This window comes from Anguilla rostrata, chromosome 1, assembly GCF_018555375.3.
Source record: "Anguilla rostrata isolate EN2019 chromosome 1, ASM1855537v3, whole genome shotgun sequence".
Classification (NCBI taxonomy): domain Eukaryota; kingdom Metazoa; phylum Chordata; class Actinopteri; order Anguilliformes; family Anguillidae; genus Anguilla; species Anguilla rostrata.
The window spans coordinates 14626038-14687538 of record NC_057933.1 but is presented as its reverse complement, the minus strand read 5'-3'; the positions used below and the strand labels follow the sequence as shown (position 1 = coordinate 14687538).

At 46.0% G+C, this 61501-nt stretch overlaps 3 protein-coding genes across 3 annotated transcripts in view; all 3 read right to left on the bottom strand.

Moving 5' to 3' along the window:
- Nucleotides 1-7995: 7995 nt before the first annotated feature.
- LOC135248865 (protein kinase C eta type-like) lies at nt 7996-28504 on the bottom strand. Its single transcript, XM_064323880.1, has 10 exons — nt 28392-28504; nt 27248-27377; nt 26738-26871; nt 26217-26363; nt 25732-25905; nt 22097-22251; nt 15601-15739; nt 14471-14659; nt 10373-10519; nt 7996-10194 (listed from the first exon to the last, which is right to left on the bottom strand). Exons 1-10 carry the CDS (start codon nt 28413-28415, stop codon nt 10045-10047), a joined length of 1389 nt encoding a protein of 462 aa, XP_064179950.1. The 5' UTR covers nt 28416-28504; the 3' UTR covers nt 7996-10044.
- A 1002-nt stretch (nt 28505-29506) lies between these two features.
- On the bottom strand, nt 29507-46419 carry LOC135248872 (protein kinase C eta type-like). Its single transcript, XM_064323892.1, has 3 exons — nt 43811-46419; nt 36927-36990; nt 29507-29688 (listed from the first exon to the last, which is right to left on the bottom strand). The coding sequence occupies exons 1-3, from the start codon at nt 44159-44161 to the stop codon at nt 29531-29533; spliced, it is 573 nt and encodes a 190-aa protein (XP_064179962.1). The 5' UTR covers nt 44162-46419; the 3' UTR covers nt 29507-29530.
- Nucleotides 46420-57598: 11179 nt separating this feature from the next.
- slc38a6 (solute carrier family 38 member 6) overlaps nt 57599-61501 on the bottom strand; it is an 18572-nt gene continuing 14669 nt past the window's right edge. The window contains exons 11-16 of the mRNA XM_064323854.1: nt 61215-61294; nt 60892-60992; nt 60670-60794; nt 59280-59424; nt 59013-59107; nt 57599-58648 (exon numbers count right to left, since the gene is read on the bottom strand). Coding sequence (XP_064179924.1) covers nt 58565-58648; nt 59013-59107; nt 59280-59424; nt 60670-60794; nt 60892-60992; nt 61215-61294 — 630 coding nt within the window. The 3' untranslated portion in view covers nt 57599-58564. The remainder of the gene's footprint in view (nt 58649-59012; nt 59108-59279; nt 59425-60669; nt 60795-60891; nt 60993-61214; nt 61295-61501) is intronic.

Sequence of the window (61501 nt, the reverse complement as noted above, 5' to 3'; positions counted from 1 at the left end):
GCAGACTTACAGGAGGAGGGACGAAAACCATCCATCCATCATCTGGTCCACTTATCCTGGACAGGGTCACAGGGGGTGCTGGATCTCAACCTGCATTGGGCAAGAGGCAGGAATACACCCCCCAATCTATCACAGGGAACACACACCATTCACTCACTCATACCTATGGGCAATTAGCCTACCTGCATGTGGGAGGAAACCAGAGGAAGTACCCACACAGATACGAGGAGAGCATGCAAACTCCACACACAAAAATGCCCCAGGCTGTATTCGAACCCAAGACCATCTTGTTGCGAGGGAACAGTGCTAACCACTCTCGGGAACAAAAACCAGCTCCCTTCATATCAATTTTTCACTGAACTGGCAAAGCATCGTGCTCTCACAGCAATCTGTTCATTTGAAGTAAATGTTTGCATTCAATTCATACCAGTAGCAGATCAGACTTAATGATGTGGTAATACAGTCAGGATGTGGTGAAGTGACTGTTGCTGCCCATCCCAATTGACTGGACTTGGCAGGCTGTCAACCAAGGATCTGTAGTTCAGTTTAGCAGCCACATGTTGTATGGCTAAATTAAATAAAATTATTTAGATTAATGTCAACAATAAATGTTTAATGTGACCAAATTAGAAAATGTGATTATTACTGCATAATTTTTCATATACATAATTTTTTGACAGATTTTTCTCAGATGTGCCCTCTAATAGCAGCAGCTGATTAAATTTAGAGGAACAATTTATTGGTTAAGACACCACACAAAAAACAGTACCAATTTTGTAAAAAAAAAAAAAAAAAAGTGATAATGAAATATGTAAAGCCTTAAATAAGTGTGGTTCACCGCACTAAAACCGTCACTTGAAGTCTGTTTACTGCCATGACATTAGGACTTCAGAATTAATGTAATGTCCTCAAGGGTTTTTTTCTATTAGAAAAGCAATTTTGAAAGGAATAATATATACACCACCGCCAGCCTCAGGGATGGAAGAAGTAAAGGATTGGTCTGCTAAATGCCTTCTCTCTCCACTTTCTCTCTCAATGGCTCTGTTGCTGTGTGTTTTTAACCCAACGGGCTGATTGCTCTCCACTGTGATCAATAAAAGCAGGTAAGGCTGCTCACATTAGCATTGGTGTGACTGGGCCCTGGGTTGTCTTCAGGGAGCCATAATCAAGACTTTTGTAAGATTATACATTCTTCTCAGGTAAGTTTCTGCTTGTTGTTCATTCTGTTGCTGATGGGGCCATTGCCATTAGAACATTACAGCTCTCAAGAGGATGACCATTCCATTCTGTTTGCATACATATATTTGTAGCGTAGCCTAGCTTTCTAGCAGTGTGGCAGGCCTAAAAACAAAAAATATCTGGTGACAACTATGCTCTATATTGAGATAATGTATGTGCCAAGGAATGTGGGGCTTCACCTGTAAATAAGTGTGCGTTAGGGTTTCAAATTACATAAGGAGTTAATGTGTGAAGAGAAATTAAAATATGGTATGTGATATAAAGCATCTGCAAATCCATGATAAAATAAACAATGTAGTTTATTGTAAAATAGTTTACTGTATGTATTAAGAAGTTGCCACAGATGTTTATGCATAAAAGTTTTGTCAAAGCTGAGTAAAGAGCTTGCGTAACCATAAACAGTTCTACTCAATCCATGCTCAGTCAGTCAGCCAAGAGGTGAAAACCCAGATTACGTCAGCGAGGAATGCTTGTACTGCTGGCCATTAGCATTGTAAATATAACGGATCAGGCTTCAGTTGATTGTTGAATCAACAGTCCTGGCAGATATTCTTTCTGTTTCTAGCTAAACTGAGAAAAAAAGATGTTTGTCAAGGAAAAGTAATAAAAACACTGAATGAAATGAAGAGGTGAAATCCAATGTCCTGTGCTCACAGCACAGTTTGCAATCTATTTACGAGAGGCGAGATTAGAGTGGGATACTATAATGCTTACCCAGAGCCATGCAATCCTGTGACACCCAGCAGAAGCCATTTGTAAACCACCAGAAAAGCAGGATGATGTATTTTGGTTTGTAAAATATTGGTTTTTCTAAGTATTTCCAGTTAAATATCACCCACGTCAAGATAGCCAAACCCAACCACAGTGCATGCTGTGACTTTCACATTATGTACTTTATTTGTGTTACTTTGTGGTTTCAAAGATTAATTTTTACTGTTCAGCAGTTCTGTACTGATGAAAAAGGGCAAATATTCTTTCATGTTCTACATTGTAGTGGTTGACCTGAGTGGATCCTGGAAAAAAATCATTGTCGTCATATTGTAGTGCATTACAATATCAGATATCAAAAGTTCAGTTCTAAGCGCAGAGGACCTGTTTCAATCATATGCCGTAATAACATAATGCAGGCTAACTGAGAGATCATCATTTTTATGGTGGCCTTGTAGAGTAATGTAAAACTCCTAATTTAATCTGCTGAACAGTGAACCTCTCCCAAAAATAGAATTTTGTTCCTGTCACCAGCCTAGGGGCTATTTTAAAATGGCTTTTTGTACAAAATGGATACATAAACTAAGCATTTCTTTTTGTGAAATCCAATATGTTCCATTTTATAGCGAATAAACACACAAACATCACTGAGCAATGGAATATAATATATAATTTAATGGAACCATCACTAAGCAATGCATATTTTTTTATTTATTTTACTTTTCCTACTCAGTCCAGATCTTGCATTTGTCCAATACATAAAACTGACTTTATTATTTTGCCTGAATGCATGGAGATTTAAGCATCATGGACTTTTCTTATTGACATCATCTTTTTGTGAATGGAACTTGGACCTGGAAGACTGATTAAACATGTAAAAACTCACTGAGCTGATTTGCTAGGTGATATTGTCTTTAGTGCAGTGGGCTAGCAGTTGCATATACAAATAATCAGAATTTGATGTGACTCTTTTGATATCTTTCCCTGGGTAAACTGTAGTTTATACACAGGAAGTATGCATGATAGTCACAAGTGGCTGTTTTGCCAAAAGGACAGTTTCCTGATATTGTTAATTGCTCGCATGTAGCTCATATCATTTGCATTGCTTTAGATTTCAGTTAAAAATACACACCCGGCTGCAGTTGGAGGATGCAAGGGACTTTGGGAGTCTTTCAGGACTTCCTGCCCATATGCAGACAGGAAGAGCTCCAATGTTGATTCACGTGGCCACACCTAAGAACACAGTCCACCATTGCCCCATTGGGGGTTGAAAGTACAAGAACTGTTGATTTGTTGTGCTTTGAGGTGATGGCTCTCAAGGCCAGGTAGTCAAGCACTTTTAGTCTCTGGGCTCTTCTCACACTGTCTAATCACAGCACCCTTCCTGTGACCTGCATTCGCTGCCACATTTATTGTTTTGTTTCCTACTTAGCAGGAACAATAGGCCATCCAGATGAACTCTGTTGGAGAACTGTTGGATATGAAGGGACAGAGCTTCTCCCTTCTCATCTCCCTTATCGGATTCTTTCCTTGAAATAATTCAACTGAGAGTAAATTGCAGGTGCCGAAAAGCAGATTCTGGGCAAAAATTAGTCAAGGTCAAACAAAGAAATGTTTTGTTACAAACAAATAAAACTGTGACAATATGTAGACCGCCTTCCCCCACCATATGTAAGGCATCTTCATGCATTATACAATGGGTGGGTTCACAGGCTAGTATGCTAAGCAGCAAGCTCTTTCTTATGCTGTGTCTGTACTGTGCGGCTGTTTGGACACTTCTAAGATGGGGCTAGAGAACAGAATTCCCAAGGAGGATAGAGGAGGCCGGCACACACACACACACATGGCCCCATTGTATTCTATAAAAAGCTCAGACAGACTGTCAACATGGCTGTCTTTGGCTCCCTTGAATGACATCCCAGCTGGACTTGTCTGGGTTCAATATGATTTGCAATGCAAATCAGCCTGCAAGGTGTAAGAGCAGCATTGAAAATCAGCCACTGTGAATGGAGTCATACTTTCATGAGAAAGACAGTGCTTAACAGTAGGGGAGAGGGTGTTAACAGTGACACTGTACTGCTTTGTTGGCATAGAGATGGCAATGGGGTGCGGAACTGTAACCTTTTCTAAATTTAGCATGTATATAGGCTAAACTATGTGCCTACACATAGTAGTTCAAAAAGAAGAAATTAAGCCCTACAATTAATTTCATACTAAATCTCAAAGGGCCTCATTTGTCTTCTTGATTTGCTTTCACAGCCAGCTCCTAAATAACTGTCCTGTAGATTTAACTCAGTTGAATTTCTGATGTGTTGCTAAAGAGAACTTAAATGCCCTCTTGGACAGAAACATGTACCCCGCATTAATTCTTTAAAAAAAGTCCTATTCTGAGGTGCTGTATGTAAACATTTTCAGGACAAAGAACTCAATGACCTAAACATGAAGTTAGACAGTTTGTATTGTATTTGTGTGCACTCCAGAGATACGTCTGTGGCATATAAATGACTGACTGATACGAGTGCAGTGAATGAAGAGCTGGAAGGGATAGTAGAACCATGGATAATTTTGCAAGTAATGTGATATTACATTTTTCAAAATGACATCTTTAATAGAGCCTACATTTCTCTTTGCTGCCCTAAATCTGCAAAGAAGTATTAGATAGTTCTTAAGTGATGCAAATTGAGGGCGAATATTGTGCAGTAGGCGATTTGCTAGTCAGAATGAGATGGCATACTTTTAGCTTCCTTATCAATCTTTCAGATCTAAAAAAACGGCCAGACTGTACAGCGTGGGAGAAGGCGAGAAGGCTTGTTACATTGTGCACTAATGACCTTCTTCACTTCCTGCTCATCTCAGCACCAAAATGAAGACCAGGTTCACTGAGCTGTAATGTGTTCTGGTTATTTGTTGTGCAGGGAAAGTATTACTGTAGTGATGTGATCTTACAGAGGTGGCACAAAGTGAGATCATGATACAGAAAGTAATTATAAAACTTTTATATTAGAAAAGCCTCTTGGGGCCCACTGAATAGGTTCTGGTTAACATGTAGGTCAGGTAATAAGATTGTAATTGTACACTAATCTGTCACTGAGGACTTACGGTAAAATTTTGATGTGCCATTGCTGGTCTAGTGAAGAACGTGAAACGTGAAGATATTTTCAAAATGTTATTGATAGATGGTTCCAATGCACACTGTCTATTCAATTATTGAAATGAGCTTTTACTAATATGTGTTAAACAGAATGCCTCATTGCATGAGCTTGTAGAGCTCTTATCAACTAGACCGAACCCCACCCCAACCCCTAACATGACATTGATAGCTGCTGATTAATCATATACATGCATGAGAGAGAATTTGCCCAATATCATGAGAGACCTACACATTGAGAATCATTCATCCATGGAATGTAAATGTTTAAGTCACAGAGTCAACAGAAAAAAGTGGAACATGGGCATGTTCAAACCCACAGCCTCTGCCCTTGAGGAGGACGTAAGGGCTCTTCAGTGCAGATGAATGTTATATGATCCACTGTCATATCCCCAACAGACATGAGAAGGGTGAATGTAGCGGTGGAATAACAAAGGAACAGGGCAGGTGTAAATGTGCTCACTCCAGTCCTTCTGGAAGAGAAGCTCAGCGCCACTGAAATAAGATAAATAAATAAAGAGCTCACTGTCCATTTCAACTCGTTCATCACCCTGAAGGCAGAGGGCTCGTATATCACATTAGATCCATTAAAAAGAGAGAGCTTTCTGAGTGGGGATGAGAGCTAGAAAGCCTGAGCTTTAATAAACAGCATCTCTTCATACACCATTGTAGATCTCAGTGGTGCAAGACAGCAATAAATATCTCAGCATACACAGAGTAACAAACCATTAAAATTGATGTATATTGCAATTGCGTAATGGTGGATTTCCCACCACCGTTGATGTGAAACACACTGATCCAGTTGCATTTGCAAAATTTCTGTTACAAATTCAGCTGGTGAAACTCAGTGCTGGTTTGCATAAGTACTGATTCCAGAAGACAGATGGCACAGAAGCATCTACTGTGTCTACAGTAATACGAGTGCATTTGTTCTTTTTAAACCACTCTTTACTTTGTATAAAGTACCAAATTAAAAATGGATGGGAATGAATCAATTTAATTCGGTTCCTGTGAAGCGAAGGCAACAAGGAAGTACATCCAGTCTTGGTGTAATTAAAGAAACATGATGTCAAGGGCACTCAAATCCATTCCATTGACTGTGGCCCCCAAATAGACTAACCCACTTTCCATAAGAATGCAATTTACTCAAATCAAATCAATGAAAACGGCAATGGAAGAGAACATAATGCAGTGAGGTTTCCATCCGTCTTGTACAAACTCAATAACTGTGGGAACTGCAGATGTTGGGTTACAGATGGAAAAAATAATCCTCTGTTCAATTTGTATTTTACATGATGTTTAACAAAAATGATGTAAATGCAGGAGGCAGACACTGGTCACAAAAAACTGCCCACATTCGACACTTTCTTGCACGCAAAGGCTGCAGTACAACAACACAGCACTATAAATAACTTCTGAGAAGGGGAGAGAGCTGCCTCACGTTTCATACCTGACAGAACCACTCCACTCACAAGCCACAAGGGTCGGTGTGATGTGCAAGAGAAGGTCACAGCTTATACCTCCCTTTCTTTCTCATGACACAGAGCCGCTTCATCTTATATGAAAAGCCGCTAATCCAACGGGGAGTAAACAGGCTAGGTCCTGACATAATAAACTTCGTAAACGGCCGTCTCAGTGTTTGCTTTGAGGTCACCAACGCGTAAACTTTACTTCCAAAGCCTCGTAAGAGAAATTGAGAGGAATGTTTACGGCTTCTCTGAAAGGCACGCAGGAGGCGTGTTGAGGCGCATCTAGTTATGCTCTGTTTGCACGGCTGCAGAGCTCAGAGACACATTGAAGAGGGAGTCCACGCTCGATATTATCCCATCTTCCCTCCACATCTTTTCCCTTTTGAAGACGAGACGCCGATAAGGAGCCCCAACAGCAGGTGAAGCTCTTGCTGCGACAAAGGAAAAACTTTACATTTGCATTGCAGGAATGCTAAAGACGACTTCCTGTATGACAGGCGTCAGAGAGAGCGCAACCTGGCGTGACCCCACAGGAAGAGCGGGCTTTTCAGAGGCGTCGAATCACCGGGCATCAGGCGAAGAGGAACCGCTGCGTTGCGCCAGCAGGCCCCGTCTGCGTCAGCGGCGCGTAGCGGAGCCGACCGCAACAGCAGAGCCGATGATCACTTTCCTTGGCACCGCTTCCAGAGAAACAGCGTTGCAGCAAAGCGGGCGTGAGCGCCAGCGACTCGTTTGTTCTCGTTTCCCCCGGCACTCTGCTCAACAGCCCTATAAAAGACCGCGGGGAGACCGCGAGCTAAAAGGAGTGAGAAAACCGAGCGAAGAAGACTTCAGTTCACTTCAAAGGTTTTCAGCCGAGCCAAGGGACCCGAGCTGGGCACTGCCCTGCTGAGACGGGAGCAGTGATATGATTGTTTTATCAGAATGAAATATTCATGGCTCAACAGTCTAGCCTTTAGCAGTGACTGATGGCGTTTCAGTGCTACAGGGAATGAATTATTGAAACGCTGATGGGAGTTCATATACTTGCTCTTTGACAGTTCAGTTGCCAAACTGAACACAGAGACCCTGGAAATCAACCATCTAAAGCAGAGGTAACCAACCCTCGCCCTAGAGATCTACCGTCCTGTAGGTTTTCACTCCAACCCTAAAAAAACACACCTCACTCAAAAGCTGGAGGTCTTGTTTAGCTGCCAATTAGTAGAGTCAGGTGTGCCAAATTAGAGTTAAAATGAAAACCCACAGGATGGCAGATCTCCAAGAACAGGGTTGGTTACCACTGATCTAAAGGGTAAACAAACATCAAGAGGACACTAAAGGGTAAACAATATTTTAATGCCCATGATATCAAATAACATTCAATTTAAGTCAGGAGTGAAAACAAAGAAGCACACACAAAAAAATAAATTAAAAAAACCAGTGACACCAGTATCATCAATTAGATTTTTATTTTACTTTGTATGTGTGTTTTTTTATACTTATTCTGCAGTACTGAGAATGTGCCTGGAACAAAAGAGGCCATCCAGCTGCGTGTTGAACCACAGCCAGTGTGTCACTGTGCAGGACACAGACAGCATGCCGCCGACAGGGTCATCTCACGAGAGATTTGATTCAGTGCTCAAGTGTACCAGTACTACAGTGAAAGCATAATTATTTACAGACGTGTAAGTCAACAGTCATCAGAGTGGGTAAAAAGGACTAGTTCTGTACATTCTTGGTAGGCCTCAATGCCCTCACCCCATTCCACAGGCTCTATGTGACGGAATGTAATGCGCAATAATCCAGCAAATGTACATTCAATAATACCTGAAAAACTATGCCCTTTAATACAATTCAAAACGATTTGTGAGATTCACATTTGTTAACATAGTTTTAATAACAGTACATTATTCCAGATAAGCAATGTGTACAAATAAATAAATTGCATTTGTTGATTTTTTAAAACTCTTTTCAACCACTTTTACTTCTTTTACAGTCATGGTTACAACAGACGGAGCACTGGAGACCGCTAATATTTTGAAATAAAGGTAAGTAAAACAACTGTGTTTGTCTCACTCGTATATACTAGATACATATCGGCTATTCTGACCTCTCATGTTTCAGTAAACCAAAAGCAGGCTGTTCAGATCACGGACTAAAGGCAACAGCTTTGAAGTCTCTACATGAGATCTTTCAGTCCTTCTCTATGCAGAAGGCTTTTTGTGGTAACTGAAAGCATTGCATTCAGGCAAGCGATGAATAAGATTGCACTGGATGAGTCTGGCTTAAGGAGTGGCTCGTGGAGGTACGTGTAAGTGAATGAGAAACGGCTGGCCACACGCATAGCACAACAGACCCACACGGCGTATTTCCTGACAGATGACTGGTAGAGATCACTGAGATGGCTCCAAGACCCCAAAAAAATGCAAACAGACACACAAACAGAAGAGTACGGCCATTGAAGTAATGCAGTTTACTGTTATGAACCGCACAGCCAGTGTCTAAAACAAATTCTCTGTTCTTCCCCCATCCTGCCTTCACAGAAACCAACAGGCTGAACTGTCAAGTAATCTGGCATCCATTTTCTCTTCAGGCTAATAGTCCAGCTCTGAGAACCACATCACCGGAAAAGTATTTCACAAGGCCCTTCCATGGGATGCTGATGAGTGGCCTGACGCTGGCAGGAAGCCTCGGCAGTAAGGGACTGCCCAACAGCCGCGTCTACTGGAAGCTGCCTGCTGTGACTCACCGTGGTGCGGTGGGCTGAGGCTGTGCGCGGCCGCGGTGTGCGTCAGATTCGGGTTCGCACTCTATATTCAGCGCTCTTAGCGAAGGGGGCGCAGCTGACGTGAGCAATCGCACGTAGCGCTCGGCCTCTTTGGGTGAGACGCGCGCGGCGGAAAACGTCCCCGCGCCACTCAGACAGCGAGCACCGCCCATCGCCTCAAAGTACCTGAATGCAAATTTCACTCGCGTTGTTTTGACGCGTACTGGGCAAGTTCAAACAAGAAAAAAATAGAAAGAATTGAAATTTAAACGGTGGAGATTAAAGGAAAAGAGGGGGATGTTGAATGAAAAGGTCGTTCTGAGAGAAATCGTCAGGACCAGAGTATCGCCACATCTCTGCGCTCTCAGCCCCTCCCCCTGGGAGCCAAACACCCGGGCTCCTTATGGTGGCGTGATCCTATCAGAATGCCCCCCCTCCCAGGGCATGGTGACAGGTGTGGGAGTGCCCAATGTTCCGGGCGCTCTGTGTAGCGCCCTGCAGCCCAGCTTGCCTGGGGACGCTGGCGAGGCCACACACCCAGCATGCACTGCATCAGGGTCTTTGGGTACACCATGCTCAGTCACAGCAGCTGCAAGAGGCAGGAGGAATAGGAAGGAAGTGAAGGTGAAGGCAGAGACACACAGACAGGCGGGTGCAGACAGCACTAAAGCAGAGAGGAAGCGGAAGAGGAAGACAGGGATGGGGAGGGAGAGAGGGACAGAGGAGCAGAAGCGCTAGCCAAGAAGCAGATCCGGGGAGGTGAAAGAGAAGCTCTGGAACTCCTCCTGGTTGACGGCGGGGATCAGCGAGTCTTCGATGGGCGTGAGCGTGGGCTCCTCTCGAGTGAAGTCCGGGTCGAAATTATTAACGTCCTCCGGAGTTTTCTGTGACAGCAATGAAAAACAACAGAGATCAGGGCCACTTAAGACTGAAACAGCCCCGTAAAACAAAACTTCCCAACCCACCCCTCTGCATTAACAGAGCTTCCCCTGTGGCTTGGGCTGGAGACAGCAGACACAGACACCAGTAGCCAGGGCTCAGGGGTCGCCGTGCTGAACTCACAATCCTGGGCTTGAAAGGCGGCTCGATCTCCTTGCGGTTCAGCTTCTCCCAGTCGACGCCCGAGAAGAAGGCGTGGCTGACGATGGCGTTCTCCCCGCCGTCCGCCGCCACGCAGCCCAGCCGACGCAGCGGGTTCTTGGTGAGAAACTGTCGGGGGAGAAGAGAGGGCTCGCTCACACAGGGTGTCTGGGAGAGACTGCTTCTCACGCCGCGCTGCTTACGGCCCTGTCACAATCCATATCTCTCAATGAACAGATAAGGACTGCAGCCCTGTGCTCTGTGGACAGAAGTGCCATTTTCATAAATCAATTTGCCTGTAATCAGATAACTGCCACAGTTACGGAATTGACAAAAGATCTCTTTCTGAGAGTTCATCAATATGAAGCTTAAGCAGCATTCAATGGAACAGCCTAACCGCTCCTCTTCAAAACTTTTACATTTGAATAGTGTCAAATATGAAAATCGTTTGATTGATGTACAACACCAATCCACCAGAGAAAAGTCCAGTTTCATTACAATATGAACATAGCAATGTACTCCTTAATAGAAAAGACAAATAATGGTTAAAAAAAAGGCATCACTACCAATCGGCCAATCAGTGTTGAGAGGGACAGGCAGCACTGGCGCATAAGAAAATAAGATTCATCAAGGGTCCAGTGGTGATTAACAAACCGCTGCACCACACGCTCGTGTTAGAGAGGAAGTGTGGTTCGGCTTGCAGGCCCAGCACGGACTGCCCTGCGGTCTTCACAGAGAGTCATTCCCCCAGAATGCACATTTAGAAACTGGGATTCCACTGCTGTGTTCCTCTCTTCCTGTTTCTCTGAGCGTTCTACAATAAGCCTTTCTCTCTGCACCTTTCTGAGACCAAGAATAACACCATAGCACATTCTACCTTCACACAACAACGCAGCGCACGTTGCCTGTAGCAAGTGAAAGCTAACAGAATGCACCATGTTCAGCGCGTATACACATTTACACTTATTGTAAAAGGTTTATGTTTTTATGTTTTTTTTTTTATTTTGATGTCACAGTACAGGGGTTCCACTTCCAGGGAGCAAATTGGGGTACCATCCACCCTGCTGAGAATGGAAGCACACACACATTCTTCCCACAAGCCTCATCTAGCACCTCCTCTCAGTCTCAGAGGAGGCGCGGCACACAGCTCCACAAACTCAGATGACCTCACAGCGGAGTGGATGGGGGGGGGGTGGTTAGTGGAGTGGGGGAAATGGGAGCCCTTCTCAGCGGGGGAGGCATTCAGACTTGCACACTGTAATTGTGGCTTTGTGTTTATTTTTCAGCCTGCGGGCTCCTCGGGGGGAGTGGGCGGGTGGGGGGGGTGAAGAGTGGTATCTATGCAGAGGAAAAATTGCAAGCCCTTCTTTGACCACAAACAATCTGTTTAAGCTCAATACACTAAATTTCCATTCCATTATTTTCTGATTAAAGAAGACAGACGAACATGAGGCTTAACTGACCACAGAATACTGAAGTCAGATGATTCACACTCAACGGCCAGACTGTTCTGATATATCCAGGCAGAGAGTCATCAAATGCAATGCGGCCCACAAAACAATCCTCTCCCAGCCAAAGCAGCATGCACTGTAATGCTCTTAACGTTTGCTTCAACATTCAATAAGCTTTAACTTTTTAAGCCAATGAATGGGATTACCCACCACCACGATGTCATCGACTGCTGCCTAATAATGTAGAGATAATCACATGGTGCAAACAGCCAATCACAGAAAAGTATATGTGCTCAATGCATTTCTGCAAATACCTCTGTAACAATCATTTTTATTACTGAATACTGTACTATGAGCTGAAGGATAAGACTAATAATGCACTTCTTCCAATCTGTGCACATCAAAACCAAAAGTATTAATATAAATAAAATATGAAATAAGTGCATAGACAGAAAAAGTGATTCAGAATTCCATAAAGATCTACCAGTTCTGCTTTTCTCAGCAGATAGTGGAGTGGCCCACTTCTCTATAATGTTTACACAACTCACAGCAGCTACAAAACCTGCGACATGGCAAACAAGACCAAGCTAAGCCAGTCCAACGCAAAAACTCGTCAAACCCGATCAAACCCATATATGGTGCGCAGTAATTTCACACACATCAGCCCGGATGCGCTTGTTAGCGTTTACCCAAAAAGGCCGCCAGAACTTCACTGCATTTGTGCAAACAGCCTAAGAATTTACGAGGTATTTAAAATAACTTGGAAAGACGAGAGCAAGGATGAAAACCTGAAAAGGAAAAGGGATGGAGAGCAGACCCACGGGGCCCCAATCATGAGAACCCCGTCACAGATGCACTGATGCAACCCGTCTCCGGGGGGGGGGGTGAGGGGCGGGGCTGGGGGGCAGAGGAACTGCCTGGGTGGGCACAAGTAAGTTGTCAGCATATTTTTGATAATGAGATACTGCATTTCTGCAGCACTCACGCAGAGGTTGCATATCAACCGACTGTGGGAAGGGGAGATTGTGATCGCGGTTTCATGTGCAGATAATCATTTTGTTTGTTTCGTTTTTTTTTTTTGGGGGGGGGGGGGGGCACAGCATTGTGAGTGGGCAGGCCCAGCCCCCTCAGGCCCCCCCCCTTAGCGAAAGGTCAACGCTGAGGTGACAAAACAGCATGCAAAACACATTTCTGTATGATTTACGCAGCGCGGTCACAGTGAACTTTCAAAGGCGGGCACAGAGCTCAGCTCCTCATCGCTGCCTGAGGAAGACGAGGTTTGTTTAATCGCATCTGTCATCACAAGCTGCAGAGAGCAAGTAGCTATAGCCGTTGACTTGATGTTCATAGTAAATCTGTATAGCAAAAGACTGCTGTATTCTATAGTGCTGTATAAGATGGTGTCCTATTTTGACCCAATACGGGACGCTGGCCTCACTTGTGCATTGTGCCTCTGTGCCATTAATCAAGCAGCCTGTTCCTGTTTAACGGTGGATACAGAGGGGAGCCGCAGGGCTCTTATGAACCCCTCCTCCAGCGTCCCAAGAGATGGACTGGGTGGAGCTGAGTAAGGTTTCCGTGAGCGCAGGTCGAATAAATTCTGTACCCCCCCCCCCACAGGTCAACATGTCATGATCCTTTCAGGATCCACCCCATGCTGTACCATACAGCATGGCCACCATGTCCTGGTCTACTTAGACCAAAAGAAGAAAAAACCTTTACATTTCAACTCAAGCACAAGCTGCTGTCCACATTCCTAAGCTAACCTGCTACATAGAACCAAAGCAGATGGACAAGCTGAGCCCACAGAGGAACCTGTGTTACAGTGACACAGTGAGAGCATGTGCGGGCTGTGGCTCTTTAAATGCATGGGGCAGAGCACAGCTGAGCCCTCCACGCCAGGCTTTACATAAGGAGTGACTGAAAGCAAATCAACACTGGAGAACCGGATCCTGCTGGCTCCGGCCCACCGGGGGGGCGGGGCCCTTATTTATAGCCCGGCCCGGGACGCAGCGGCGAAAGTTGCCTTAATATAGTTATGTAAGAGCCTGAGCCCGGGAAGAGGGCAGCTGGGTAATGGAATTACGGCTAGCGGCCAGCAGCGTGACCCGTCTCGTGATTGCGGCTCATGCCCAGCTCAGCTCGCCCCCCCCAACCCCCCCCAACCCCCCCCCCCCACCCCCCCACCCCCCCACCACCCCCGTCTGCACAGCCCTGAACTTGCTGTCTCATGTCACAGTGAGGACATGGGGACGCGCTGCCTCGGGGGACGCAATATCAGCTATATTAAATGAATAAATGCAACAGTCTGAAGCAATGAAAGGAAAGCAATTAAAGTTTCATTAGATAAAGGAAATAAATTATAACAGAAGGGGAGGGCTGCTTCTCTTATTGAAATAAGATGCAATAAGGCCTGGTATTGGTCCCTGGTTTAATACGTAAGGATATATTTGTGATACTAAGTAATGGTATAAGCAAAAAAAAATGAGAGTGGTGGGGCCAACAGAGCCCAAACTGGCTGACCAAGTTTCCAGCTCTCTGAGCTGCAGAGCAGTGGCCATTCTGGATCTGTTTACACACAGGCAGTTGCATTTTTTGGTAATGAGGACAGGGTGACCGGGTGACTCACAGCTTTAAGGATGGCCACAGCGTCGGTGCTCAGCCAGGACGCATAGACAATCTCCTCGTTAAGGATGGCCTCAAAGAGGTCGTCCTCGTTCTCTGCCTCGAAGGGGGCGTGGCCAGACAGCATCTCGTAGAGCAGCACGCCGAGCGCCCACCAGTCGACCGAGGGCCCGTACAGCATCTCCTGCAGGATCTGAGGGTGCGGCACAGGTCAGCAGAGTTTTATATTTAATGACCTCTCTTTCTCACACACACACACACACACACACACACACACAGCCCAGGTATCCCAGCTACCAACATGCCCCGTGTCTGACAACAGGACTCTCCCACCTCCCGTTCCATTAAAATATTTTCTCTCAGGAATCTGAAATGTACCCCATACGCCTCCTGAAAATAAATTTTTTTCACCACTGCTACCACGACCCAAGACAAAACATATCGCTGTGTCCCAGCACTACATTCCCTTTGAATGTCATTCAGGCTGGGCTCAGTTAACACCGGCTGGTTTGAGACAGTGGCAGAAGTGTGATTTATTGTGATGAGGCGTTGCTAATGGAACGGACAGAATCCCTTCTCTCTCCGCGCCGGGTTCTGGAACCCTCCTTCCCCGGAGTCCTCCGTTACAGGTCGTTAAAAGCGCTGGCAAACGCACCCCGCGGCGAAGCCGCGCTCTCGATAGCCTTCGCGCCGTGGCGCGCCGCCAGCAGAGTTACGAGCGAGCGAGCGGAAAAGGCGCAGCTCTGGCAGGTTTCAACACTGCGTGTGCAAACACAAACTTGGGCAAGGACCGCGCAGGCAAAGGAAGGCCAGCGAGCGGGAAGGGGTTACAGAACAATGCAACAGCTTGACCCGCAGGCCTGTATGTGTCTGGAAAGGGTGTCCTTCGGCCAGACCACTCAACACCAAAGTGAAAGGGCAGACAGTGCCGTGTTAGGACTCTGAGTGTTGTAACTAAAGGATGAGGAGGAAGATGTAGAAAAGGAAGTGGGAGTGAAAGAGGGAGAGAGAGATAAAAGGTAACAAAACTGAAATTACGAGTTTCCCAGTGTACTACAATTTTCTCAGAAAGGATCACAGTCAGCCACTGGAGGGTTAGAAAGGGACTGTAACTTGGGTTCTGGAAATCCCTACCTCCGGGGCGATGTAATCTGGGGTGCCGCAGAAGGTACCGGTGGCCAAGCCCTCAAACATCCCCTCTTTGCACATGCCGAAGTCGGCCAGCTTGCAGTGGCCGTCCTTGTCCAGGAGCACGTTGTCCAACTTCAGGTCTCTGGAACGAGGGGCACAGAGAAGGCTTTGCTCAGGTCTCGACAGCAGAACAAAGGCACAGCATATCCTGTTACCTCCCCATTATGTGGCCCCAGCCCAGGTCTGCTGAACAGAGCTGGTTTAATGGGCCTTTTAGGATCACACTGCATCTGGCATCCAAACACCACCTTTATGCTCAGTCCCACAGGGCTCAGCCTGAGTGGGAGTCCCGTTGCCTGTGGCAACCTACAATCTGAGTCAAACCTCTCCAGAATTTCAGCAGTAGGCTACTGAATTCACTGAACATCACTAAAATAACTTGCCTTGCACTGGGCAACCACATGAAAAAACGACCAATGTTCATAATTACGTAACCAGCTATGGTTCCTTGGGTTGCTGAAGAAATAAAATGCGTGACTTCAGGCTGCTCGTGATAAACCTGGACACTGATACATTTAGAGCTTTGCTTCAGGTAATCGTTCAATCGAGAAAACAAACACAAGCGCTAAGAAAAGTAATAAATGGGGCCGCCAAAGAGGGAATGCGTGGACATCTCTAAAAGGTAACTCTGCCTTCTGCGCAAGCTGTGTGCAATAAAGTCATTCTTATTTATGCTAAAATGACTCGTTTGCTCATTATTAATCGTGCGGAAAAGGGCATATGAGGACGCCGCTTTATTTTTCCACATTCGGGTCACACACAGAAGAGAAATTGAAGGGCACCGCTCTGTTGACAGGAGCAGAATGACGAATGGCAGGCGGTAGACACTCGCTCAGTGTCAGTAATTCAGCTGCGCTAGAGGAAGAGGCAATGTCAATATTTACCCATCCCCAATAGAAGAACCGGGTCTTCGCTCACAGGTAGGATTCAACGGGAAACTGTGAACACGCAACTGTCTTGGTCTACTACAATCCACAGTCTGTTCAACAAACGATGTGTGGCCAATACTAACAAACTCCATTCATCTCTGTAGAATGACTAAGAGTGTGTCCTCATAGGTGATACACAAACTTTAAAATGATGAGCACACAATAATATTACAACAAATGGCATGACACAACAGGACCATACACAACAAAACTGCAGCGCAGTGAGCTATACAAAGCCGACACAGGTCAGCACACATTAACACAAATTAAGCCACACACAGGGATGCACACACATAGAAATGTACACATACATATACACAAACACAAAGGCAATACAACAAAAGAAAGAACGATGAAAGACTTCTGGTATACATTCAACATTATCAAAAAGAGCTGGAAAGATGAAGAATGTCTGTTTCCTCAGATGGCACCAGTCGCATTAAAACAGGGCACAGCCTGCAGCAGGGGCTGTTTTGGAAGATAAACACACGTAGAAAACATCAGCAAAACATCTCTATCCCGCCTCTTCCCGATGGGGGCAAGACCAGGGACGGATGACGCGTCGGCTACTGGAAATCAAAGGTGTGCGGGGGGGGGTGGGGGGGTGGGTATGGGGGTGGTGGGTGGCTGTCTCTTTTGCGGCAGTTTGACAAGATCGAGGAAACATCTTAGATCTCAGCGACAGAAACAGGTCATGCGAGACTTCCCAAAAAACACGTGCTGCGGTCTAACTGGAACCAGCTCACTGGGACAACAGTGCAACCCGCCAGCGCAAACAAACGCACACCTGACCGTGTTTGAACAGGGGTGGCGCATCACGGAGGAGGCTGTGGCGTGCCCACGCTGACGGTAGGCTGGCAGCGCCGGGGGGACACGCATGGCACACAAACCGCCCTGGCAGCGCGGAGCGTCTGCTCAGCTGCAGCTAACGGGCGCTCACACAGATCACCCTCTGTCCGCAGGGAGGCTTGTATTTCCCTAAAACCTGTAATAGCTTTAAATAAATGTACTCGACTGCATAGCTAAATATGTCAATACAGTGTACTGGGCACAGTGTCAAGTCAATACACTGTCAATAAGAACATATGGATTTGCTATAGGGTGTTCCAAAAGTGTGGTCTCACAGGAGAATACATATTTAAATCTGGCCAGCTAACGTGAAAAAACCCCACAATATCTTATTACCCCCCTCACAAAGGAGATGTCACTATGGACAGCAGTTTTACTTAGTGGATCAACTAACTGTTGTAGCACTGTGTATTTATTGTGTTCATCAGTTAAAAACAGAAACATTGTTCAGCCTGACCGACTATAAAAAAAAACAATTTTGTTTAGTTTTAAAGCTAATCAGCCATTAGCTTCATGCTTGGGTTCTCCCACCATTTTACAGGCCAGCTAGATCTATGCAAGGCTCACTACTGGCTGAATAAACAGGGACTGAGTTTCACAATTAAGTTAAAAACACTGACATCTCCAGCAGTACTTAGCCCTGCTGCTTTCTCTGGGCTAATGAGCCTTAGAGCACAGGCAGAGAAAAACAGGCAAGAACAGACTGCGGTTAGAGCCACCTCCCACAATTCATAGCTGAGCGCTTTTATTTGTTTCTAATAATGGCACAGGAATGATGGATGGTTGCAACCTTTCTTGCTTGCTGCACAAATTAACCGCTGAAGAACATGGCAGGTCAGGTTCACGCCTACTTTCTCATTGGGCCAACACACAATACAGAGACGGTGACCCCTGAGCCATAGCAGAACTGCACAGACTGGTCTCTCTCCCCTCCACTGAACACAATGCTGGCTCTGATCCTCTACCTGTCCAAAAGCAAAGCAAACAATGCCCAATTCATGCTCGGGCAAAATTACCACTAAACACCTCACCAGAGGTCTTCATGGGACTGAACACAGGGAGATATACTTTCATCCAATCAATTTTCTATCTCTGGCCAAAAGACGACAGAAGAATGAAACAGTATCTTCCATGACATTACATAACATTCATTCAACAGACACTCCTTTCCAGAGCAGATTTTAATGCCGGTGCATTAGCCGGTTCATTAAGCTCATTAACCTCACCGCCAGAGTCACAGTGCCAGACCTGGCTAACAACATTCCCATATCCACAAGCATACGCATGACATCGTTAAAGTATTACTGCAATTTAACTATTCCGAGCCAAAACACAGTTGGTGAATACATGCACATTACATCCATAACAAGCCCTAAGACAACAAACTTAAAACCACAGAAAGTACCATAACCTGAACTATGGGTTCTGGGGAGCCAATATGCAGCCTTCAGTCTGCGCCTAAAGATGAATAACAATTTTGTTGTCCTGACGACTGTGGTTCCACCATTGGGGGTGGGGGGGGCAATATAAACACGTATCATCACAGCAACTGCAGAGGGAGGGGACCAGTTCCAGTGCCCCCGGGGTAGCAGCGTAACAGGAACATCAGGGTTTGAACATTGATTGGAGATATGCTGGAGCTGTTCCAATAACTGCCATCTAGACGAGTACCAAGATTTAAACTTGAAGTTGCGTGCAATGAGGAGACCGCAGACACGTCATGCAGCTGCATTCTAAGGCAACCAAGAGCAGTAGAATTGCAATAGTATAAGTGTGAGAGTACTAGGGATTGGCCTAAGAGCGATGTGGCATCCCCTACATTACTCAGATACTTCAGCTCTACAATAACAATGGATATAGATCAGTATGATTGCTTTCATATCCAGCAAATGTTGAAGAGGTCATAAATCCAATTACTTATTACCTTGGCTGTTCACACTTGAATCTGCAGCTATCAGTTACAGTAGTATGAGGACTATAGGAGTGCCGTACACCTCAGTTTGCTATTAATAAACTATGTAAATAAACAGTGTCCACAAGGGGGCCCACCCAAACTTGTGTGTGTTAACACCTGGGTGTTAAATGATCCTCCCCTCCCTCAGCACAGCTGCGACTCCGCATCGCTCACTGGGTGAAGGAGCGCGTGAGTGGAGCAGTCATGTGACTGCAGACCTGATGGGGCTACTATACTGGGAGCAGGATTGAACTTTGGTATGAATTTGGCACATTACCTTCACAGCAACAAAACACACTGCCTGTGGCTGACTAGTCCAGAAACTCCGGTCTACTCTAGCCATCCCTATCCTGTAAGCTGAGGCTAAAAACACCTAGCTGTTCTCCCCAAACCTAAAGAGATGAGTGAAATAGTTTATTTCCAACTGATGTAATTAATTGGCCTTCATACAATATTCAATCCGTTTATCCAAGCTAACATTGTACATATTTCTCATACATCCTGTATGTGTGCAGGATGTAAACTAACTTCAAAATGTCTCCTGGGGTGCAGTGATATTACTGAAGACAACTTCACTGCCTTTTTTGACTAATGGCAGCCTTATGTGGGAGTGCTGGGCCTAAATGCTAATGGCTCCCCGACAAAACTGTGATTCACATTCTGAACAGGCCCGCACTTGTGTTCTGGCCAAACGCAGGGCTGCCCAACCCTTTTCCCGGAGATCTACCGTCCTGAAGTTTTTCAGTCCAACTCTAACAAAAGCACGCCTCATTCAACAGCTAGAGACCTCATTGAGCTGCTAATTAGTAGAATTAGGTGCACCAACTTAGGGAAGAAAAGAAAAGCTGCAGGACGGTAGCCCTCCAGGAAGAGGGTTCAGCAGCCCTGGACAAATAAAATAGCAGTATACAAACTGTAAACACCAATGCTACAAAATGGCACAATGCAAGGTTGTTTCTTATGTTTTGCTAGGAAGAACTCCAAAACCACTGACAAGTATTCAGAGAATGCTGGACTCTCCCGAAACAACAATCCTCTTAGTGAGAGCTTTGTATTATTCATGTCTGGTGTTTATTTTATTTGTTTATTCATCATGCAGAACCACAGTTGACCAGATGAGTCACTTCCCGTTGACATCATCATCCATCAACACTACACAGAAATAAATCAGAACACACCTGATCTGCCACATGAAAGCCAAGTTCAGGTTCTTACTTTTAAACAGATCTGCAGGGAGTCAGATGGGTAGGAGTTTTGTACCGGTCAGTTACTGGTCAGACAGCCATTTCCTGATTAGCAGCTTTTTTAAACTTCTCAATATCCTCATTTCACCAACCTTTACACACCTCTATTTCAACACACAAGGTGATGCTGCCTTACAGAAATTAAAAAAGAATTACAGAAATCTTCAGAAGGGGAAACGGAAGTTTGAGAAAGAAATTTCAGCCAGTGATGTACACTCAGATTTCCACACACTCGCAGAGGGTAAACGTTCAAGGGTTAAGACTGTGGTGGGAGGACAGAAAGAAGGCCTTCAGACACCAAGGCGGTGTTCAGAGCAATGTATATACAGTATATTATACAGTCAACATTTTTCATGGGTGTCCTCATTTCACAGCAGTGCTTCCAATTAAATCAACCTGAAAATGCAAAACAATTCCTGGAATGAAGGCTTTGGCATATGTTGCAGCCATCGAGTATTTTTTCTTTTTCTTTGTACATACATTTTTATATTTCAGGCAGAATTGTGCAAATCATTTTGTACCCATTGCAATGGCTGCGCCCTCTATAGGTGAGAAAAGGCATAAAGGTGTGCGTCTGTGGCAGAATGGCTGGAGTGCACTCTGCTGGAGGGGTTTTGGGGCACCTGTAAATGCGGTCGTGTGAATATGCCTTTAAGAGTAAACGGTTTAGACATTCCTTTAGGGATTTAATCGGTTTTATTCCATTAAATATGTTTTGTTTTCCTCAGTGAACATGCGATTATTTTTCCTTGGTGCCTCTTTTGTAATTTTGACAGCTTGTTTGGGCGTGTCAGAAAACTTAGGTCCCTACTGGTTACTCCCACTATGACCAAAATTAATAGGAATTCATTGGAAAGAAGAAGGAACTTTTGGTCATTACAGCACACATAACTCGAATAGCAGCAGTGCACAGCAGGACCATAGACAGGTTCTACAATTTCTACTTTGAACAAGATACCTCATACAACGTGAATGCAAAAGGAGAACTGGGACATGTAGTTTTTCCCTAAGCATTGAATACTGAGGAAGATGTTTCAGACACGTGTCCATCCTCTGTGTTTTAGTGTTTCCTGTGAATCTCTGGGGTTTTCACCTTTCTTTGCCTTTGCAGGCTATGCACTACTTTAATGGCCCAGGTAATTCATTTTTTCCACATACAGTGCATTGTCCTGGCTGTTGAGAGGCAGGCAATTCTGCCTTCCAACAACTAGCATACGATCAACAGCCTACGTAGGTCTCATATGTTTTGAATCGGTAATTCAAATAAAGGGCAAAGGTAAAATGCGTGGAAGGTGATGTAAGGTGACAAAACAAAACAAGGCTTTTACGGAACATGATGTCGGTTACAGAGTCGGTTACTCCTGGTGTGCGGTGATGCCTGTGATCCTTTCACAGAAATGCGCTTGCCTAGGTTATGGTGATTTATAAAGCGCAGTCTGAGAAGTTCAGGCTCCGTTACTCACCGGTAGATGATGCCCTTGGAGTGTAGGAACATGAGGGCGGAGGTGATCTGGGCCGTGTAGAATCGCGCTCGCCCCTCTTCGAATTTCCGAGACTTCTGTATGTGGAACATGAGGTCGCCCCCGTTGACGAACTCCATGACAAAGAAGAGACGGTCCTGGAATGCGCAGAGGGAGGGGCTGATGTCAGACAGACGGGTCATGAGAGCATCCTCACACATACACACACGCACATGCGCACACCGCACACGCAGGAGTGGCACCAAAGTGTGTGTAATACTCATCATATCCTGAGGGGGCAGTGGTGAGCATTGATCCACTGCTCTTGTGTTCTTAATCTGTAAGCCTCTGGTGTAAATCCATTGCCACTGATCTGCATCTGAGAAGGAAGCTAATTTTGCTAGGCAGAAATCATCCTGAGTCTGGAGGGGGGTAACTGTCACTTTCATCACTGCACATGAAAGATTCATGTCCAATATCTGATGCAAACTGAGCGCTCTGAAATTCTGATGCCCTGGGTGGACCAACACAGACAGTCCTCTCATAAATCTCCGTTTATAGCTCACAGACGTCATCCAGCACCACAGGACATGTAGCACACACACACGCACACACACACACACACACACACGAACGTACACACATATACGCACAAGTTCACACACACACACACACACACACACAGACACAGGCATACGCACACACACACACGCACACACAGACACAAGTGTACACACAAGCAGGCCCGCACACACGCTGCTTCATCAGCAGGTTTCCACACGAGTTCTCAGGGAGTTTGGCTCCACAATGGACCACAATGGAAATAAGTCCTGTGACTTTTTTGTGTTATCCTCGATGCTCTTTTAATTGTGCATGTACACTGGTGTTTGCAGCCACGTAATTGTCCTTTTAAAGTGAATCGTTACGTAATAAAACAAAGCAAATCTCTGCGGCATCTCTTTGAAGGCCGCGGAGCAGGCAGCAGCTCAGCTCCGTATCACACAGAGCTGCACTCTCAGGTGTCACTCTGGGGAGGGCGGAGCAGCAGCCTGCGCTCTCATGCCAGCTCTACCACCGTATCCATTATTCATGGGCAAATGTGTCCCGCATCGGAGGGTACTGCCGAGCCTCACACACACACACACACACACACACACACACACACACACACACACTCACACACTCACACACACACACACACACACACACACACACTCGTATCTGCGGTTCCGCAGTCAGGACTGTGCTTCCGCAGGCTTTCCCAGGGAGTGCAGTTTATCGCTGAGTTTACAGCAGAGACAGCGTTAACAGCAGAGCCTCAGAAACAACCTCCTCACCAGACTCCTCACCAGACTCATCACCTCTCTTCCTGCTCGGGGAGAGAGGGCCGTAAACAGAACAGAGGGGGATACATTTCTGCCTACGGACACGCCCTCATTAAGTTTGAGTACTGCAGAGTCTGCAGTGCATTGTCAGTCAGTTCATTCAGGGGAAATCAACCGCTCAAAACTTGCCATGCTCCAGGATGGGCGGGGAGAGGGCACAACTGCAGTACAGTGAGGCAGCATTGGGGTATGTGAGTGGGTGGGGAGAGGGGGGTTTGCGGGGGGGGGGTGAAGTGGTTCAAGCATGAGTGCAGCTGCTCTCATGAGACCGAACTGAAACTTATACAACAACAAAAATAGCAGACAATCGCCCTTCCCAGCAGCGCTGTTCCCTCTGACATCACATTTCAGCGATAGGGGAATCAGACAGAGGCAGCGGATGCCTTTGAAGTCAGAGATTACTGTGCAGCACTGCTATGGGTGGGAATACCATTCAGATAAAGGCCAAGATAACAGACACAGACCAACAGAGAGAGAGGGAGAGTGATAGAGAGGGTGGCAGGGAGAGAGGGAGGGAGACAGACAGAGAGAGAGGAGGGAGAGTGATAGAGAGTGAAAGTGATGGAGAGGGTGGCAGGGAGAGACAGAGAGAGAGGGAGAGAGTGATAGAGAGGGTGGCAGGGAGAGAGAGAGAGTGAGAGTGATGGAGAAGGTGGCTGGGAGAGAGACAGAGAGAGAGATAAGAGAGAGAGAGATAAGAGAGATAAGGTATCATAGTGAAACTGAGAGAAGTCTTGCTCTTGTTTACTCCCCTATCAACTCTAGGAAACACAATGCACTAAAATGTCAACACCTGGACCAACAGTTCTACACATGAACAGCACTGATTTTTCCCATCCTTGGCGCACAGATTCCTGTTTTTAAAATCACCCTGTGCCAAAGCAGTGACGGTATCATTCGCGCTGGAGAAATCGAGCCCACACAGAGCACTGCACTTTCCCCTACAAGCTGTGTGCGTGTGTGTGTGCGTGTGCACGTGTGCATGTGTGTGTGTCTGCTTGTGTGTGTATGTGTGTGTCTGTGTATGTGTGTTTAAGATGTAAGCAGACAGCGTGAGTATGTGTAAGAATATGTGTGTGTGTGTGTGTGTGTGTGTGTGTGTGTGTGCGTGTGCATGTGTGTGTGTGTGTGTGTGTGTGTGTGTGCGCTCAGGGAGGGAGGGGTGAGGTTTCTGACTCTGGGTACACACACTCAATGGCCGCTCTATTTAAACCTTTCCCAGAGTGGAGTGACGGCGGCCCAACAGCAGTTAAGGCCGATTAGGATTGACCTTGAGAGATTAGCTTTGGCATGTGGCTCCGTAGCCCCTCCCCTCCCTCACTCTGACCCACACACAGAGAGCAGTAAATACCAGGTTAACTGCTGCCCCCTCTTTAAAGTAATAAATACTGCAACCTGAGCATGTGTAAACATCCAGAAGCCATTTTTAGTCGGTGGCAGTCCTGCCTTTCCTGGCCAGAATGGTTTTTTTAAAAACATTCTTCGGGATTTTAAATCAAGGAAAGTGGCAGCATGCTCTTTTGTTTGTTCATTAAAGTGTTATACAGCGACAGCAGAGCAAATAAATTTTTATTAAACCAACAGCATGTTCTCCTGCGTGCAAGTGTGTGTGCATTTTCAAGTGTTCATTTTCGCGAGTCTGTGTCTGTGTCTGTGAATAAGCGTATTTGAGTGGGTCCACATGTGTGCATTCACACACGTGCATGTATGTTTCTGTGTTCGTGAGATTTTTTTGCATGTGTGCGTGGGAGCATGTGGGTGTGTGTGTGTAGGCATGCGTGCGTGTTTGTGTATATGCATATGTGTGTGTGCGTGTGTGTGTGTATGTTTATGGATATGTGTGTGTATATGGATTTATATGTATGTGTATGTGTATGTGTATGTACATGTATGTGTATGTATATATATATAAGTATATGTGTGCGTATGTGAGTCTATGTATATGTGTGTGTGTGTGTGTATGTTTATGGATATGTGTGTGTATATAGAAGTATATGTGTGTGTATGTGTATGTGTATGTATGTGTATGCATATGTGTATGTGTGTGTACATGTATGTGTATGTGTGTGTATATGTATGTACATGTGTGTGTATATGTATGTGTATGTGTATGTATGTGTATGTGTGTGTATATGTATGTGTATGAATGTGTATGTGTATGTGTATGTATGTGTATGCATATGTGTATGTGTGTGTACATGTATGTGTATGTGTATGTATGTGTATGTATATGGCCTGAGCACGGATCCTTACGGAGGTCTGGAAGCAGCAGTAGAGCTGGGTGAGGTAGGGATGACAGCGGGCGAGAGACAGAACCCTCTTCTCCGTCATGGTGCACTCCACATCATCGTCCTGCAGGATGATGTCCTTCTTCAGCACCTTCACTGCGAACACCTGCTCCGTACTGTTCAAACGAGCCAGCATCACCTGGGAGAGGAGACACAAGGGCCGCCATCACAGAAAAGCAAAACAAAGAGCACACTGAGGGGGAGGGAGGCTCTGTGAAGGAGTACACTGAGGGGGAGGGAGGCTCTGTGAAGGAGAACACTGAGGGGGAGGGAGGCTCTGTGAAGGAGAACACTGAGGGGGAGGGAGGCTCTGTGAAGGAGAACACTGAGGGGGAGGGAGGCTCTGTGAAGGAGACACTGAGGGGGAGGGAGGCTCTGTGAAGGAGACACTGAGGGGGAGGGAGGCTCTCTGTGAAAGACACAGAGCGACACTGAGGCACCGCAGCTCACCTTTCCGAAGCTGCCTTTGCCCAACACCTGCAGGAAAGTGAAGTCTGAGATGCCCAGGCGCCGGGTCTGCACCTCCGAGTCCCCTTGCTGGCCCTCGCTCTGCACACCGCTACCCCGCCGGCCGTGGCCTTCACCGGCAGTGCTCACCTGCAAGAGTTTCACCAGCAGGCTTCAGCGCTGCGCAGGCTGAGCGGGCCCACTCGAACCAACAGCCAGCCACCAGTAAGGATGCGCCTTCACACATTAGCATGACGCTAACAAATCAACACGACACAGTAGTTTCTCATGCAACAAGTTACATTTCAGTGGCGCTAGAGTGAAAAAAGCCAAATGCTGCCATCTAATGGACATGAGTATGTACTACATCACGATATTAGAGAGTTCTGCACACCGCATCAAGGGAGCATGAATAGTCATTCTCAAGTTTGAATAAAGTTTGTGTGTATAACGTACAATAGTCATATCAACTGCATGTGCGTGTGTGTGTGTGTGTGTGTGTGTGTGTGCTCTAGGGGGCTTACCACAGAGTTTCTCTTCTGAAGCCCTCCTGCCTGTAGTCCCATCTCTGCCAGCTTTTTGGCTAGCTCCACACTGTTGACCCCGCAGCTAGGCGCTACGTTGCCCTGGCAGCGGATGTGCACGTTCATCTTACAGACTGAAGGTCCGAAGGCACACAGACACACACACACACACACACGCACCATTGTCAACACAAATTTTGCAAGCATTATCATTACCTTCATGGTTATCATTTCCTTGCTATCAGCCACTTCAGTTCAGATATCACACAATGCTGCATAGTGTGTAAAGGCTACATTTATGCAAATAAAAAGCATATCAGGGAAAAGTAACTAGCAAACGGGTGGGAGGCTATCATTCGAACAATGATATTCACGGATGAAATACATGGATGAAGAACTCAATATGACCATCAGCAGAACGGGGCAATCAGAGAAAAAAGGAGGGAAAAGTCAGAGAGAAAGAGGGAGAGAGAGCAAGAGAAAGAGACGGAGGGAGGGAGAGGCTCTCACTCTTGCAGTGCAGGCCCTGCTTGACGATTCCCCACAGGAGAGAGCCGCAGTGGTCGCAGAAGGTGGGGACCTTGTAGTTGTGGACGCTGAACTTGTGAGGGACGTTGATGCTGAAGCCCTGGGCTGTGGTCTGAGAACAGAGGACGCGTGTTACAGCTCATATTCCTGCCCCCTTTCAAAGCACCTCCGATTCTCCTCCAGTCCGGAGGTCAATCAACCATGCCCGTTTTTAATGCATACACGCTTTGGTGTGAGTGTTTATAAATTTGGGGAAGCATGTGGACTACACCAGCAGTAATTTATCCAGAAGAGGCCAGAAGTGAAATAACCCGGTCTCCTCAGCCCAGATAAAAAAAAAAAAAAAAAAACTTCCCCACTTTTAGAATATGAACAAGAAGATTTAGAAGAGTAATCCTCTTGCTCCATTTTGCACCCCTGTTTCTAGATCACATCAGTTCACCATAACTATGGGAATACACCTGCTAGGGAAAAACCCATACGGACAATATGCAGTACCAAACACAACCAGGGGGTGGTAGTGTTGAGCTGCTACTAGCTTGTAAACAGTTCCTTTTTCTTCAGGGTTAAATTTGGCCATGCGAGACATATTAGTCACCACACAGTTTTTTCAGCGTGTTTAGAAAATAGACTGCACTGCAGTCCAGCAGCGCGTGTCCCAACAGTCTTGTTCTCTGCATGCCCTTGAAGAGCATTATGCAAAAAGCCGCTAGCGCAACTAAATCACACACTGCCAACGGTGTTTTAAGCTGTGAAGCCAAATCTGAAGCAGACAGGTCCTACATAAGAGCAGAGATACACACATAACTAGAATACAGACAAAAAATAAAGGTTTGTTCTTTCTGAAAGCTGTCTGTCTGTCTGTTACCTGATTACTCTCTAATGCAATTCAGACCATTTAACTAAAAGTTTCAGTAAAATCAAATCTTTTGGACTAAAAAAATTACACTGGTTCAAATTCCAGCAAATGCATAATGCTGTTGCAACATTTCTATAACATTATCTCCCAACAAGGGACTTTCATATGACACTGGATGAAAAGAGCTGGACATTGTCTGGGTAAGGTTTCAAAGTTGGGGGGGCAGGAGAGACCACTAGGAGGAGCTCAATTCTTCAGACTCCTCACCTCCTCCTTGGCTGGCTTCTTCATTCGGGGGCAGGTAGTGACGACCTTCTGGTGACATCGCTTGTGGACCACGCAGGTGCACACTGCAATGGGGGGAGAGAGGAGACGCAATGAGACAGAGCGCTTCACAAACCAGGCGTCGCACTGAGGGCTGGACCTCAGCAAAACCAAATGACATTCGCGACACGATCGCTAAGAAGGCATGGCTGCGCGAGTTAGCGTTAGCGCCACAGCAGAACAAATATTGAGCGACTAATGCGGTTGTGTGAAAAGGGCACAGGGCAGCATGTGTGTGGGGGGGACAGCATACGCAGGGTTGGGTGTGGGGTGCAGCATGCACGGAGGGGTGGGTGGGGGGTGGCGGGCGCATCATGCGCGGGGGCGGGTGGGTGGTGGGGGGGTGGGGGGTGCAGCATGCACGGAGGTCGCGCCGCTTGCAACCGCAGAGCTGGGGAGCATGCAGGGTCGCGGCTGCATAGCAACGAGAGCTGCAGCGTGGGGGGAGAGCTCACTTCCTCTGCAGACAGAGCAGCTCGAGCTAGTGAGAGACCGGGGTGAAACGCGCAGCAAGGCCTCTCACCTGCACTGGTAGCCCTGTTGCAAACCCGCAATGAGGGAGACAGACGGTTCAGACAGACACTTCCTAGTCAAGTGTCTTTCTACACCTGGATGCTGTTGCATACTTTCTCTAAAAACCCTCAATATGCAAATTCACAACACACACGCCGCAACACACTACACACACACAGGAGCCTATCAACATACATTCAAGTCAACAACACCACATTGGACACACACACACACACATACACACAAGCACACACACACACACACACACATGCACAGTCCACACACACACATATATACGCACACACACACTCAAGAACACACGTACACATACATAGTCATACATAAGCGCACACACACACACACACACACCCACACACACTCAGACATGTGTGAAGACGCAAACCGCTCATTTCACTGATGTCTGGATCGTGACTTTCCCTCCTGAAGGAAGACAGTCATTTAGAATGAGCCAGAGAATGACGGAGGAGGCTTCTCAGTGTGTATTCAGATGCACTGTGGCCAGCCCTGCAGTAGCGTTCCCCCATGTGAAGGTCAAACCCCCCCAGCTCTCACCAGATGAACTCCTTGCAGTGGCAGCAGAAGGTGGGCTGCCGGAGGAAGGTGGACATGAACTTGTGCCCATTGACCTGATGGATCTTCCGCCGCACCGCCCCCTGCCGCTGCCGGTTGAACTGCTTGTACTGCCTCTCGCTTCCCACGGCATCGTCTGGGGAGGGGAGGGGGGGGGGGAGATGATGCAGCAATGTAAAAACAAAGAGATAAAGGCTGAGGACAGCAGGTTTGGGGGGGGGGGGGTGGCGAGAGCACAGTGTACACGGTGCAGCTACATCCAACACACTTCTCGAGCCAGTGGGTCACGGGTGAGGAGTGTGTGCAGTGTGAGGGCCGTGTGCAGAAAGACCACTTTAGAGCACATCACTCTGCTGACGGTAAAACTGCGTCACAGATGGTAAAAATGTTTTTTAAAAAGACCACGACCACCCTGTGCTCAGTGTTCTGCCTGAACACCAGGCTGTGGCGGTGGGGAGTGAGACGTCATTAATGACTGAGCACTCCGCCACTTCTCCTCTCGCTTCACAGAAGAGAGGCTGGAACAGGAAGCCCACACACAGGCCTCACACCGCCCAGGCGAGCGTGATATCACTTCACCACAAAGCCGTACAGAGCTGCTGACTGCTTGAGTTATACTTCATTTTCAACAACATGACCGTGCTGCAGTCTGTTTGTACCCGACTGTTATGTAGTACATATTGGACATGTCACAATAAAACAGTGCAGAAAATTAGATACGCTGCATGCTCAAAAGCTGGACGACTATATTACTCATACAAGTGAAAATATTTTGTTTAGAGTAATTTTTTATTGTTCGCAATTGTTCACATCCCAAATAATTATTTAAAATCTAACCAAAATAAATCTGCATTCACCTGCTACATTTGATCATAGGAAACTGTATTGTGGCCTGCCATGGCATTCTGTTGTAATCGGGTATAAAATGAGGTAGCCTAACACACATATAAAATCCATGTTATTTATCACCAAGCACTAAGAATTCTCAGGAGCAATAACACGAAAGCGTGCCAAACTTCACAAGTCAGGAAATGGTCACATGCGCTACAATTAAGCAACACACACCAATGATGGGTTTGGCGTCAGAAAAGGTTTGGTATGACATTTCTGTGCTGTAACCACCATATTTACCTTCACGTAAATATGGTGGTTACAAAGAAATAAAAACAATTATAAACCTGAGGCCTAATTCTCAAGAATTGTTTGGTCAGCTAATGGTCTAACCTTACCATTAAGTTCAGTGATTTGTAATATGAATATCTGAATAAACAGTGGAGCCGAAGTCTTCTGTTGTGTTTTTAACTCAGTGTATCTAGGATTAAGAACCTGGTCTTTGGCTCTAGCATTACCACCCTATGTGCACCTCTCAATAGTGAAAGGGCCAGAGGCATGTTTCCGTGGTTTCCATAGTAATGCTCTTGACAAGTCCACTGCTGATAATTCAGTAATAAAAGGTTCACAAGCTAAAGGTTAGACATTTACAATTAAATGGAAAAGTACTGGGACAGTGGCACCAATTTTTGTGTTGTTTTGGCTCAGTACTCTAGCACACTGGTTTTGAAACAAAACAATGACTATGAGATGTCAAAATCAATTGTTTGATACATAGGTAGGAAGCAAGAATATATTTGTGAGCTCATTACATTACATTACATTACATTACAGGCATTTGGCAGACGCTCTTATCCAGCTTAGCAATAGCTTACAACCTGGCAGACCATGAAAGACCAAATTGGATGACCAAAGAATACTTTAAATTGTGAAGAACAACCCTTTTTCAACTGTCAAACAGATCAGGATGTATGTCATAGATGTCAAAGATTACTATAAAGAGAAAACTACACCAGCATAACCACAGAGATTTCACAGCAACATGGGAACCACTGGCATACCTAAAGAACACAATGGTCATTTTGCTAAAAAAAAATACATCAACAGTGGAGTTCTGCAACAAAGTCTTATGAACAGGTGATATGAGTATTAACCTGTACCAAAGTAAAAGAAAGAGGAAAGTGTGGAGAAAGGAACTGCTCGTGATAAAAAGCACCCCTTTATCTGTGAAACATGGTGGAGGTAGTGTTATGGCAGAAACATTTTAACTGCTCAGATTCAGCCAAATTCCTCAAAACTACACTGGACGGCACTTCACCTTGCAGCGGGACAATGACCCCAAACATACTGCCAAAGCAACCAAGGAGTTTTTCAGGGCTTAAAAAGAGGAATGTTCTAGACTGGCCAAGTTAATTACCTGTCCTGAATCCAACTGAACATGCGTTTCACTTGCTGAAGATGAGACTGAAGCCAAAACGCCTCAGAAACAAACTGAAACTGGAGGTGGCCGCAGTACAGGCCTGGCGGGGCAGCACCAGGGAGCATACCCAGCATCTGGTGATGTCTACGGGTTGCAGACATCACCATCACACTTATTTCAAATCCAATGTGCTGGAGCACAGATCCAAAACGACAAAAACTGCGTCACTGCCCGAATACATTTGCATTTAACTGCAGGTTAAGAGTCACGACTGCAACGAACAGCTTTATCACAGATATCAAATTAAAATCTGCGTGGTTTAAAATAACGTGAATATATGACCACTGCACTAACAAACCAAACGCAGTATCATAAACATGCTACCAGTTTAGCGCTAACGTAGAGCCTGTGCAGCAGACAGAACTCAGTGACCCCATGCAAAACAGAGGACTAATCCAGGGTGCTGTCATCTTCCTATGCGTATTTGGACATGTCCCCCCCCTACAGACCCCTCTCTCCAGCGCCACGCTCTCCAGCGGCGTGTGGGACGGGCGACAGCCGTGGGCGTGTCAGCGCTGCGCTGAAGGCAGGATGTGAAACTGGCCTGCGTGTTCGCCGCTCTGTCCCTTGAGCCCGCGCGGCGCATGTGTGTCAGAGGCAAACGGACACGCCTTCCGAAGCACAGCGTTACCGAGGCCCGGGAGGAAGCAGTGCGTGACGGAGGGGCGGGTACGACGGCACCGCACAGACCGCACCTGGGACGCCACGGCCCTGATACACCCCCCCCAGGCCAGGCCATGTTTGTGAGGACATCACAGGCTGCCCTGCTGTCTGGAACCCTGCAGGTATTTAGCCAGCGGTCACAGCCCTACTGAGGCACAGGACACACGGCCTACAGTACGTACGATACTGGAAACTCACAATAGAGTGCTTCCATAAAAGTGGGCAAACTGTGGATCAACTGTGGGGGCAAACCAGCATCAGGGAAGCTCTAAGCATGTCCAAAATCAATATCAGCAAAATCACACAGTCACACAGCAGCGATGTACTGTGGCATAATATTGGCAGCACCATGTTATAATTCTAAAAGACTACTGTACTAAACTACAGTAGCTTTTTAAAACCAGGTCAGCATCAGGGTTACAGAAAAAGGGGAACTTGGAGAGAAATGAAACTGAATCTGCGTACATCTGATAGCACACTGATATGCCCCTTAGTATCTTTGCAAGCCCCTGTGCCATTACACAGCTACACAGTCCTGCAAGCCCAAGCCTGTGTCAATACACAGGTACACAGTCCTACAAGCTCAAGTCTGTGTCAGTACACTATTCTTGCATTGTTTCCTGTGTCATGGTGACATGGCTCCTGGAGAGTCCTGGTTGGTTCTGCACACGGCACTGCGGGCCCTGTTCAGAGTCAAACATCTGGCCTGACTGAAATAAGAATAGCTCCGGCTCAGATACAGGAAGCACCACAGAACCAGTGCTCCCAGGTGGTGTATGGTTGAGTATCAGGCACTGCTACAATACGCATTTAGACCTCCGGTGCAATACCTACACATGCATGTATTTTGAGGGTGTGCATATTTGTGGGCACCATCTCTAAATCATGGAGGACGCGGACATTGAAAATAAAACCACAGTTAAAAAAGCAAAGGCCTTCGTAACAATCCCTGCATGGAAGAAAGAAAGAAAGATGAACGGGAAGATGGACGGACAGGAAGACGGATAGGAAGAAAGATGGAGAAAAACAAGAATACCGCAGACAGACATGATCTGACCGATTGGTCAACTGAACACTGAAACCAGAAGTGTTGAGCGCAGTTAGGCCTTATCGGGATCAAAGCGCCTAATAAATGGCGACGCAAGAAGGTGATTATTAAACGTGACAAGTTGTACTGAGCATTGACAGGAAACAAAATGAATTCAGAATCAGGCAGAGAGGCAGATCTCAACACTGTTTAGAAAATGAACAGCGCTTGGAAGAAAGAAGGGCCACAACAAGTCTGCAAAAGAAGCCAAAGGTCGCTGAAAAGGAGGTGAATTATGCAGAAAGCTGACTACTGGGGAAACCGTGTATGTTCTAAAGATAATCTCATTACCATTGCTTTGGTTAAAGGCCAGCTTAAGCTAAGGTTTATAACTACACGCTGAGAGTTACCTAGTTAAAAAATAGGATCACATTAACGTGTCATTTTAAATTGGTGAGTCGACGTCAATTTCAACACGTTGGTTAGAAATATTTCCTCATCGACCTCCATGCTGGATGCGCACGTGTCTCACAGGTTCTACTGTACTCCCAAATCCATTACAAGCACACCGCCTCTGACATGTTGAGTCACCTTGGGTGAAAGTGGGCTGACTGAACTGAGCGCCACACCGGCCATGAAGAACAGCATTACCCAGGAGCACCACTGGCAACGAAAACGCTGGTCATGAAAACCAGGCTGCCTCCGGAGGCGGTTTAAAGCCGAGAGGCCCCGCTGTGGCTCAGGGCCGACGTGCGGGCGAGACTTCTGCTTCCACTTCTATCTCGAAGTTCAGTTTTCTCTACTGGACTCAATATGAGTCAAGCGCCCCTGCTAATGATGGGGCCGCGGCAGTTCACAGAAGCGTGCGGGTCACACTACAGAGGGCTGGACCGGAGAAGCTGACTGGTGGTGGACACGGGAGGCGGCAGGAAGGCAGATTAGCGGTTACGCCGATCGTGCACTCTCATCACAGAGGAAGCGGAGGGACGGAGCGCAGCGGGCTAGGCCAGCATTAAATCTTATCAGCTGCAGCATTTAAATCTTCTCATCGATGCGAAAGTCACGCCCACTCGGCCGCCTAACGCCGGGCACCCACCGCACGTGTAGCGTAAGCGGCGCGTAAGCAGCACGGCGAAGCAGCATGGCGCGGCGCGTCGCGTGTCTACACGGGTTCCGTTTGTGTCGCGCAAAGGCTTGCTTAAAGCTCTATATTCCTAGTAGCTCTCGCAGTCTGCAGTGGGATTACATTGTGTATTTCACGTTTGTTCACGACTGCTGATTATGGGTTAAGTGAATACTTGGTGAGAGACCTTTTTCAGTTAGTTAATTTGTTAATATTTTCTTAACTCATGTAAATACATGAGGAAGTAAACGCTTTTAAAAGAATTACCATAAGCTTAAATCGTAACGTAGCCTGCATAATAATCAATCTCAAACTGTATTAATTTATTTGCTTGGTTAACAAGCGTGCCAATTTTATGAAGAATATGTAATGATCATAATAATAATATATAATCCGTAATCAACCATTGGGAATTCCCATGTCGTCTTGTCATTCACGTCAAAATTTTTTTATAGTATCAGATTTAGTAAAATCAGCAAAAAGATAACAGTTTAAACTTGAAGGGATATGAACACCACAACGCCATGAACACCGGAAGCATTGAAGTACAAGTGCAATAAAGGCTTGCTTACAACTTCATTTATAAAATAGGTGCATTTTCATCGGCAAGACCACGAAATAATCAGATTTTTTAAAGCTCTGTGGATTATCTGATTTTTATTAACAAGCCCTTTTTGAAAGCATGGCGAACGAAGACATCGGAGAAGTCAAATAGGCTGAGCAATGGTTGGTTAAAAACTACCTACACTCGAGCTAACAAACCGCTGCTCGGTGCATTCACTTCTACGTCATTCAATAGGCTGCATCTTTCTGTGGTGTATTTTCAAATTTACCCCACCCCCTCCGCAAAATAAGATAGCGAAACTAAGTTTGCCTTTCCCCCAAGTTCCAGTTTCTTTTCTTTTTTTTCTTTTTTTCTGCAAGGACAATACAAAAACGAAAAGGCTTGTATTTTTTAGCTGCTTATAAAATATCTGGGAGGGAGGGAGGGAGGGAGGGAACTAGGGACACACCCCCGGTAGCCTAATATAAGGATGAAATACAAATCAGAGCATGTATACCTAGCATTTTAGAGTATATTTCTGTGTATAAACAGGTCATCATGACGCGCGGCAAGCAGAAAAATAGAACAGAGGCGAAAAACTACGCTTCAGTTCGCTTGTGTCGCACAAGTTTCGCACCCGGTTCACGCCGCGTTCGCAGCTGGTGTAGAGGACATCATTCGCTGCCGTTGTAATAACAGTACTTAAACTACGCTTCGCTTACGCGCGTTGTGCGCTCGCGGCCGCTACGCGTGCGGTGGGTGTCCGGCTTAAGACACGGCAGGTTTTTGTGACAAGGCCAACGGCATTTGTCTGAGGCACGTGCAGGAGCCCCGGGCCCCTCAGTGTTTGATAAAGGGTGTTCATAACTGCCTCTCTTCAGGCCACCCTCCACAGCCCTGGCGTAACCACTGCTGGGCTTCAAAAATAAGCCAATCACCAGCCAAGGGGCCCAGGTTGCTAAGGAAGAATTCAGCTCATTTTGCTAAATGCATTACTTTTTTTGTGGTTGAAATACATAGCGGGGGCAGCTCGATTCACTACCGTAAGCTATAAATCAACCGTTTTCACAATTCTGTCATGTTCGGCAAAACGAGATTTCTGATTCTAGGTTTCCCATGAAGCAGCCGAGCGAGATCACAGAGACGCACAGACGAAGGGCTGGCAGTGAACTACGGGAGCTCGAGGCGAGGGAAACACGGAGAGGACTGCGCGAGCCGTCTGTCAGGACGAAGTCTGAAAGACAGGAACGTCGCATCGGCACGCCGGCTCACTCAGCTGACAGGACAAGCGTCCACACGCAGGAAAATGATTGATTCGGAAGTTGCCAAGATAAAAGTACCCCAGAGCACAACGTAGCCTACACTCACTTTTCATTTCATACAGTAGGAGTTCTCCCCAGCTATTTAATCAGGAGAAATCTGTGTAAATTTTAGGAGGGCTGTCTGATAAAACATATTGCTCTGGGTGTTTTTATAGCTGTCTGGCGGCGGTGCTAGAGGTTCACACACTGGGTCTAGGATACACTGATGCTGGCTTCAGTACACTTGAAAACCTGTTTGCCTATAAGTGAACACGTAAAGTGAACATGTATGGTGTCACTATGCAGCACACGCCCGCTCCATCCTGAACGGGGTCACGTCAGCAGGCTGTGAGGTCAGCGATAAGGATCGTGCAGGGGGGGGGGGGGGGGGGGGAGGCGTCTTACCGTCGATGAAGGCGCCTGTAATAGAGATCACAATGTACACCTTGCCCTCGGGCTCCAAGTCCACCTGAGCACAAAGACAGGAAACAGACAGGAAACAGCACCGTTAGTGTGCGGCAGGTGGGGGAAAACCCAAAGTCAAAGGAGGATTCATTCAGCTATCGTGGGTACGGGGGAGAAATGGGTGATGGAGCATTCACAGCACAGGAACTGGTCACCGGGAAGCATTTTAAATGGGATGGCCAGGTGACTCATTCCAGCACTTGTATGCGAGACAAACAGACTTCCCCAATTTAGCCACCTTGGCTCCCAGCAATAAACACTGTGCTGCAAGCTACAGGTCAGTCCTGATCTACCGCAATACAGAAAAACCCTCTGAAAACACAGCTGAAGGCAACTGAAACCTGTTCCTCCAGAAAAGACAGGAGATTGTATCTTGGGAGAGATGTGGTGCACTGTTCTGACAAATGACCTTTCCTTTGTTACTTGCAAAACAATGCTCGCACATACGTACACATGCATGAACAGACACACACATGCACACATACTTTCAAAAGACCAGAAAGAACGCCACGCCTACAGCTGCTGTATTGCATTTCTGAACCCAATTAACCCTTCAAGGTGTAAGATCACAAATATGCAATTCCAATGTCTGTAACTGAACATCCTAATGCTGATGTCACAATCACCACTGGTAAATGAGTGTTGGAGTTGTAGAACACTGACTTAGAACATGCTCTTCATACCAGGACACTGACTGAGAACAGGGTGAGGAGACAGCACTCTCAGTCTGTGAACCTGCCACAGCTGCTGTTCTCACTGCCCAAGGGTGAGACAGTGACGTTCAAGCGAATGTTTCATCAGGTAACATTAAAGCAGTGGAGGTGGCGACACAAAACCACACACAGTAGTCACATAGCAGACGTGCGGGGGAGACACTCAGATCAACACTCTTTCACACTCTTCTCGCATTCTCTTATATAGGAGGTCACCCAGTGTAAAACTGTGTGATAAATGTGTGTGTGTGTGTGTGTGTGTGTGTGTGTGTGAGCGCGGTGTGTGCACACGTCTGTATTTACAAGTAGTAATACATGGGGAATGCCAGCAATGCTAAGAGGAGAAGAATGGAGAGCAGGTTGGTCTGGTTCAGCTAGCTGCCATAAATGCCGTGGTTTCCTCGCAGGAAGTAGCCGATATACAGACAAGACCATGGGGAAGAACGCTATCAATTTATAATTCAAAACTGCCAACTGTGCTTCACTGCCAATTTAATAACAACCACCCATTACACTACTTTCAATGTTTTTGAGCAAGCTTTCAGCTTTAAAGCATCTACTGGGCTAGGGCTACACTGAGAGACAGGTCTTAGCTTTGTGACCAACTTGAAGCCAGAGGGAAACCACAGAGAAGGCTTAAGCTGAGAGAGAGAGAGAAAAAAAGTGTCCGCTCACACCTTCCTACGTGTTCGCTCACAATGGAAAACAGGGGGCAGGTGAAGACAAACCCCTGCCCCCTCACTCTTTATCTCCCTCCATCATAGACTTTCATTTTGAATATTTCTTTAAAAAAAAAAAAAACTCATTGTGCTCACACCACTGATCCGTGACACGCCCAGATGTCTTCTCCGAGCTCTGTAGTAGGCCGAACTGCTGAAGCGTGCAGAAAATAAGTGTGCCTTCTAGAACAGGATGCGATGGTCATGGGGAGCCATATTTATAAGAAGGAAGTGTGCTTGATTGGGAACTACTCAGTAGTGAAGGATTTTGAGGTGATTCCGGGGGGAATTCTACCCTCTTTCCTGCTAGTCCTGAGACAACTTCACTTTAAAGTTCAAGAGTACCAAGGGTACGTCTTATAGAGAGGCCCGAAACAACATAGCACTGTTTGTGCACGTGCATGTGTGTGTGTGTGTGTGTGTGCACATATATACAGTATATACACATAGTATATAAAGTACATGTATACATACATATATACGTACATACATGCTCTTTACCACAAATAGCCTGCTCCTCCAAATACTGAATCATGTGGCTGCAATGTACAGAAAAAAGCATGCAAACATGGCAAAGAAGTTTAAGGTTGTTCGACCAAACATTAAAATGGGTGACCTAAACTGAGCAACTTTGACCACGGTATGTTTGTTGGTACCCGACGTGGTGGTTCCAGCATCTCAGAAACAGCTGCCCTGCTGGGATTTTCCTGCGCTACAGTCTCTAGAGTTTACAGAGAATGGTGTGATAAATTAAAATAAAAGCCAGTGAGCGGCAGTTCTGTGGGTGAAAACGCCTTGTTAATGTGAGAGGTCAGAGAAGAATCGGCAAACTCGATCAAGCTAACTGGAAGTCCACAAACGCTCAAATAGTAGCTGTTTACAAGAATGGTGTGCAGAAGGGCATCCCTGAACACACAACAGCAGCAGAAGAAGAGTTCCACTCACGTCAGCTAAGAACAGGAAAACGAGGCTACAGTGGGCATGCGATCATCAAAACTGGATGACTGGAGATGGGAAAAACATTGCCTGGTCTGATGAATCTTTATTTCTGAGAGTAGGGTCAGAATTTGGCATAAATGACATGACTCCATGGATCCATCCTGCCTTGAGTCAATAGTGCAAGCTGGTGATGGTGATGCAATGGACTATAAAATGCTTACTTGGCACACATTAGGCCCCGTGATACCTTTTAAGCATTACTTGAATGCCACAGTTTACCTAAGCATTGATACTGACCATGTGCATTCCTTTATGGTCACAGACTACACTTTTTCAAATGGATACTTCTAGCAGGATAATGCACCATATCACAAAAACGCAACATCTCAAGTGGGTTCCACAAACATGACAGTGAGTTCAGTTAGCTCCAATTGCCTGCACAGTCTCCAGATCTCAATCCAATAGAGAACCTTTGGGATGTGGCAGAGGCTTGCAGCATGAAAGTGTGGCCAAAAAATCTGCGTAACTGTGTGATGCTATAGAGTCAACATGGACAAAATCCCAAAGGAATGTTTCTGTTGAATCCATGCTGTGGATTTCTGGCTGTTCTGGAGGAAAAAGGTGGCCACTGACTACATACCCACATATGCATACATACATATATATTCAAAGGCATTACATTCAGCAATTGATAACCATCCAGTCTACATTTCTGTAACATACAGATTAATTGCATATTTTACTCCTTTGTATTACCTGCATTTTGTACATAGGTAATGCAATATTTGGTACTCTAACAAACAATCAAACTGTCCCCATTTCAAAAGTAAACTATATTCTATAGTTTAGGATAGTCTATAGTTTATAACTACAGTTTAACAGTTTACTTCCACACGTGGGAAACACATCCACACCAAGTGTCTACAGGTTTCAAAGAGTAGCATCAGGTCCATCAACCTCTCTTAAATAACACCCAGGATATAACTCTAATGCCCCTCACACCCCCACACATAATATCACATCCGCCCTGTGTGTCAAAAAGACAGTGTGAAGACAATGCCACACGTTCACAAAACGGGCGCTGAGTGGAAAGTGTGGGGTGGAAACTTCGGCCCACTGCAGGAGAGTGGGCCGAAAGCAAAGAAGAGCAGAGTCACATGGGCAGCAGGAGCCCAGGGAGATGTGACAGCATGGTTATGACTCAGAGTCTCTGGTCCACGCTATTCCTGTAGCTAAAACCTCACGCACATCTGCAAATGCGGCCGGCTGTACGAGCTCGACGCAAGAAATGAGGAACATGAGTGCGCACCATAGAGAGACATTCAACCCCAGTTTTTACCCAAGCTGTCCCCTCCATGTGATGCACGATGGTGGGCTATTTCAGACTGATAACAAAAGGTTTAACACATCTAGTGCTGAACATACGTCGAATGAAACTGAAGTGGGGTGTCATACCGCTGCTTTTGGGAGAACTTACAGCATCTCAAATACAAGCAAGTTGCACTCGGAAGAAGGAAGACAAATATTAAGGGACGATTTAGACGATTTTTTTGGTCTTAAAAAATTTGAATTTGTTAGCTGAGGAGGAAACAGACACAAAAGCTGTGACAGTAAGTATGTGGCTGTTCAGGAAGGAACAGGCCCCCTCCTGACCCCCCTCAACCTTCTATTTGGGTTTTAATGAGTCTCGATTCCGCTGCTCATGCTAAAATTCATAATTTCTGCTGAAAGTGCTCGTTCTAATTTTGTTTTATAAAACCCTCCTAATTCAATGTATGTTATCACGCAAGTAATACTCCAAATATCAGCAGAAATCAAACAGACAATTCAATTTTTATACCTGCAGTACTTTTAGTCTTTGGGGCAGCCCTTATGACCAATAAAAATGCAGTCAAAAGTAATATGCAAGAATTTGACAAAACTAAACCAAAATCTTAAAAAAATGTTTTTTTTTTAATTCTCTGTTGCCTAGTGAAAATTATCTCTACCATGGAAGAAAGATAAATAGTTAATACCATAGCCTGCACATATTTGACCTGATTACTGAGAACCAACTGGAAAATAACAATGAGGAAAGCCTCATTGGGTACAGAGGGCATGTTTCCCACTCATGAGAGGGGAGAGCTGCAAGAGAATGTGCAGAAGAAATGGGTTTAAGTGAGGGAACTTTGAGAGAGAAAGCCCTCTGGCATTACTACAGTAAGACGGTGGGAATACTTCAGAAACACCTTTGATTGCATGCCGGGACTTGCAACACGCAAGAATTTAAAACGAGAATGAAAAAAAGAGTTTCGACTTCTGCCACACGTGATCTGTATGGTGTAAATAAAAAAAAAAAGCTCAGCTTCTCAACTCATCTGTAAAATTCCGTAATCATTAATAACTGCCCTCTTTGCTATAACAATTGCTTTTCATGCTAAGCTTTATGGTCAGATGCTTATGTTCGAAAGATATGCTTCATCAAATTAACCTCGAGCAGCAAAAAAAAAAAAAAATTATTATAAGGAGGAATCTGTCTGACCACATGCTCAATTCTTCTGAGAAAAAGGACTGCACATACTGTAACACAGGGGTGACACAGCGTTAAACATGTCACGAATAATCACACTGACATACAAACGTGCCATACCACAGAACAACACAAGTGACACCTACAGAAAGAGTTGGAATAAAACTGAATTCGGAAATAACTATTTGACCATTTCCAAAATATAGCATTCCCAACTCTCTTCACCGAAGGATTGGGACAGTCAAGCTAATGCACTTTTGCACCACACACCTCAATCAGATTTTCTCTTTCCTAATATTCGGAATGCGAGTGATACGCATCAGCCAATTAACAGTTTAATGCAATAACGCATTAAAGGACAGATTCTATTACGCAGACTTCTCTTCGACACCCTGGCTGCAATGAGGCTGTTTGCTGGCTCCTGTTCTCTGCTGTGGATTCCTGTCATTCCTGTCATAACTACTTTGACAGATGGACAGGTGCAGTAGCTTTCTCGTGTTCACACAGTGCTCGGCCATTCCAGTACCAGTCAGGAGGAAATTCTGAAAATTTCAGGGTGCCAAGCAGCAGTGAGTGGGGTGACTGGAGACACAGCGAATATCAATGCGTAATTGTCAACAGACTCCAGGGTGGACCCCTAGTTTTCGATGATCCTTTCAAGAGACTGTTCCTGTCAATGATATTCAAATACTTCTAGTCATTAACAGCTGTAAGCAGGAGTGGTAGAGTAATTCTAATGGACACAATGCATGCCGAGTGCCAACAGTGAATGTTGCAAAACACACTTCCAAACACTGTGACCTTCTGATATCAGAGAGGCCTCTGACAGTATTTTTGAGTTTTTGTATTTTGTACTTCTTGTATTTCAGCAACTGATAGCCTCACCACAGCCTTCAGAATGCCAAACATGTGATCACACCCAACATTCTTGAGCTTTCTCGACCACCTCATCACTTCAAATTTGACTGCATTATCTGTATAATAATCTATTCACATTATGTTCATGCACACGGCACCAGCTGTACATGCATGGTGCTCACAGCCTACGGTTTTTAGCACCTCGCAAAGTGTTGTCTCTCAGAAAACTGCCAGTGGAGGTTGGGGCACCAGAACGAGTGTGCGAGCGGACTGGGTCATCTGTGGTTAATGACCTCTGATGGCGCTTTGTAACTTGGGACAGAACAACTTCACCCCAACCATCAACACGGCACTAAGCCTCAGAAGAGGAGGAGCAAAGGGCCACAGCAGAGAGATTAATAACCCCCTGCTAAACCAAGGGCTGAATAATGCCCTAGAAAGGACATGTGAACAGCATTACACTGCAGAAACAGAACAAGTCCATGTCACTGTGATTGTTCATAAACTATGAAATATATTTGCACACAGGTTCAGATTCTTGATGGTCAAGCTGGGCATCCAGTCCTACACTCACAAGAGCATCGCCAGTCACAGTCCCAATATTACCTTGTTATTATTTTCTGAAGACAAATCAACAATGTGCTCCACTTGTTTCCCTAATACTTCACTACAGAAAACCATGCAAAATGTGGGCATTATTACTGAATCATCATGCAAACCCCTGCTGGACAGTCTGATTTGCTGCCCTGTTATGGAGATGACCATGCCTTGCTTATGATATGTGAGATGGCTGGTGTTAGGACTCAGAGTCAGGTAGTGATACCAGTACATTCAAAAAAAAAAAAAAAAAAAAAACCTAATTTAAATCCTAGATCTTAATAGTGAAAGGGTCAAAGGGTTAAATGGGTACAGTGAACAGAAGGAACCAGGTATAAATGAATCAATCGTAATGGCATCATCTCACATCTCAACCTAGTTTATGACTCGACCCTTAGGAATTTTGTAAACATTCCAACTGGTATCAGACTCAGAAAATAGTTCAACAATGGTATCCTCGCTAAATATGACTCCAAAGCCAAAACTCACCCATCCTTCGAAGGTTTCCTCCGTGTTGGACGTTTTAATCAGGTCCTCGAAGTGTATATTACAGTTGGCAACGAAGTCGTCATATCCAATCGGGGTGTCATGAAACACCGCAAGTTCAATTTTCTTTGCATCGTTGACGTTAAGGCAAAACTCTTCGTTGTAAGTTGGCGTGTTTGTCTTCTGCTTGGTGTGCGTCTGTCCGATTTTGCTTTCGTCCACTTTGACCAAAATATAGGGATCCAGGGGTGAAGACGTTTTATTAAACATAACGGAGTGTCGGAGAGAGGTAGATGTTGGCTTAAGGTCCACCGCCTCCCCAATCCTGAGCTTCAGGTACCCGTTGAATTTCATATTCGCTTCCTAATAGCGTATTAATATTCACAAATTTAGATAGTAGAACATAATCTACTAGTATTTATTACAACATTTAAACATAAACCTTAAAATCGTACCTAAATGTAATCAACATTTATCCTTCTGGCGTTTTTTCGTATTGCAATTGTATTCCAGTGGCACAATGGAGAAATTCTCGCAGACTGTGCTAAGGTAGGATTTAGTCTTAAAGCTCCCAACACGCTCCCCTGGTCCAGCGCATGCAATCTGGGTGTCCGTAGCCTACAGCAGCGAAATAATGCCCGTCACTACTGAAGTTGACACGTTCCGCACAAACTAATGAGGAAGGACAGTGCTAGTTCCGTGAAGGGGGAAGTAAGTTTTGAAGAATTAATGACAAGCACGCACGCTTGCGAAACTAATGAAGATAAACACTACCAGCAACCGATGTTTTCTTTCTTTTCAGGTTTTGCATTGATTCCATGCTTCCAAGATTCTGCCACACGTCCTCTTTGTCGAACAGTAGTGGTATTCGCTTTAGTCCGCCTAAAAAGGTATGTAGAAAATAGTCAAGTATATCTTGGAAATTGTAGTTTCCTTAGCACTGACGATTGTTCGTAAACTTAGTGAGAAAGTACTACAGGACTTCTACTACCGAAGTGCACCGCGTTGTTTGGTTTTGACAGCTGAGATACAGGTAAAAGTCAATAAAAAGACAAATGAAAGGACATCATCTGAACAAACCCATGCGTTTTTCTCCTCTTGAGAAAAATCACAATTAGAACCTGGAAATTTAGGAAATTATGGCATTCGACTCATATGAAGAATTCCGCATATCGGTGAAATGTGACACATAAAAATGTGTAGGCTATTCAACTTCGCAAAGAGCACCACTGTAATGTACTACTTAAAATAGTTTGATTCCCGTTGTATGCACTGGCTTACACAGCGTATTATTCCGTTAGTTATAAATCGTTGGTTCTTTGACGTTTGAATAATAGCCTACTCGCGACTGACCTTGAATTTACGCTTGTTTAGTCAGATTTTAACTTCATTTAACACTCCCTGTTGCGTACAGGCCTGCAGCGTCTCGCGTGTACACAACCGCATTGCACATACAACCAAATTGAACCACATATTAACCTATCAGCTAAGAAGTGAAAGAGCGCCTTCTGCTGTCTAGTGTAGGCTATAGAATAATTTACAGGTGCGTCCTTTCAGGGTTGGGTCCTGGCACCTGTGATCTATGTAGTTCATATGCTTGTTCACTTCACATCCATAACTTGAACAAGGACACATGTTTTGGGGCTTTGTAATTATCCCTCTAACGTGGATGGAGTACATACCTCGATTTCACAATAAGAGTGATTTTATCCAGTGTGTCTTCACTTGAATGACAGTTATTGCTCCAAGACCCACATCATTTCCGACTGCACCCACCCTCCCTGTCCTTTCTGGTTCTCTTCCATGGTAATGCACCCACTGCGATTGCCTTGGCCTCACATGGCTTGCTATGTCCAGTTTCCAGCACCCCGTGACAGGCATGGGTCTGTGACTGAGTTATCACGTGATTAGTTGAATAGGGTGTTGGTCACAGTGGTATTGTCATTAGCTTCATTAGCTGATTATTGTAGTGGTCACAGTTGTCATCAGCTTCATTAGGTGAACAGAGTAATGGTCAGAGTGGTAAGACAGTCGGCTTTGTTAGTTGAATGGAGTTGCAGTCACAGTGGTATGGTCATCAGATGCATTAGTTAAATAGGATAGAGGTCAAAAGCCTTGGACCTCCAGATGTTCTAAATAGATGTTTTAACTATGAAAACACAGCCTGAAGTAAAAACCAAACCTGACTGTAAAAAAAAAATTTGGTGCCTGTAGATGCACAAGTTGTGTAACAATTTTGGTTGCCGTGGAAGCACATCTACGCCCAGGTCTGCCCTGGGAGGCTCTGCTGATCCCTGCTCAGAGACTCAGACTGCCTCCTTCGCTGCCTCTGTGAGTGTTAATGCCGGACCCCGCAGGACCCCGCTGCGTCTCTTTCATCTGCAGGAGCGCGGCCGCGTGTGACTCCTCCTCCGCTCTCCGCCAGAGGGGGACAGGGGAAGCTGGGGAGATGTGAGGGCTGATGGACAAGCTGGCTCCTGGAGCTGGGGACTTGATTTACGCTAAGTGCCTCTTTCGCCTTTCAAACAGGGCACGTGGTGGAAGTTTTCTCAGGAACGATGGCCTCAGAGGCCTTGTAAATTACAGGAATGTACAAATGGGTGCACCGAAGAGCCCTTTCGTCTATCCTGCTTCTGTAAACCCTCACCCTCTCTTCCCGGCCCTCTCCCCCCCACCCCCCCCCCCCAGCCCTCATATCTCTGTTTTTCCCTGTCTTTGATTTTTATCTTTTTCACTGCTCTCCTCTTGCAGCCGCACACCCCCACCCTCCCGGCGAGCGTGGAGCGGTGCGGTCAATCTGAAGCGTGTCAGGATCAAAGGCTCACTGTGATTGGTGTTAGCCCTGACCTCTCACCCCCTCCCCCAACTTTCAGCACCCCGTCTCTTTCCCAGCTGCTTCAGATGAAGAGTTATAATCCCGGGAAGAAAGAGAGCCGTAACTTTCAAAAGCTCTTAACGCGGTCCTTACGCATCCCAGCGCTGGGCCTGTCTTATATAAAAGCGCCCGTCCGTACCTCCATAAAACAGCTCAGTCTCCCCGCTCGGACTGGAGCGGAACAGTCTGGGTGCTCTGTCAAAACACTGCACCTTGACCCCTCTGTTGGTCTGTCCCGGATTCCTGTCATTTCCTGTCCTGAGGAAGACTCTAAATGCTGCAGGTCTGGTTCCAAGCCCAGAAAAAAAATAAATATATTTCAAAATTGTGATTTAAAGAAACTAACCCTAGGATGAGTCAGCTTTGATGCTGCCTAATGCCTGGATTTTAAATATGTAATTTTAGTTCAGAGTCCTATGCAACTGGTGACAGCATTTCATGATAAATCAACAGTGTAATTCTGTATTTGCACAGCAGAGGGCAGAGTGACACCGCTGATTAGTCCTCAGTTCATCTTACTGTCAACTTCACACATGGATACAAGGAGCAACACATTAATATTTGGGAAGTCTCACTCACAGTCATTAACTTACACTTGGCACAGGTCATGGCATGCTTTAGTTCGCTGAGACACTCGAAGACTCCCTTAGTAAGCTGAAGCCTTCATTCACATTTTACACCTTTCTCTCCAGTCTGTTTGTAATTTGGTTAAATTCAACATGCTTCTTTGACATAAATAGCCACACATTTCTGTATAGAGTGCAAATCTCTCACACACACATTTATAAGCACTCACCTACATTAACTCCTCATACTGAGACACGCACACACACACACACACACACACACACACACACACACACACACACACACACACACCACACACAAACACACACGCACACACGCACACGCACACCACACACCACACAGCCACGACACCCCACACACACACACACACGCACACACACACAGCACACCACACACACACACACACACCACACGCACACACACACACAACACACACACACACACACACACACACACACACACACACACACACACACACACACACAAACGAAAGGCAGCTTATGTGAGGCAGTTTGTGAGAGGCTGAGGGCCTGCAGGTGAAGCTCAGTGGTGCGTTGGCTGGCCGTTCGGCTCGGAGCGCCTGAGCGCTGCCCTTTCATCGGGCCGGGCAGCGCGGTGACGGACCCTCTCCCCTCGGAGCGCAGCGGCGGGCGAGGTGCGGGGTTAACCCCGACGCACCCCTCTGTAATTCCCCCTCTCTAATCCCCGGAGGAGTGGGCCTGGGGTCGAGGGCCGAGGAGCGGCCCTGCCAATCATCCGTCTGTTTGCTTTTTTACCTCCGATTCCTCCCCCCTCCCTCCCCCCCTCCTTCCTCGTCTTGGCAGAGTTGTTTTCTTTAGGATTAGCCCTACCCTTTTTTTAGGGAAGCAATTTAACCGCTGCTCCGGCTGGCATTTTTACGATCTTGTAAGATAATTTGTTTGGCTTCTCTGTTTTCACAACTGTCCTCCTTGCTCTTATTTTCTCTCCTTTTCCCCTCCCTGCAGCTGTTGTCATTCCCCGATACTGAGTAATGGCCTCATACTTACACACTTGTGAACTCAGATATTCACCCATAATTTTATGTGCGCGCACGCACACACACACACACACTCTCACGCAGGCACACACATATATGAACCTTTTGGGGCGAGGGGTTTCTGCAGACTTTAGTGGGAGTTCTGGGACTATACAGGGGGAGACAGGACAATTATATGGGGGTATGCAATGGAATCCAGTCAAAACTGGATGACACACCGGAGAGCCAGTGAAATGGTGGCAAACAGGTAACTGTAGTAACACACTGTGATGGACAGGCAGGTAACATCCTTTAACTTACCCACTCCAGTCAACAGCTGCTGTTTGAGGGAGAAAATACTCCTGCCGTCTCTGTCCTGAATGGACGAGGTTTGGCACCGGCACCATCTCCACGGTAACAGCACGGAGCAGGTATCAGTTATCTGGACTGAGTCCCGTCAGTAAAAGCACTGCACATAAACACCTGGTTAATGGCTCAGAAATTGTACTTCTGCTGCAGACGGTGGGTGTACCCAGGGAGTTGCATGTCCCATAATGCAACTTTACAGGAATAACTCTTTCTGCACCATGACTGCCTTTACAGCTCTCAGGGCGTTGGTGACTTATTGCCTAGCGTACGTTCCAGTTTCCCTTTCTTACTGCAGCTGGATTGGGCCAGTCCTTTCCTCTGCACCCCATCCAGGGGCTACAGCTAATGGACCCCCTGTATTTGCCTAGTGCTGGGAGGAGTGGTATGTGAAGGCCAGCAGTCACAGCAGGTACATCCCAGTGTGTGTGAGCGGTCCCCACAGTGTGTGTGAGCAGTCCCCACAGTGTCTGTGAGCGGTCCCCACAGTATGTGTGAGCGGTCCCCACAGTGTGTGTGAGCGGTCCCCACAGTGTGTGTGAGCAGTCATCCCAGTATGTGTGAGCGGTCCCCACATTGTGTGTGAGCAATCACCCCAATGATGGACCCATTTGGGATTGATACACTAACATTCAAAATGGATTAAGGCTTCTGTGGTCTAAACTGTTCTGTTCAAGATATTTTAAATAAGTCCTGGATTACTGGCCACTTCACATTATTGATATTGTACTAGGAGTCTGCTTCTGAGTGAGCAATCGTATGAAGAAGAGAGCCATACACAAACTTATTCAAGAAACATGCATACAGCATACACACATATGAACACACACACACGCACACACACACACACACACACACACACGCCTATATTATAGGTCTTTAGAGGTATAGCCCCTCTGCAAATTTAAACAAGCAGTACTATAAATTAAAATAAAAACAAAACAACAGAAAAAAACACAGCATATAATTCACTGTCATAAAAGTTGATTTGGTGCTAAGTATCTTTTTTCACAGGTCTACATTTCATACTGGCACTCTGTCAGAGGGGAAACACGATACATTAATTGAAGTGCAGGTCGGGGGGGAGGGGAGAGGGAGAGAGAGAGCGCTCTTTGTGTGGGTCAAGCTTAGACCACATAACCCACCCCCCCATAACAAGAGTTTAATGAAGTGAGCAAGGAGAGAGCTCTAACATAACAGCACTTGAAGGAGGTATTAAATATTACTCCCCTCCCTCCCCCAATGCTCCTTGCCCCACTCCCTGAGGCCTCGCAGGCAGAATCCAGTTTCATATTTTTGGGAAAAGTGGAATAACTACAGCACAAATCCTGTACGCATAAAAAAAGACTGTGGATGCCCCATTAACTTACAGAGGCTTGTACAATTACTGCACAGAGTTTACAATTTGTTTTCAGCTTTGCCTGTCTCTCTGTGGAGAAAGGAGGGCCAAAGGGCTGGGGAAAATCAGAGGGAGGGAGGGAGGGAGGAGAAGGAGAGAGAGGGAGGGAGGGAGAGGGTAAAATAGGACACAGTCGGCAAGAGAAGGCATCGAGATGAGAAAGCGTTAAAGAAAAGGAAACTGCTGGAAACGCAGAGGGAGGAATGGAGAGAGGAACCCCGAACGCGCCCGGACGCCGCGGGCCCATGTGACAGCAGGGCGGGCTGGGGAGGAGGGGGGAGGGGGTGCAGGGCGGGGGAAGGCGGGGGAGAGAAGGTATGTCCCGGGCTCTCCTCAGTAATTGGGTCCAGATGTGCTGCGGTCCTTGCGCCAGCGAGGCGTCAGGGTTGCATTAAGGGCTCAGCGGAAGGCATCGGGAAGGGGAGATACCCCCCCCCCCAAAAAAAAACTACCCCAGCCCTTCCCAAAATCACGGTCCCTTCACTGGCTCATACCACACCAACTGCTGTGCCATGCACAAATCTCTCCCTGGCTGGATCAGGGCTGCCATGGAAACAGAGTGGTGAGCACCGTGGGGTGGGGCTAGGACACATACCAGGGCGGATGACTGACAGGCAGCCCTTCCTTCAGCAACCTTGGTATGCAGTCCAGATCACCAAATATTTGGATTACACTGTAATTCAATTTGGCAACGGCTCATGAAAGTTTACACTGGTGCAATGCGGTAACCGTTCCGTCCTGCGATAGTCCCGCTCTCAACGCAATCAAGTGTGCTCTTTCGAAATGTACTGCAACGGCGGTAAACAAACCCAGCAAATTAGGTCTGCCGGTCACTCGATCGTATTTTGTTGCCAAAAAGTCCTGATCTTCTCTCGTTTCATAGTGAAGCAGCAATACAGTTTCATTGTGCGTATTCTTTTTGTTTTATGGTCACGACAGTAGAAATAGCGCTGATTTGGATAAATTCACATCACTGTTGCTTTGTCTGTTGTGTCCAGGCATTTTTGTGTCCCTCAGTGCTATTTCTTTTCTGAGGATCTGTAGACCTGCTCAGCCAAAATAAGGAGCCTGTCATCTCTTTCTCAGCCCCACTCAGCTTTTCGACCACCATTCTAGCTGCCCTAGTCTTTTCAATCTGTACTGAGGCTTGTTTGCTAGCATGCAATCACCCACATAAAGGAGAGGACCACGGAAAGGAGAGGACCACGGGGCCTGCAGCATTCAGTCAAGAGTTTTTGATTTGCAGCCACTTGATAAGAAAAGGCGGTGAGATAAAGCTTTTGGTGGCCTGTTCACACACAGCCATTGGAGCGCAATGCCTACCAGGGTCACATCTGTGTGGGTCAAAGGTCAAGTACATCTTGGGAGGAACAGTTCTGCTGTCAGTTATGGGTGTGCAGAAACATGTCAAAGGAGGGTATTTGTACTCAAGGGCATCAGAAAAGGTTTAATGCATTCGTCGCCAGCTCACAAAACATGTTTTTATCCAGTATGTGTAAACATTCAGGCTGAACACTGGAGGGTTCACAATTGATAGGTACAGGGTGACTGAGCTGAATTCCAAGAGAAAATCGGACCTTTATAACTGGCAAGTAATTTGCTTCTGACAATAAAGTATAGAAATCCCAGATAGCCCTGAGCTTGTCACCTCAGTATCAAAGGACGTATAGTCTGCCAGCATGTCAGAAAGCTTCAGAAACCTCTAATGCAAAATGTATTAATAGATGCGTTTAAAAAACAAATATTTACAAAGATTTTAATATTTATATTTACTCAGATTGCGTGAAAGGGAAAATAGGTGGTGGGGGTGGGGGGGAGTTAGAACCCATTCTGCGGTCTTAACAGAGATTTCAAACTGTGCGATGTTCTGCTCCTGACAGGGAGAGCACAGTTAGTGATAGACCATGAAATCAATTGAGAAGAGAGAGACGAGCCAGGAGACAGGAGAGGATGGGTGGGAGGAAGGCCCGGTGGGGTCGTGGGGATGGGGGGCTGAGGCCAGGGGAGGATGGGGCGGGTGGTTGGTTCAGCCAGACCGAACTTATAAGTCATAGAAAGACTTATAGAATACTTTAGTACCTGCCATTGCCGCAGCCAACGTATATGCTACTCCTGAGCTGCGTGACAAGGCCTCCACTATCAGGTATCACATATAACTGCAGGTACAAAAATTACGCTGGAAGGGAGAGCAGAGGTCATGTGATCCTTCTCTGTGTTAGACTGTCAGTCTGTTTTTCTGTGAGTGAGAAAACTGACAGATCTGGGGCAGATCTGAATAAAACTAGGTGAAATTTCTGCCTTCAGGACAGAGAAGAAATGTTTGGATTTTCGGGCTGCTGGGAGTGGTAGAGGTTCTGTGTGTATGCTGCTGTAGTTATCGGCTGTACTGAGGGTGGTCTATGGCTCTGAGCAAGAGTTAATATGCTTTTCCATGAGCGCCCCAAGCCAGCAGCTTAAAACTTTAAGGTCCCCCGTTCATCCTGACCCCAGCCCCACAGATGCCTCTGATCCTCTGACCTGCCCGCCTCCACCTCTGAGCTGACCTGCGGCCAGACACCTTTACGCCTGACTGAGCGAACATCGTCTTGCTCCTGTGAAATGGCTTACCGCATTAAATGCAAAATGAAGCTAGCACATCTACAGCACAGCTAAGGGGAATGGCATCTGCATGGGCACAGTAACTAGCCCACTCCAGCAGCGATTTGGTCTCCATCAGCTCAGAATCTCCAGGTGGTGGTTGTGGTGGTGGTGGTGGGGGGGGGTTCTGACAGCACCTCTCCTGGGTTCTCAGTAGCAGCAGGAAGTGTACTTGGCAGACCTGCTTCTGCTCTCATTCATAGTCATGTGAACTGTACACTTATTGGCAAGCAGCTCAGCACCTGAGACTCTTTCCTACATAGACCAGATGCCTGTGTCCAAGGCCCAGTTAATAGCAGGAACAGTTTCCCCCTGTCCACTCCAATAACTGAGCTGGAGATGGCAGTCATTGTGGAGTTAGGGTTGTGGGGCCCAGACCTGGTTCAAAACTTCAGCTGAACCTCTAGACCCAGCCAGGTGCCCCATGGCTACCTTCTCCTGGGCCACACACTACACATGCCCACTGGACATGAAAGAATCACACCTTCACTGTATGTGTGAATACGTGTGAGTAAAGTGTGGAAGTGTGAATATATGTGTGTGTACCCACACATCACTGAAGAGGTCTTGTGGGGACTCATCTATTATAAACTATGTGCCCACTTGCGCTTTGTTATATCTAAGAGGCAGGTTCACTTCCCATGAAAGCATTGCTCAAGCTTAAGAAATGGGCAAGTTAGGGCCTTGGTGATCACCGTGGGAACGCTCCTTCGGCTCCGCCCACTGCCAGGACAACCAAGGGACAACAGCGCAAGAATAAAAACATGACTGACAAACAGGCAAGTCTGTAATTCTGTCCCAACACAGCCCAGCTTCACTCCTCCATCCCAGCTATAAACCCATTAGTGACGCTCAATTTGACAGCATGTGAGGGCGACGGTCCTCGGTAATCCTGCAGGTGCGGCAGAGAAGGTGGATTAAAACGAGTCTGAGGAGAGGAAGAGGAGTTTCTTACTCAGGTGTTCGACCCTTTGTCAATGCCAGGAGGACTGCTCCTGGATCTGTCCTGTCCCTTGATAATTACTGCAGCTTTGGGATTGGATTGTGAGAACGGGGATTCCACTCTACCATGAAGACTACTGTGGTGACAGAAAAGGCCATCTCCAGAATTGCTCTTTCTGAGCAACAAAAGGCAATTTTATTTTACACCAATTTGCAATGTCAATTCCAAATATAGATCCATCCCATCTCTGCCAGATCCTCTGTGTGTCGGGGGCAGCCAAGCTGCTGGAGCTGCTCGGGCAGGTCACAGAGAAATGACTGGTGTCCACTGTCACAAGGGTTATGCTACTGAATGACACCCTCCCTCCTTAGGGTGGCGGCATGACTAATAATTTATTGAGCTGCAGGATTTGCAGCCACAGCAAAACCGGTAAACTGTTTTTATCCTTTCCAAGCCTGGTTTGATTGACGTCTGGAGTCGGGATAACAGCTTAAGCTGTAAAAAGCTTGGAAAAGGCTTTCAGTCTTTTCCCCCATTTAACGGGGGGCCCAAGCTTATACTAGAAGTGCACTATCACTATGAATACTAATACGATTCACATTCATTTGTGGTCTAAATGGCATGGCAGGAATTTGCAGCTGGGAATCTATAATGTTAAAATGTGTAAAGAATACAATAAAGGAATGTGCTGCGTGTGAGGAAATGACTCCACCATTCCAAATTATAAAGCCATTTAAAGTGTAAAATCTAAACAGACAACCTTAAAACTCTGGTCTGAATCGGAGAGGCTGGGAAATAAGGGGTGGAGACAGTCAGGTCGTGAACAATGGAAGCCCTTTTTTGCACTAGTTTCAAGCTCCACAACCACTGTACTTTGCCTCAAAGATCCAAGTGTCAACACACAAGGGATAAAACTCTGTGAGCAGTTTTTATGTTCTGTCTATGTTGTGTGCCTGAGTTTAGTGCAGGGCTATTAATGAAAATCCCAGTATTGCATTTATGGCTGAGAAAAACATAAGACTGTCCAACAAGCTTATTGTTTTTACAATTATCTCACTGGCCATTCCAAATCTCTTCAGAGAACTCAGATTCCAGGCAAGCATTCTTGCCTAATGCAGTCAATGTTTTGGACCAGAGGGGTCGGGACCCCAAAACCCCCTGGCTAATGAAACAAGGTGTTTCTGTTTGTCTGGATTTGAGGAGACCCCAAGAAGCATCTCGGTGGGAGATCCACACAGGGCACTATGGGTAAAAGCTTGTCTGGAGGACACAGTCTTCAGGGGTAAACGCTGTCACTTCTGGAATATAAAAAACAAAAAGAAGACGAAACAGGACAGCGTGTCACAATCTCCAAAAAAACATAAAACGGCCGAGCGCGCGATCAGCGCCTCTTAAAAGAATGTCGGAACAGAAAGAGCAGCCGAAGGCGTCAGCGGGAGCTTCGCTTTATTGCCCCCGGGTCAGGACGCCGGGAGTGTCCTGGATACTCGCCCAGGAGCCAGTTTGAGTTTTGGGAACACAAAAACATTGCTGCCTCCTCTCCTAAGAAGACAAGCTCTTTTTCCCAGTGATGAAAACATCTCCAGTACCCACAAAATAACTGTCCTCCAAATGCCCGTCTATTATCCAAGACTGCGCTGCATTGGCTGGCGCATACAGCTGTCCATCAGAACAGTTTTATAAAAATGAATATGCTGCTAATGAGAATCTGAGGTTTTGGCATGAGGATTGGCTGTACTAAACAACAACTAAAAGATATTCAAAAATAGAAACATACTCTGTTCATATATATTTATATAACCTTCATATGAAATCATCTCTAACATAATAATTCCTCCAGAATAAACAGATTTCTACATTCATTCTCATTTCTGTTTAGTCATGAGCTAGTTTTCTGTAACCAAACAAGCACAGTGTGTTTTGGTCACCTGGGGTCAACGATAGCAGTTCAGCAACTGCTTTGCTGCTCTGACACCACTAGGTGGTGGCCTGCCTCAATGTTTTAACCTCACATTAATACTATGAAGGAGAAACTATAGCCCTGCTCCAGATAGCATTACACACTAATGCCACTCTCACTTGATTCCCACCTCCTGACCTTCCCTAAGTCACTTCCCCGTCAGCTTGCTTTGTGTTACTGACAGAAATCCTTACGGAGAGCCCTGCTTCTTGTTCCTGATCTGGACACCACAGTACAAACCTCTGTGCCTACTCTCACGGTCAGTTACGCATCTTTGTATTGATCACATCCATTTGAATTAAAAAGCCTACATCGTATCTACCAGATTGACTTGTTTTGTTTGTTTACAGTTACACATTAAAAAAAAAAAAAAAAAAAAAAATTTTCAGGGAATTTCGCATCGATTGCATGAGAAATATCAGGGGTATGAATAAATTCAGTCTTTGTGCCTGAAAGCACACAATAACATTCTCTCCACTCTCCCAAAAGCGATGAGCAGACGATGGATCAAAATGTCCTGTCCCCCCGGCCTTCCCCTCCCCACTCCTCACACACCCCTGGAATAGAACCCAGCTTGCCCTTCAGAATGCTGACGACGGCTCGGTGACATCATACGAAAACAAGAGTTTTAAATATAAACCAGGTGATGGGTGCAATGCTTGGCGGCTTCTCTGTTGAGGCAACAATGGAGAGGAGCCAAGATGGTGGCAGGCACCATCAGAAAAAGCATAAGGAAAGGGTAAAACCATGACGTAAGGAAGAGAGAAGGGAAGGAAGGGTCACATGTTTGGATGCGCAAAGTCACAAATAAGCATCAACACGGCTAGCCAAATCAAACTAACACATGCACGGTAAAAATAAACTGGTATAGCACAGCAACACCACCAATGGCCCAGTCCAGATCCTGGATTCTGGAAGTGCGGGAGGTTTCCCTGAAAAAAACACTGAGGAGCAAAAGAACTGCATCGCACATGAGTCTAGTTTCTACACTTGGAGGCACACGTTGATTGTAATTGTCATGCAGCATGAAGTCTGGGGCCAGGCTAAAGGGGGGATCCTGATATCTGGTTTGTCTCAGGCTCTGCTGTGCATTACAAACCTTCAACAAATCTGTTTAACTTTGTCATTATTTGATATCAGACAAATCTCCTCTTCTTTTTTTGTCATCGCCTGGTCTGGATCCATTAAAAACAAACTCCTGTAAAATGTCCTTCTCATAGAAGACCTGTGCAATAACAGGACCAGTCCCTAGTGTCCGGCCTTCCCCTTTGCTTGGTGAAGAGGGGTAACCACACAGGCAGTGTTAGGGTGCCAAACCTTGATTAACGGCCTACTGCGATGAAATGAAGCTGCACTAAACAGGGACTGCTACAACAAACAGTTGAAATCGAAAGGTCGGCCTGAAAATGCCAACGCAGCAAAGCACAAGAGAACAACTGTAGCACATTTAATGCACATTAACTAAGGACGGTCCTTACCAAATGATTACGGTCTGTTAAACTAATATTTCAACAAATACAACTCAGGGACTTTGACTAGGGGAGTTATTTCAGAGTGATTCCAGCATGCTGATTGGGTTCCTTTGTGGGAGTACTGAATCTTCTGCGTACCCACTACACACTGGCCCTGCAGGAACGGGGGCCTGTTTGTTTCCAGGTTTTAGGGCCTGTGGGACAGAGGGAGGCAAGCTCTGGCTCTCCCCCTGACTAATTGCCAATATTGGATCCAGCAGTGCAAGCCCCAGAGGCTGCTTTCAGATATAATATCTAAACAGCATCGCGATTGGAAATGTACAGTACATTTGGCTTCAATTTGCCTCTTCAGAGAGAGTCCTTTCACTGGGGAATGACCAAGATCACTGCCAGCCTGTCCACCCCACACACACCCCTGCCCCCCGCCCCCCACACTCACACACACATTTACACGGCTGTTGTACAACAGGGAGGGGCATGATTGGTAGACAATGCCGATTATGTGGTGGCGATCTCATGGTGTGTAATAAATTCACTCAGCAAAGAAGCAAATCTAAAGTGAGCATTTTCCCTTTTATTTGACATGACTGTGACAACCACTTCCCTTTGGTGAAATTCTTTGATCAAATATAATATATAATCATTAAACATTTAAAAACTAACACTTCCACAGCCATAGAATGCATGTAAACCTTGATCTATATTAACATTCACATTTTGAGACGTAATTACATGTGACCAAATAATGAGAATAGGCATTTTTATGTGTGAGAGAAAATCTTAAGTGCTTGGCTTCATCGCAATATATAGAAAAAATGGTTTTGTCAAATGAAATGTGATTCTCTATGATGTTGAAGTTATGGTCATCTTAGTAATTATAATTGGAATCCATAAGAATAATTACTCCCAGCAGCTGAAATCCAATTACATCTGGTGCAGTAGAATAGATAAAAACACAATCTGTAAGTAACATTATTCATTAAAAATATACATAATTGCATTGCCCCGAGATTGTCAGGAATTATTTTGATTATAAATGGTAATAAAAATGGTGCAGCATAGATAATATGTGTGCTTCCAATCAACATTGGTGCTTCCAATACAATACATAACTGTGACCAAAATGTCCGGTTCTAAAGTGTTTTGCCCACCTGACAGAGAACCAGGAGCACCAGTAAAGTTTAAACAGTTGGAAAGCCATTCGAATGGTCTCATAGCCTCTGATTGTCTGGCACATACATCTGTAGAGATGAAAACATTACAAAAGTTCATCAAATAATACAATATAGATTGTGGCGAGACTCGAGAAACAGTAAACTTGCTCCAGAAGATGATTCCCACGGTCCGTGGATAAACTCTTCAGCACCAATTACTTCCGGTCCTTAAGGAATGCAGCTCAATTCGGACTCCTCTCTCTCTCATATCTTTGATTCTGTGCTCATGTGCACCCTGAGTGTCTTGTGTGCGTTTCCATAGTGATACTTCTCCCACTTGTGGTCCACCCCTCAGCATCGGTCTGGTCAGGGGTTCTGTGCCCAGGTGACGATGATGACACACAAACTCAAAAGCCCCACGAAGACACCAAACACCACCAGAGCCACAGCCTGTGGAGAGAAGACAGCTCCTAGTCGACCCAGTAGCATGGACAAGCACATTTAACTTCACACTGTAACCTTGAACAAACTGACTGCACAGACACACACAGTACTAAATTCCACATCTCAAATGCATTCCTCCCAAATTAAACTCCTGCTTAGACACAGCGTTCAAATGATACACTCTTCTATAGTCAAGTTCTCACTCATTTTTGCAGGCAGTCACTGCTCACATTGAGTACGCCAAGAACACTATCAGTGAAATTAAACATTAGGACATCCATGACGACTAGATGTTACAGATAAGAGCTAAGAGCTTGTGGGTTGGTAATTCTTTTGACCATTACACCATAAACGAAAGCTGAGCACATACACTGATGGCTTGAGGGGATTTCAGGGGGTCTTCACTGATACGGAGGTAGAAGAGTCCAGGATACACAAACAAAAGACAGGTGGAGGTGGTAGATCCTGGGACACAGAAAAAAAAATGTTTTAGTGAATCTGTGAAATTCAGTATTTAAGTCATATGCCAAAGCTGCTCAGGTACCAGGGTTGAAAAAATGATCTTCTTTTGTGGACACAAAACGTGACCAAATCTCCTGGGTCAGGGCCAATGCCAAAGTGGCCAACGCTCACTCACCCACCACCCCAAACACATTCTTAATGTCTGGGACGTAGATGGCCAGCAGCAGGACCACAGTCAGCAGCAGGACGGTGACCACAGCGTGGTGGACCCAGGAGAAAGGCTGGTCCCCCCGAATGAGCATTATCGCTGCCTTCCGGGCCTGAGAAAATGTGCAAGGAGAGTCACCTGCTGCCCCTCTGCTTTCATAAGCAATCACCCAAGCACCACCCACCCAATCACCCGACATCAACCATCCAACTCCAATCACCCAACACCATCCACCCAAAATAAATCCCCCAAGCACCACCCACCCAATCACCCGACATCAACCATCCAACTCCAATCACCCAACACCATCCACCCAAAATAAATCCCCCAAGCACCACCCACCCAATCACCCGACATCAACCATCCAACTCCAATCACCCAACACCAACCACCCACCACACCTATTTTAAATTAAAAACAAAGTTTTTGGTCGGAATGGCTAACTGTCTGCAATCACAGACACGTTCATGCAGGAACCCTACTGCCGTGTCTGAGGCATGTACACAGTCACGGCTCTCCTCCAAAACACATGCAAATGCAGCTTTAACATAAGGTACACAGGCGCCCAATCGATCAGCAACGCAACGCAGACCCCTAACCAACTGAACCCTCCCATACTCTGGGCAAAGCAATCGCCAGCTGTGTGTTGGCACGGTCCGGATTCCATCTGGAACCATGGGGCTCATCTATGCACCACAGCGAGGTGCCTTAACCGAATGAGCCACCCAGCAGTCAGACACTCAACAACCCTTTGAGGAAAGCAGAACTCCTACTGCGAAAAGAAAATGTAGGGCATCCTTCAAAGTGAATCACAACGTGAGCCAAGCCAGGGACTTAAGTAGAAAAACAGCTAAAAATATCCCTAATAAGGATGTGTTCAGATGGAGACCACTGCAGTGCTGAGCGAGCTGAATTTCAGCGCTGTGGTTGAACGGAAGAGAAGAGGGGCTTTAGCATAAGCAAGGCCCAGCTGATGACACGCGCTGGGGAAATGAGAAAATAAGTACAGCCTAGGGCAGAGACCGTGTGTGTGCAGCAGCCAACCAAAGAGGAGCAGAAGACTGACACCCACAGTAACGCACTCACTGAGCATGGAAACTAGGAGCAAGTTAGCACACCACCCTGTGTGCTAAATAGGGTGTGTTTGCACCATCACTCCGTAGTGGCAGGGCAATGCACTGCAGATGGAAGGCTGGTGTATACAGATACACAATACGACCAAAAGACAATTCTGTGCTCACCCGACAGTTTGGGGAAGGCACTTTCCTGTTTCAGCATGACAATGACCCGGGCACATACTTTTGCCATGTAGTGGTACTGTGTGGTTTTACGTTGATGACGGTCAGGCTGGACTCACAGGGAAGTGTATGAGTGGCACGGTCAGCAGCACAGCCAGCAGGATGGCCAGACGGACGGTCATCACCAACATGTCATGAGGCAGGTAACGGTCGTATCCCAGCAACAGCTCCGAGTCCACATGCTCTGTCGATCAATCGAAGAGGTGAAAAGGACTAATGAGCTCAGGTTATCCTCCAAAAGCTTCCTCCAACCAAGTGCCAAGGCTTCCCAGAGTTCTTACCATAGAAGGTGAGGTAGCCGAACAGGGAGGAGACCAGATAGACGAGGAAACTCAACGAGATCCCCACATTGGCAACATTCTGCATCTTCTTCTTTGTGGGTCTAAAATACAGATCGTCAGGCACAGCGTTAGCAATAACCTCATTACAACCCACATGCAGTACGCGTGAACCGCCACGTAAATGTCTTCCCTAGTCTGCGGTATCAGACCGCGTGAAAACCATTAGATGATACGTGAAAGGAATCTAGGATTTACAAAGACAGTGACGGCGGACGTAAACGTTGAGGAAATGCGAGCGGGTGCAGGGGGAGACGGACACTGACCGGTGCAGTTCACAGTAAATGGGCAGCACAGCTGTGTGGCACAGGAAGGAGTAGGCCATAGTGGGGATAGCGTAGGCGCTCTGGAAAACACATTACATCTCTATCACCATGAACAGTCAAGTGCTACTGGAAGGAGCCATTCAAACTGTACAACATATTATTACTCATAGCAAAGGGGGGGAATAATAATAATAATAATAATAATAATAATTAAAGTTTAAATAATTCCTTAAAACAAAGTGAGACCTTTTTCATTTTGCGATTTATCAGGGTGGGTTAAAGGGTTC

What these genes read in the sequence shown, in the direction of transcription:
- LOC135248865 (XM_064323880.1), bottom strand. Translation starts at nt 28,415, where the DNA reads ATGAAGAAGCCAGCCAAGGAGGAG. An exon ending in TTCAGAAGAGAAACTCTGTG is followed by an intron (nt 26,364 to 26,737) that starts GTAAGCCCCCTA and finishes AAACTCTTGCAG; the next exon opens with GTGAGCACTGCCGGTGAAGG. An exon ending in TCCAAGGGCATCATCTACCG is followed by an intron (nt 15,740 to 22,096) that starts GTGAGTAACGGA and finishes CCCTCGTTCCAG; the next exon opens with AGACCTGAAGTTGGACAACG.
- LOC135248872 (XM_064323892.1), bottom strand. Translation starts at nt 44,161, where the DNA reads ATGAAATTCAACGGGTACCTGAAGCTCAGGATTGGGGAGGCGGTGGAC. An exon ending in AGGAAACCTTCGAAGGATGG is followed by an intron (nt 36,991 to 43,810) that starts GTGAGTTTTGGC and finishes CTTTGTGCTCAG; the next exon opens with GTGGACTTGGAGCCCGAGGG. An exon ending in TACAGGCGCCTTCATCGACG is followed by an intron (nt 29,689 to 36,926) that starts GTAAGACGCCTC and finishes TCCCCTCCCCAG; the next exon opens with ACGATGCCGTGGGAAGCGAG.